The sequence below is a fragment of the Carcharhinus amblyrhynchos genome, chromosome 9 (genome assembly GCF_965287045.1).
Source record: "Carcharhinus amblyrhynchos chromosome 9, sCarAmb.v2.hapA, whole genome shotgun sequence".
Lineage (NCBI taxonomy): Eukaryota > Metazoa > Chordata > Chondrichthyes > Carcharhiniformes > Carcharhinidae > Carcharhinus > Carcharhinus amblyrhynchos.
Window position 1 is genome coordinate 68,739,870 of NC_137332.1, and position 68,455 is coordinate 68,808,324.

General features: G+C 43.7%; 1 protein-coding gene and 1 long non-coding RNA gene across 2 annotated transcripts; one reads left to right on the forward strand and one right to left on the reverse strand.

Moving 5' to 3' along the window:
* Positions 1-35,499: 35,499 nt before the first annotated feature.
* LOC145347914 (uncharacterized) lies at positions 35,500-50,483 on the reverse strand. The gene is made up of 3 exons (XR_013887873.1): positions 50,381-50,483; positions 36,656-37,517; positions 35,500-35,896 (listed from the first exon to the last, which is right to left on the reverse strand). It is a non-coding gene; the product is annotated as an uncharacterized LOC145347914 (long non-coding RNA).
* ccdc190 (coiled-coil domain containing 190) lies at positions 40,324-60,663 on the forward strand. Its single transcript, XM_080195887.1, has 4 exons — positions 40,324-40,588; positions 50,374-50,583; positions 54,116-54,269; positions 57,920-60,663. The coding sequence occupies exons 2-4, from the start codon at positions 50,388-50,390 to the stop codon at positions 58,569-58,571; spliced, it is 1,002 nt and encodes a 333-aa protein (XP_080052013.1). The 5' UTR covers positions 40,324-40,588; positions 50,374-50,387; the 3' UTR covers positions 58,572-60,663.
* Positions 60,664-68,455: the final 7,792 nt, after the last annotated feature.

A 68,455-nucleotide genomic window follows, 5' to 3' on the forward strand; every position in this document is an offset into this window, starting at 1 on the left:
TGCTCCGATTCCTATGGCAAGCAGAACAGGAAAATTTGCCCCATTAACTCTGTTCCTCTTTCACAGATACAGACAGACCTCCTGAGCATTTCCAACTATTTTTGTTTTCGTTTTAGCAACTGCAGCATTTTGTTTCTGTCCTAGAATTATATTGTCATGCTGTGAAGCACGTATCAATTTAATTCCCATTTGAGGTTCAAATTTCCAATCTAACAAAAGTGTTTTTAACTTTAGTTAAATGCTGGATGTCAAAGAGGATAATGGTGACCAGCAGATTGTGATCTGCATCGTTGCATTAATGAGAAGTGTAATTTGAGATTTCTTAGTGTGTGGTTGAGCAGAAAATGGGGATATTTCCCTGTCTCTCTCTCTCTCTTTCGGTGTTAGTGACATCAAAAACAAGGCAGGAAGATTTGCTCCAATTTTTCCTTTCAAGACCAATGTCACAGGGTACATTTCATGATTTAATGTGCAACAACAGATATTAGGTGGAAACCAGCGGCAGTCATTTATAAAATGCACAGCATGATGCTTTAGGGTCATAGAATAATGCAGCATGATAGGAGGCCATTCAGCCCAGTTTCCCTGTGACAGATCTTTAAAACAGCTTACCCTGTATCCTAATGCCCTGCTCTTTCCCCATCGACTTGCTTTGACTTTACCCAATTCCTTTGTCAAAGTTTATAGATTCATAGGTCCATAGAGGTTTACAGCATGGAAACATACCCTTCGGCCCAACTTGAATATGGCACCCCTTTTTTTAACTCCTAAGCTAGTCCCAATTGCCCCCATTTGGCCCTTATCCTTCTATACCCATCTTACCCATATAACTGACTAAATGCTTTTTAAAAGACAAAATTTTACCCACGTCTACTACTATCTTTGGCAGCTTGTTCCAGACACTCACCACCCTCTGTGTGAAAAAATTGCCCCTCTGGACTCTTTTGTATCTCTCCCCCTTAAACCTTAAACCTAAGCCCTCTAGTTTTAGACTCCCCTTCCTCTGGGAAAAGATATTGACTTTCTAGCTGATCTATGCCTCTCATTATTTTATAGATCTCTATAAGAACACCACTCAGCCTTTTACGCTCCAGAGAAAAATGTCCTAGTCCAACTGGTCTCTCCTTATAACTCAAATCATCAAGTCTGATGGCATCCTAGTAAATCGTTCCGGCACTCTTTCTAGTTTAATAATACCCTTTCTATAATCTCATAATAGGGTGACTAGAACTGTCCACAGTGTTCCAAGTGTGGCCTTACCAATGTCTTGTACAACATCGACAAGACGACCCAATGTCCTGACTAATGAAACCAAGCATGCCAAATGCCTTCTTCACCACTCTGTCCACCCATGACTCCACTTTCAAAGAGTATGAACCTCTACCCCTAAATCTCTTTGTTCTGTAACTTTCCCCAGCGCCCTACCATTGACTGAACAAGTCCTGCCCTGGTTCAATCTACCAAAATGCATCACTTTGCATTTATAAGTTATAAGTTAGCAATAACTTATTATTGAATCTGTTTCCAGCACCTTTTCAAGCAGTGAGTTCCAGATCATAATAATTCAATGCATAAATTGTCCTTATTTCCAATCTGGTTCTCCAGTTATCAACCCTCCAGCCAAGGGAAACAATTTCTCCTTCCTTCACCGATCAAAACTTTTCATTATCTGAGATGTCTTCATTAATTTTCCCCTCAATTTTCTCTGCTTCAAGCAGAACAACTCCAGCTTTACTATATCTCCACACATAGAATCCTATAGTGCAGAAGGATGCCATTCAGCTCATCAAATCTGGACTGACCACAATCCCACCTGGGCCCTATTCCTGAATTTTCCACATTTACTGCGCTAATCCCCTGACCTGAGGGTCAATATTTAGCCTGTCCAATCAACCTAACCTGCATATCATTGGACTGTGGGAGGAAATGGGAGAACCTAGGGGAACTCCACGCAGACATGGGGAGAACGTGCAATTGCCACACACACAGTGACCCTTGGCTGGATTTGAATTCAGTTTCCTGGCACTGCGAGGCAGCAATGCTAACAACGGTGTCACCGTGCTGCCCCAGAGGGACATAGAAGAACAGTAGGTCATTCAGCCCCTCGAGATGAGATAGAATCATAGAATCCTTCAATGCAGAGGGAGGCCATTTGGCCAATCGTGTCAGCACCAACCACAATCCCATCCAGGCCCCATCCCCATATCACCGTGCATTTACCCTAGCTAGTCCCCGTGACACTAAGAGGCAATTTAGCATGGCCAATCTACCTAACCCGCACATCTTTGGAATGTGGGAGGAAACCAGCGCACCCAGAGGAAATCCACACAGACATGGGGAGAACGTGCAAACTCCACAATGACAATGAAAACCGAGAATCTAACCTGGGTCCTTGGCACTGTGAGGCGACAGTGCTAACCACTGTGCCACCGTGCCACCCATCATGAATAATCTGATTTGGTCTCAACTCCATTTTCCTGTTGTGATGAAACTCAAATACTCGTCCGCTTTGGTCCGTAGATTAGAAGCTCTGATTCTCAAGGAACCTCAGGCTTCCTGTGCATCTGCTGGCCAGGAAATGGCTGCACACACATGGTTCAGTGATGTTATGTTCTTCAGACCGAGAATCTGTCCAGCGCACCTGCACAGAAGGAAAGAAAAGATGCGAACGTGCAGATCAGATGACCTGAGATAGAACACCATTGTCAGGAGAGTGTTCCAGGGCACAGGAGATGGGAGGGGGACACGGAGAGGTCCTAAACAGGGAGGGGGAACTGGGAGATGTCCCAGAAGAAAGTCCCAGGAAAGTGATGAAAGAACAGAACAAGTTCCATTGAATAAAATTATAAGAAAGGAGGAGATAAATTGGATTCTGAATTAAAAAGAGCTTCGGGGGCAGACTTGAAGCCACATGGGCTTGAAGGAAACCCTGAAGATCCAAGAAGACATCTGTATGTTGGTGACTCCATGCTGCAAGCTGCTAGGGCAAAGATACCCCTTTAGAACAGAGATGTCCTTGGTATGGCCAACGATCTCAAAGCTTGGAAGATGAAGCTTGAATGTTCTCACAGATCCCAGGGGAGAGGAATTTCAGAAGGTGGGATTGAAACCATGTGAGGTGGCTCATTGGTGAAGCCTTGCAAGTGGGAGTGACTTTTGGAGAGAATTCCAAGATGAGATCTTTAAATGTTGAGATTAAAAACCCTTATAAGAAAGACAAAGGGGGGAATTTTCCCACTCTGCCCACTATGGGAATCGTAGTGGGCAGAGGGTAGAGCTTGCAAAGGTCCTTTGACCTCTGGTGGGATTTTCCAGTTTTGGGGCAAGCGAGGCTGAAAAATCCCACCCAAGGTTTCAGTGAGATCAGTTGGCTCACAAAATGACAAATGTGGGGGTGAGATGTTAAGAATCCATGGAATCTATTTTGGTCACACCTGTCATCTTTTGTGTAATGTAGTGTGTCCAACCATCATTTACCTGTTAATTCACATGTATTTCATACTCACCCTGAATATAAGATGGATATTATTTTTCTGAACTTGAATTGTGAAATTTGTCTTTGTTAGTTCAAAATCCATAGGATCCTGTGGCTTTACTCACTTAATACGCCTTTTGACTCTCAAACTTTACCTCCTTTAAACAAAATGTTATTGGCCCCCTAACCTGATTTCCCCCCAGGTTGCAAAGTGTAGCCAAGGGTTAAAACAGTATCCACTCCCTATAACCCTTGACTCTCTCGTTTAACGAAGATCTAAGTCATGATCAATGACTGACCCATAATCGCTCTCTCAAGAAGAGAATTCCACATAAGAACATAAGAACATAAGAAATAGGAGCAGGAGTAGGCCATCTAGCCCTTCGAGCCTGCCCCGCCATTCAATAAGATCATGGCTGATCTGTCGTGGCTCAGTTCCACTTTCCCGCCCTCTCCCCATAACCCTCAATCCCTTCTCTTATCAAAAACCCATCAACCCGCTTCTTAAAAATATTTAGCGAGGCAGCCTCCACCACTTCAACGGGCAGAGAATTCCAGAGATTCACCACCCTTTGAGTGAAGAAGTTCCTCCTCAACTCCGTTCTAAACCGCCTCCCCTTTATCTTGAGGCTGTGCCCCCTAGTCCTACTGTCTTTTTTGAGCGGGAAGAGTCTCTCCACCTCTATCCTATCCATCCCATTCATCATCTTATACGTCTCAATGAGATCTCCCCTCATTCTTCTAAACTCTAACGAGTACAACGAGTACATACTAACAGCTGAGAGAAAAACTTCTTTTCAGTTCCACCTTAAAAGGGAAATCTCTTATTCTTAAACAGTGTCCATTAATTCCAGACTCCCCATGAGTGAAAGAAATTCTAATATCCACCCTATCAAGACCCCTCAGGATCTTAAATGTTTTAATAAGACCACCTCTCATTTTCCTAAACTTCGATGGGGATAGGCCCAAACTCTCTAAGCCCTTCATCCCAGGGATGAATTGAATGAACCTTTTCCAAACGGATTCTAACACTATTGTATTCTTTTACAAAAAGGAGACCAAAATTGTACATAGTATTCCGGATATGGTCTCACCAATACCCTATACAGCTGCAGTGAAACTTCCCCAAGTCTATATTCCATATTTCTTGCAATAAACACCAGCATTCCATGTGCCTTTCTAATTACTTGCTGAAGCAATTTTTTTTTACAGGCATCAAAGGAAATGTTTCCCATGATCTGCAGCTCAGATAAATCAAATTTTTGTTCATAGGTTAATGTATAACCTCAGGTTCTTTATTATTTTTCCTTGACATAAACCATAATGTTCCTGATGATGGAGGAGTTCAGAACCAGAGGTCACAGTCTGAGGATTCGAGGTAGACCATTCAGGACAGAGATGAGGAGACATTTCTTCACCCAAAGAGTGGTGAGCCTGTGAAGTTCATTACCACAGGAAGTAGTTGATGCCAAAACATTGAATGTATTCAAGAGGCAGCTGGATATAGCACTTGGGGCAAATGGGCTCAAAGATTATGGGGAGAAAGCAGGATTAGGCTATTGAGTTGGACAATTAGCCATGATGGTGATGAATGGCAGAGCAGGCTCAAAGGCCAAATGACCTCCTCCTGCTCCTATCTTTTATTATCAGAGTGCAGAGAATTGTCAGTCTGTCATCTCAATTTTGCGTTTGAATCCAGCATGATTCGAATTAGATGAAAGTTCACTTTCCCTGCCAGCTGCAACTTTCGTTCCCAAGGTTTCAGCTCCACTCCCATGGGCTGAAAACATAGCACCGCTACTCATAAAAATACATGAGCAACTAAATTAACTAATAATCTCTGTTTTAGGCACAGTCTCCCAGTAACCAGTTTGCAACTTCCCTCACTAGTATTGCCGCAGGGAAACCAAGGTTAAAAGTAAGAAAGGTTTACATTTGTATAACGCCTTTCATGACCTCAGGGTAATTGGGCCTTAATGAGTTAACTGACATCATCATCATTTAAGATGTATCCTTAACTCTCATTTTTGGCTCCAGTTGCATCTCTTAACCTAGGCTGACACTCTCGCGCAGTACTGAAGAAGTGCTGCACTGTTGGAGGTTGAAATGTAAACTTAGTCCCCATTTGTCCTCTTAAATGGAAGTAAAAGGTCCTTGACATTGATTGAGGAAGAACAAGTAATTTCTCCCAGTGCTCTGGCTTATATACATTTGTGATGTGGAGATGCCGGCATTGGACTGGGGTAAACACAGTCAGAAGTCTCACAACACCGTGCTAAAGTCCAACAGGTTTATTTGGCAGCACAAGCTTTTGGAGTCTTAGGCTCCCCCTTTAGGTGAGGGAGGAGTTGTGTTCACAAACAGGACATATACAGACACAAACTCAATTGACAAGATAATGGTTGGAATGTGAGTCTTTACAGGTAATCAAGTCTTAAAGGTACAGGCAATGTGAGTGGAGGGCCAAGCACAGGTTAAAGAGATGTGTATTGTCTCCAGCCAGGATGGTTAATGAGATTTTGCAAGGCCAGTCATGGGGAGTTACAGATCGTGTGACATGAACCCAAGATCCTGGTTGAGGCCGTCCCCATATATGTGGAACTTGGCTATCAGTTTCTGCTAAGCGATTCTGCATTGTCATGTGTCGTGTAGGCCACCTTGGAGAATGCTTATCTGAAGATCAGAGACTGAATGTCCTGGCTGGAGACAATACACACCTCTTTAACCTGTACTTGACCCTCTCTCCACTCACATTGTCTATACCTTTAAGACTTGATTACCTGTAAAGACTCACATTCCAACCATTATCTTGTAAATTGAATTTGTGTCTATATATGCCCTGTCTGTGAACACAACTCCTCACACAGCTGAAGAAGGAGCCTGAGACTCTGAAAGCTTGTGCTGCCACATAAACCTGTTGGACTTTAACCTGGCATTGAGACTTCTTAACTTATATAGATTCCTCAGCCAACATCATTGCTGTTTCTGGGACTTTGACTTATATGAAAATTAGCAGCTGAGTTTCCTGCAACTACCTACATGTAAGTTTACTTTTATTTATTAGTGTCACCGGTAGGCTTATATTAACACTGCAATGAAATTACTGTGAAAATCCCCTAGTTGCCACATTCTACTGCATGTTCAGATACATTGAAGGAGAATTTAACATGGCCAATGTGCCTAACCAGCACGCCTTTCAGAATGTGGGAGGAAACTGGAACACCTGGAGGAAACCCACACAGACATGGGGAGAATGTATAGACTCTGCACAAATGATGACCCAAGCCGGGAATCGAGCTCTGGTCTCTGGTGCTGTGAGGCAGCAACGCTAACCATTGTACCACTGCCTGTGTCACCATGCTATCCACTTGATTGCAAAGCACTTTTGTATGTTCTAAGCCATAAGAGACACTGTATAAATTCAATCTTTCCTCTTTTTAAGAAAGCCACCAGCTGTGTTTGCAATGTTTCCTAAGATTGTTTCTTAAATAGAATCTCTTACTGTTTCTTAGACAGCTCAGTACTATTTAAGGGACAGAAGATGGATGTGTTGGCTTCTTGCTAACCACATTTCATACTGTCAGACTCAACAAAAACACTGGGAAAAAAATTGCTTTGGATTCATTAGCAATGGTGGATGTTTCCATAGAAACCAGTTCAAGAATCTAACCTTTACAAGGGTAATATTTTTGAGGGTCAAAAACAAAGGATGTTAAAGAGTCAGTGCAAAGGATAGTAAAATAATTTTTCACTTAATTGACATACCATCAGATGTGTGTTAGACAAGAAACCAGTGGTCTAAGCTCTTAAGGAGGTAACACTGAGAATCATTTAAAATGTGGAGATGCTAGTGTTGGACTGAGGTAAATACAGGAAGAAGTCTTACAACACCAGGTTAAAGTCCAACCAGTTTATCTGATAGTGACTATCAAACTTTGGACTATCAGATAAACTGGTTGGATTTTAATCTGGTGCTGTGAGACTTCTTACTAAATCATTTAAGAAACAGGTTGAAAAGTAAAAGCACTGAAAATATTTGGATTGAATTCCCAGCTCTTTTATACGCTTTACATTTCTGCTTTTGGAATTTTTGATTCAGCCTTTTGGTTCATATGTTTGTTTTCTAACATTGTCTCATTTGTCATATTTCTAGCTCAATATTTTGGTATTCTTTCTGTTTCTGTCTCTTCTACATAGATACGTGCTGTGAGCAATGTGAATAGTGGAAAGTACTTTCTGCAGGGTGTTTCGCTCACAAATTAAACCTTTTATCTAAATTTGGCTGCAGTAATTCGATCAGCGAGGAGTAGTATCTGAGAGGAAGTATATAACTGTAGTATAGCTTTTAAATAGCATCTTTAACTCAATGGTGAGGGAGATGCAAGGGGAGGAAGGAGGCAAACTGCATGCAGCAATTAAGTAGAGAGGCACATACCTCTTGCATCCAGTAGTCCTCACCTCCCTTTAACTGAGTTTCCCAGTCAGCTGGGGTTAAATTTGAAATGATTACCTCAAAGTCACTCAGTGTGATCATAACATTTAGATGACCAAATCTCCTCCCATCAGGGACTTGATCACAACCTTCCATTAAATCTAGAAATGGTGGATTGGAGGTAGGTTGGGTTTGGGCTTCAGATTTTTAACATCTTTATATTCACTTGACAGACAGACTTTTTGATCCTGGTGGCTCTCCACCACACCCACCTCCCCCAACCCCCAACTGTCTTACTTTGGATGGTTAAGCCAGATCTGACTGTGGGTACCTATGCCGTGCTTATTTGCGTATGTTCCTGACTGTTCAGCAGCATTGTGAGAATATTTAGGAAAAACTGTGTTGCAGAATATTGCACACAGAGGGCTACAGGAGTTTTTTCATTGTGTTCCTTCATTTGGTTCCTGATAATTTTTGGAATTGGTATAATAGCTGCTCTGGATTAGATGAGGTCAAATTTCATACGTGTTCCAACTGAAAATGCACAGACACCCTTCCATTAGGCAAAATAAATTAAACTTATTATTTCCACTGCAGCTCATGTCATACTTAATACTTCACAAAACAGACCTTTCAATCGGCCTTTATTTCAAGAGCAACAACCTTACTTCTAAACAATAGGCGGCACACTTTAATGTACAAAGACTTGCCTTATGGCTTAGGTTATTGTTACACTTTGTGTTAAGCAGAACAAGCAAAGATAACCGAAAGCTTTTGGAGGATGAAGGCATCTCCTCAATCTCCAGCCTGTCTGGCCAATCTTTGAGTCTCTAATACTTCATTCAAAAAATTTCCTTCTGTTTAGAAGGCACACACAGCTGTAAATGTAAAAGGTGTAAGGAGTCAGAGGCCTGTGACCATTTAACAGAATCCATTGACTATTACCTCAACAAATATTCACATGTTGTATCGTTTTTAGTTTTGTACTTTTTTCTTTTAAATCTTTCTCAGGATGGAAAGAGGCCACAGGTATTACCCATCCCTATTTGCCCTGTGACAGTGGCAATGGTGGGCAGCCTTCTTAAACCTTGGGTTCCTTGTCCTGATGGTGCTGCATGTGACTGAAAGGCCTTTGATTTGGCCCACTTGTAAACAAATGCTCCAGTATAATATCTTAGTTATCTGTGGCTGCATTTTATTGCATGGGCCTGGGCTGCTGAGTGTTTGAAAGAAGTCTCTGCCCTTATGTCAACACATTTTGTATTGTGATTTCTTTCCCCTTTCTCACGTTGACAAGATCACCCCACAAGGACGCTGCTTGGTTATTTGTAGAATCCCTAGAGTGCAGAAGGAGACCATTCGAGGCCATTCAAGGCCATCGAGCAGGCACTATCTTGCCAAAAGAATATTCTCCCTAAGCCCAACCCCTCCTGGGCCTTTCCCTGTAATCCCACCCATTTACCATGTCAAATTCACCTAGGTGGACACTTAGCATCAATATAGCATGGCCTATCACTTAACCCACATATCTTTTGATTATGGGAGGAAACCAGAGTACTCACAGGAAGCCCACGCAGACGTGTTAAACGTGCAAATTCCACACAGACAATGACCCAAAGCTGGAATTGAACCCAGGACTCTGGTGCTGTGAGGTGCAATGACAACATGTTGGCATAACTGTGCATAAGGTTAATAATAGCCTCCCACCCATTGACACTGTCTACACTTTCTGCTGCCTTGGAAAAGCAGCCAGTATAATTAAGGACCCCAGACATACTCTCTTCAACCTTCTATCAGGAGAAAGATACAAAAGTCTGAGATCATATACCAACTGACTCAAGAACAGCTTCTTCCCTGCTGTCATCAGACTTTTGAATGGACCCACCATATATTAAGCTGAGCTTCCTCTGTCTTGCTATGGCTGCAACACTATATTCTGCACTCTCTTCTTTCCTTCTCCCCTATGTACTCTATGAACAGTATGTTTTTCTGTATAGTGCACAAGAGACAATACTTTTCACTGTAACCTAATGCACATGACAATAAATCCAAATCAAATCAACCTGTTGAAAGGCATACACAGTAAGAAGTCTCTCAATACCAGGTTAAAGTCCAACAGGTTTATTTGATATCAAATAAACTTGTTGGACTTTAACCTGGTGTTGTGAGACTTCTTACTGTGTTTACCCCAGTCCACTGTTGGCATCTCCACATCACGAAAGGCATACATCCAGCACAAACTCTCTCCTTCTGATAACTCATTGATTCTGTTGGCAATATTTTGGTGTCTGGTATAACAGAGCAAAAACTCTTTCTCTACACCCTAGCTATGACTACATTCTGCACTGCCTCCTTTCCTTTTCTATGAACGGTGCGTTTTGTCTGTATAGCTTGCAAGAAACAATGCTTTCCACTGTATACCAATACATGCGACAATAATAAATCAAATCAAAAATTGAGACCCCTGCAAACTTCCCCCTTTGGTGCAGGGATACTGGGCAGCTTATTGCATGTCCATGCAGCAAAACAGTATAATTTCAGCATCACCCCACTCTTGTCTCACTAAAGCTGAAAAAAAACGGCACGCTGGTTGTTTTATGGAAATTTCAGTTGTTCAGGCAGATTAAAAATAGTTCAGTAATACAAGGTTATTATATCCAGCACTCGATCTCTCATCTCCTGCAGAGACGCTGACAGATTTTCTCCAGGCAGTTACTCACTGTTCAAGCAGTAAGGTCACAAGAAAGTGCACAATGATAATGTTCAGCGCAGCTCGGTGGAGTTTAACAGTACTGATGGCCAAGATTTCTGCTATTAACCAAACAAGTAATCGCTTACAAAACTAAACATGGTGTTCTTGGAAGGGCAGGTGCCTTGTGTGATAAGGGAGAACACAAAGATCTCAGATGGAAGCATTTTAATCTGATAACCCTGAGCGCTGAGTAACAAAACATTCACATTTCCTCATGGGGCCTTTCTGTCAAACCACCACATCTTATTCAATTTAGATTGGATTGAAACATGGTGCCATGTAGAGATTATTTTGATCATTCTTTGACAGCATCCCTCTTTCCCCAATCTTCTCTGTTCAGTTTCTCTCAAAGTAATGACATATCTAGTTTGGATGCAAGGATGGATGTCCAAGTTTGCCAAGCTCTGTCACATTCTTTAAACCTAGCTATCCTTAAGGTGTAGTCAAACAAAATGGTGAGTGCTGGAAATCTGAAGTAAAATACAGAAGATGTGGGAAATGCTCAGCAGCTCAGGTAGTATATGTGCTAAGAGACATAGTCAGGAAACCTTAACTCTTTCATCAGATTTCCAACATCCACAGTGTTTTACTTGTGACTATGTCCTCTGGATCATCAGGTTATGGAGGACTCAACAGAACCTCACAGACTGGATCACATACCCTGAGAGGCCTAAGCAGCAGAAAAATTATTTGAAATTGCAATTGGTAGCTACATGAGTTTCATTATAGCTACACTCTCTTTGAGTGGCTGACTAGTCTTGGGGCCGCATGAGGCAGGTGATCAATGACTTTCACTTGTCACCCAGCAATCACCTTCCAGTTTCTTGCAGTGGTCTGAAGATAGTGTGCATGGCTGCATGCCACTGAGTGAACGTGTAATGGCTGCTTTCACTGAGAAATCAATGAGCGATCAGAGAATTTTCTCGTCATGGTCACAAATCCAGTGGACGTTAATAGACCTGAACCTTGCAGTTATAGAACATCTCCCTATTAACATGTGGAACCCACAGAGCCAACTATGTACAGTCAATGGTGTCCTGCTCCCTTGGGAGTGTTGCCAGTCTACTGACGGTAGACACTTCTTGTTCTGCTTCCATTTGGCCAGGAAAAAGATAATGAAGTCTCTTTTCTTTCTATACAGAGCTTCTGTCAACTCCTGAATATAGTAACCAACTGTGGTGAGCACTGCTGCCTCACAGCGCCAAGGAGCTGGTTTTGATTCCCAGCTTGGGTCACTGCCTGTGTGGAATCCGCACATTCTCCCCCTGTCTGCGTGGGTTTCCTCCAGGTGCTCCAATTCCTTCCCACAGTCCAAAGATGTGTAGGTTAGTGAGATTAGCCATGGTAAATGCACAGGGTTATGGAGATAAGGTGGAGTGGACAGCCTAGGAGGGTAGCTGTTTCAGGAGTTGTTGCTGACTTGATGGACTGAATGGCTGCTTTCTGCGCTGTAGGGCACAACCTCAGGCTAAAGGGATGATCTTTTAAAACAGATGAGGAGGAATTTCTTCAGACAGAGGTGAATCTGTGGAACTCTTTGCTGCAGAAGGCTGTGGAGGCCAAGTCACTGTGTCTTTAAGACAGAAAGATAGGCTCTTGATTAATAAGGGGATCAGGGGTTATGGAGAGAATAGGGATGAGAAAAATATCAGCCATGATTGAATAGTGGAGCAGACTCGATGGGCCAATAGCCTAATTCTGCTCCTACATCTTATGATCTATAGTTCTCCCAGGATTTTTGCACAGAGTTTTTGCTTTTTTTGTGCATGCACATGGGGATCTTGGCCCTCATCTCCAAGTGCCATTAGTCACATGCATGGACCTGACCAACCTAAAAAATCTAAACCACCTCATGGTTCTTTCCCAGCTGACACTTGAGTGTTGGGTCTTGAAGATACCAACCACAGAGACAAACACCTCTGTCAGGAGAAATGCCCATGTGTTCTGGTTGCCATGGGGAGAGAAACTCAAAGAAATCCAGTGAGATAGGGTGGACATTTTTAACTGTTTGCAGGGTCTGTGAGAAAGGATAGCTGCTACAGCGAGACAGGCAGGAGAAGAATTGGACTTTTCCCAGGAATCTTTGCTGTTCTGTAAGAATGATGAGGATGCTGAAGTAAAGTGTTCTGTGGGGAAGGCAATTTTGCCATAACTAATCAAACCTTTTAAAGGAACTGGATATAGGAATCTCTGGAATTCTGAATTGTCAGTACTGTTGTGACCTGAGAGAGAGGGAATTGGTGACTTGTGATGTTGACATCTGGGAATACTCAGGTAGAATGGAACAATTATCAAAAGAAGCTGGAAGTTTTGATCTTTATTTACTATTAGAATCACCAGATCCCCTACAGTGCAGAGGGAGGCCATTCAGCCCATCAAGCCTACACCAACAATCCCACCCAGGCCCTATCCCTGTAAACCTCTGTATTTACCCAGATGATGGAATTTGAATTCAATAAAAATATAAATACCTGGAATTAAGAATCTACTGATGACCAGGAAACAATTGTCAACTGTTGGAAAAACCCATCCAATTCATTAATGTCCTTTAGGAAAGGAAATTTGCCTCCTTACCTGGTCTGGCCTACATGTGACTCCAGTTCCACAGCAATGTGGTTAAGTCTCTCAACTGCCAATGGGCAACTAGGGCAATAAATGCTGGGTAGCCAGCAACACCCATGTCCCACAAATGAATAAAAGGATGTGTTCATACAACATCAAGCATGGGTCCCATGCACTTAGCCTGAGCTGAGACATTGGGTTGCTTCTGCCTGTGTTGAAATGGAAGCTGATATATCGGCCATCAGAAACTGCATCCCAATGGGTCCCAATAGCTCTCATAGTTGTTGTGGGAAAGATAGGCCCCAAGCTTTGCACAAAGCCATGTCAAGTTGGAGCTAGACTGCACCATGCTCTTTGATGGTGCAATGCATCAGACATCCTGGATGCTGCCCATCCTGAGTCCTCAACAAAGAGCTAACCCGCATCCTTTGTGTCTGGCAATTTGGTGCACAAACTATCCTCTTCCCCCATTGCCTGGCCCCAGCCCACTCACACCCAGTGATGCACCATTTTCTGATGCCAACTCTACATTACCCTCTAAGGTACATAATGTGCCAGAATCTGAGCTGGTGCTGCACATGTCAATGCTTCCTCATCAGAGGGAGGTCTCCCTGCCTCATGAGGCTGCGCTGGCTAGTCAGGAAGCAGGTTTTGTGTATCCGTAAGCAGAAATGCAGAATCTTTTCATGGACTCAGCTCCACTTACCTGCCCAATCACCATAACCTTAATTCCTTTACTGGTCAAAAATCTATCTACCCTTGCCTTAGCAGCATGAGGGTGAAATTGGGGTGGGGGAAGGGATTTTCCAGCTGCGTTTGCCCCAAAATTGGAAAATCTTGCCTGAGGGCAATGGATCTGTTGTAGGTAAAATAATACCTCAGACTGTTAGTGAGTCAAAATACAGTAGTTTTATTTCAAAGCCCTGGCTTTTATTCCAGAGCTTTGGGAGAAACTGGTTCCAACCAAGGATTTGATGTGGAGATGCCAGCATTGGACTGGGGTAAACACAGTAAGAAGTCTTACAACACCAGGTTAAAGTCCCTGTCTTTGAAGTTACTCACACGATTACAGCTGTCCCAGCACGAGTCTTCCTGTTGAAAGCCGGTATCACAATCTGCCATCAGCAGCTGTCAAAAGCTGGTATCATAATATATCATCTGTGTAACGATTTCCAACTAACACAAAGAAAAAAGATTTGCAAAGTCTACAAAATAACAACCACATTAAACTATCTGTCTTTATAAAAATGAAATTTAAAGTATGTAACATGAACAACTAACTTGTATTAATGCCAGGAGCAGTATAAGCTTGAAAAGATCAGTCATGAGGAAGGGTTACGTTTGTTCTATATTCTAGGTACAAAATTCATTAACCTGTTTCCTTCAAGGTATAAAATGCATTAACCCTTTCCCTATTTCAGGATCTTTAAATGGTTTTCCCCCATCCTCCTCTCTCTCCCCCAAACCAGCTGTGATTCCCATGATGGGTAGGATGGGAAAATTCCCCCTGGGATTTGAGGCAGTCCATAGCTAGAACAAGCTGTCACTCTGAGCGTTTTTCAGTGTAACTGGGTGTGACAGTACTCAGTCAGCTGGCTCCGTGATGCAGAGCACCACCTCCTCTGGAAGCCTGAAGTGATGCAGGCCTTCCTGTCTCCAGCTGATTCTCATCTGCTCCCTGTAATTGCTCTGTCCTGTAAGGAAGAGGGAAGAATATTAGAGAGTGTGTTGCAATGTGTTTGGGTGTTGTGCCTGGCACAACTGAATAGCCAAAGACATATGGAAGCAACAAGAGGTGGGTGTGAGGCTGGCAGCATTAAGTGTGTGAGCATGAAGTGAAGTATTTGAATGTTAGGTCTGGCTTCTCATTGCTAGAGATTGAGATTGGGTGAGTGAGGAGGATTGCAATGCATTGAGCAGTGCAAGTGGTGTAGTGGTACAGTGTCTTGTGATGACATAACTACTGAACCATGTGAGGTGACCGAACTCTTTCCAGAACAGCCAGGTTCCTGAAGTTAGTCTCCAGGAATTGATCTCTACAGCCATCTGCTCCCATTCCATTCTCAGGGTTTGCCTTGAGGGGCTCCTGCCCCACCCCCCAATCCCTCTGTGCATCTCTCCTCTAGTCTACCTCCATCGCTAAGACCTCCAGTGTTGCCTCAGTAAAGCTGGGAGTCATCAGTCTTGCTGGTTTCTTCATTTGCAGTGCTTTTTCCTTCAGCCAAATGCTCCAAAAACAGTCTGAAGCAGCTTCTGTAGAATGAGTGCAGTTCCCTTTTAAGAGAAGCAGGCCCCCTTTAAGAGACACTATCTGAGTGCTGGGGCCCCTGTTAAACATGAAGCCAATCAGTTGCACGTTTTACCCTGGGCTGCATTTGGATGAACAGGCAGCACCTGACAATAGACCTTATCACAAGTCTAGATGTCCCTTGTCTAGCTGCTAAACTTGTTGAAAATTATCATAGATCGCAGAACATTACAGCACAGAAACAAGTGTCTAGGTTCTTAAACACTGCACTGCGATTGTATCTGTTTGGCCTCCCTGAAGTCTATTAACAATGAGCACACTCATTGAAAAACAATTTTTGAGAATAGTTAGAAACAATATACACAGCAAATTCATTAAATTAGTACATTAGAGAATAGATTTGCAACTTTTTTCTAAACTTGAATGGCCATTCTTTTAAGCATGTATTTTCAGAAACAGTGGAGTGACATTATTCACGACACAACTGCTGTGATGTCTCCATGGCGACTGTTAACCAGCCAGTCAGGAAATAACATACTGGCACATTCTTACTCCTTTTAGCGAGCAGCAGGACATGAACACTGTCTGAACACCACTCCTATATTACAAAGCTGAGGCCGGGAGGTGTGTGTGCCCAGATCTCAAAGGACAGATTGGAAACATCATGTTCAACACATGCTTAAATCAGAGTGTTAGCACACACCTTATTCTCGGGACTGTGAACCAAGGATCTGCCCTGGCTATAAGAACAATATAATTTATGATTACGGGCTTAATTCCAATCGTGGGTGCATTAGGAATTGGACCACTTGGCACCACAAAGTCGATGAATGAAAATGAAATGAGTTGCATTAAGTCACACTGCCAAATTAACATACAGGAATTACTTCGAACGATTCAAGATATCACAGGCAATTGAGATTCAGTGTGATTTACTCAAACATCAGAAGCTGTTCAATATGATTCATCACACAGTTAAGATAAGAAGAAGTGGTAATGGTAGGTTGTGATCCTTTAGCTAGCTAAGCAACCTGACAACAATCTTTTGACAGCTATATATTCAAGGAGGTTCATCAGTTCACACATCATGATATTGACAATACTAAGTTCTGCAGTAATGAGACAAGCCAATGCCTAATACAAACATTTAAATTCAGTGGTGTAGTGCTGCCGGAGCGCAACTTCTGCACCTTTGACTTCAAACAGATTGGGAAACTCAATGCAACCTGCCCAACCTGGAGATTCAAGTCACTGGATCTGAGCAGCTTTGCAGCATTTACCAATCATGGGCTGATTTCTTCCTGCATTTGCTGCTCCTAAATTCACTAGTTAGCAGTGAGTGAACCAGAGAGAAATGAGCTTGTGACTGGAAAGTTAACTAACAATGGTTGAGAAGAAAGTGCCAGTTTCCAAGAAGGGCACCAAAAAAAAACAATGCCAGCAAAGGGCAGCAAGAGGAGGAACAGGAAGGAGAGTTACTCCATCTACATCTACAAAGTGATGAAGCAGGTTCACCCTGACACCAGCATCTCCTCTGAGGCCGTGAGCATCATGAACTTGTTTGTGAATGATATTTTTGAGCTCATCGCAGGTGAGGCTTCCCATTGCAACAAGTGCAGCACCGTCAGCTCCCAGGAGATCTGGACCCTGCCATGTGCCTGACCCTTGCCATGAGGCAAGAGAGTGTGAAGGGATGAGGGGGAGCATTATGATGGCCACAAAGGCCACTGGGGATCATTGACAGATCGTCTCATAGGCTTCGTAGGATATGAGCTTACTTACTGAGTGAACAGGAGGATCACCCAATGAGTAATGGACAGTGGAGGCTTACAAACCTGCTGCTCAACACAGACCAGCATTGTAGGCCCTAAGGTGTAGACTGTCCAGCTGTAGACTGCAGGTGCAGCTCTTCCCTTTGGTACACAATAAGAGATCATGGTGATGGAAAACTAGTGTTGAGCTGAGTTACTACACTGGCGACAAGGAAACTTTTTTTTCTCCATCTCTCCCTCTGGACAACCTCAAGTGAAGAACCTTCTCCAGGAAGAAAAACCATTATGCCCCTTTTCAGGAAACTTGACCCCTATGATACCAGTGGAGAAGACGTGGACTAATATAGAGAATACATGCATTACTTCTTCCATGCTAACCACATTGAAGGAAACAAAAAATAAAAGGTGATATTGTTGACAGCATGCAGGGTCCTGGCTTTCAGTGTGATTAAAAGTCTGACGTACCCCCGACTCAAACTTTTAATGAGTTAGCAGACCTAGTGAAAAACCTCTACAACGTGAAGCTCTCTAATCCTCCAGAGATATTGCTTCAACGTGGCCAAGAGAAGACAAGGGAAACCTATGACTGAATTCTTAGGTTGCAGAAATTGGCAGAATACTGTGAATTTGAATTTGAACTGTCTCAAGGAAATGTTGAGGCAGAGTGGTATGTGGCACAAATGACCTAAACACCCAAAAAAAGCTGTTAGATCCCAATTTGGATTTTTTTAAAAAAGTTGTTGAAGTAGCTTTTACATATGAGAATGCAGAAAAAGGGGCTCAGGAACTAAGGGGGGAGTTTCAGGAACAGGCAAAATGTGTGTTTCTTGGGGTGAAAGCTGAGGCCAATACCTGAGCATACCATGCAGGTAACACTCTTTTAGAGACAGGGACAATACAACAGAATCATACCATCACAATAAAAGTCACCCTGCTAGTGGCAGAATTATTATTGAATGGCCATCCCTTGAAGGTGGAAGGGGGCACAGGAGCTGCAGTCTCCATTATCAAAGAACAAATGCATAAGCATCGTCCATCTATCATCCAACTCCTGAGGATGCAAGATACGGAGGCCAGATTAGCCACCTACGTTGGGCAACATTCACAGATAAAAGGAACCACAATGGCCCCAGTAACCTACAATCAGTTTATTTCCCACTTATACAGGGATACAGATCAAGCATTATGGGGAGAGATTGGCTCCAGCAAATCTGGCTGAACTGGTTTGAGATCTTCAGGCTAGGCGTGGGGTCTGCATGAAGGTATTAGTAGATAACCTGGAGTTGTCCAAGAAGACCTGGGGAAAAGTAAAAGGAGCCAAGTCCAAGATCTACATTGGTCTCAAGACTGCACTAAGTATTTCAGAGCAAGACCAGTCCCATACTCATGCTAGAGATGGTGGAAACTGAACTAGGGCATATTGAAAGTTTAGACATTAAGGCCTGTGCAATTTGCAGAACGGACTCCACTCATGGTCTCTGTTCTTAAGCCTAATAAATCAGTTCAACCCTGTGGGAACTATAAACGCATTGTCAATCGGGTCTCCAAACTTGATGGGTACTCCATGCCCTGAATTGAAGATTTGTAAGCTAAATTAACAGGTGGCAAGACATTCTCCAAGTTAGACATGAGTCACCCTATTGTCAGCTTGAATTGGACGAGTCTTTCCAGAGATATGCGACAATCAACATGCACCAAGGATTCTATGATTATACCCGCTTGTGTCTCGGTTTTGTCAACATGTGTCATTTTCCAAAGAATTCAAGGGCTACCCAGTATACTCAGATAACGTCTTGGTCACTGGCCAACTTAGAATAAGTCCTGCAGAGATTTCCTAGAGCAGGAGTTCATTTGAAGAGGGAAATGCATTTTCTAAGCAGCTGAAGTCACCTATCTACACTACCAATTTTAGATGGTAAGGGGTCACATCCAGTAGAGGATAAGGTAAAGGCCATCAAGGAAGCCTGTAACTCAAGAAATACCACAGGTGTGAAATCCTTCCTGGGACAAATGTTATTATGGAAAAAAATAAGCAGAATGTGGTTTCCATGCTGGCATTTGACAAAGTGCTGCATAGAAGACTGTTAACTAAGTTAAGAGCCTATGATAAGGGTAAGATCCTGGCATGGATAGAAGATTGGCTGACTGCCAGATTGCAGAGAGTGGGGATAAAGGGGTCTTTCTCAAGATGGCATCCTGTGACTAGTGGTGTGCCTTGGGTCAGTGCTGGGACTACAACTTTTCACAATATACATTAATGAGTTGGAAGAAGAAACTGAAGGCACTGTTGCTAAGTTTGCAAATAATACAAAGATATGTAGAGGGACAAGTAGTATTGAGGAAGCGAGGGGGCTGCAGAAGGACTTGGACAGGTTAGGATAGTGGGCAAAGAAGTGGCAGATGGAATACAATGGAAAAGTGTGAGGTTATGCATTTTGGAAGGAGGAATGGAGGCATAGACTATTCTCTAAATGGGAACATGCTTAGGAAATCAAACACCAAGGGATTTGCGAGTTATTCAAGATTCTCTCAAGGTTAACGTGCAGGTTCAGATGGAAGGCAAATGCAATGTTAGCATTCATGTCAAGAGGGCTAGAATTTAAGTGTAGAGATGTACTTCTGAGGCTGTATAAGGCTCTGGTCAGACCCCATCTGGAGTATTATGAGCAGTTTTGAGCCCCATATCTAAGGAAGGATGTGCTGGCCTTGGGAAAAGGTCCAGAGGAAGTTCACAAGAATGATCCCTGGAATGAAGAGCTTGTTGTATGAGGAACAATTGAGGACTTGGTCTGTACTTGTTGGAGTTTAGAAGGATGGGGGGATCTTATTGAAATTTACAGGATACTGTGAGGCATGGATAGAGTGGATGTATAGAGGATGTTTTCACTGGTAGGGAAAACTAGAACAAGAGGGCACAACCTCAGGCTAAAGGGACAGATGAGGAATTTCTGTGGAACTCTTGGCCTCCACAGCCTTCTGTGGCAAAGTCAGTGAGTGTCTTTTAGATAGAGATAATAGGTTCTTCATTATTAAGGAGATCAGGGGTTATGGGGAAAAGGCAGGAGAATGGAGATGAGAAAAATATCAGTCACAATTGAATGGCAGAGTAGATGTGATGGGCCGAGTGGCCTAATTCTGCTCCTACGTCTTATGATCTTATGGACTTGCCCTACCGCCAGAGATAGTCCTGAGAATAGCATCATAGAATCCGGACAGTGCAGAAAGAGGACATTTGGCCCATCAGGCCTGTACTGACAACAATCCCTACCAGGCCCTATCCTCTTATCTGCATGTATTTACTTTGCTAGTGCCCCTGACCCTAACTAAGGGGCAATTTAGCATGGCCAAAGCAGGAGCTTTTTCCAAAGTTAGCTACTGTCAACTAACCCAATGGCCCATTTTGACCCCAAAGAAAGAACTTTCATTGACTTGTGGAAAGATGGAATGGAAAAGCCTATTGTGTCTGAAAAGGTCCTGGAGGCATATGCAGAGTGAAGGTATCTGCATATGCAGATTGAGAAAGAAAGATCGGTGATGTGAAAAATTTCCATCAATGTATCTATGGTAGACCTTTTTTTACAGTTATTGACCATAAACCCTCATTGGGCCTTTTCAAAGTGGAAAAGGCAAACTCCCCTATTGCTTCCACTCAGATCCAGTACTGGGCTTTTTATTGGCAGCCTGTGCATAACTTCTAGGATACTGTCTTTGGAACCCGAATAGCTAATGCTGGCACACTGAGTCATCTCCCCCAAGCCCACAAACCTGACTCCTGTAGCAGCATTGGCTGTGGTGACCTGAAATTTTTGGAGACTTTGCCAATGACAGCAAGACAGGTTAAAACCTGGACCCTAAAAGATCCAACCTGATCTAAAATAAGGCATATTATCTTACACAGTGGATTCAAAAGACAACCCTCTGAAGAAATGAAGCCTGAATTCAGTAATGAAGATAAACTTAGTGATAAGGATGGAATCATTCTTTGGGGATCCTGAGTAATTGTTCCATCCCCAGGACAAGGTTCAATATTAACGGAACTATGTAATGGCCACCCGGGAGAATCTCAAATTAAGATGTTAGCTACAAATTATGTCTGGTGGCTTAGTTTCGACTCTGATATCACAGACTTGTTAAAGTGATTTAATCTGTGTCAGAAGATCAAAAGCTCCCATCCTCAGCAACCCTACACCCATGGGAATGGCCTGGCAGACCTTGGGTGTATGTACATATGGGTGGTGCAGGGCCCTTTATGAGTTCTATGTCTTTATCATGGTGGACACACACACTCCAGATAGCTGGAGGTGCACTGCATGGGCTCCATGACTTGCCAGGCTACATCAGGGAAATTACAATGAAGTTTCAGTATACATGGAATACTATGTCCTGGTTTCTGACAACATCACGGCCTTTACTAGCAATGATTTCCAGAACTTCATGCTCTCCATGCTATCTGACACATCCAAACTGCACTGTATCATTTGTCGTCAAATGGATTGACAGAATGGATGGTCAAAATCTTCAATAATAGCACGAAGAAACAACCAGCAGAATCCAAGAAGACCAAACTGACACGGTTTCTGTTTAATTATAGGACCACACCACACACAAAACAAGTGCTGCTGTTGAGCTGCTAATTGGATGACAGCGTCATACAGGATTAAGCCTGCTATTCCCAAACTTGGCAGGAGGGTAGAAGCCTCGGAATAGTTTTCTCAATGGGTGATCTGGTTCATGTGAGAAACATCGGGAATGGTCCCAGTTGGGGCCCTGGGATCACGATGGAGAAAATGGGAACAGTACCTTTTATAAGGTCAAAGTCCCAGATGAAACCTTGAAGAAACATTTTAGACCATCCCAGAGCCAGGGAGTCCTTACCTGAGGAAACTTCACTACCAGCCATGGAGATGGCCACTTCAAAAGACCTTCGACTGATTGCTAAATGGCAGAAAGGACCTTCTCATAGTGGGGATGCTGGGAGAGACCAGGACCTAATTGGGGAAGGATATTATGATGGTCACAAAGCCCATGGGGCATCATCGATAGATCTCCCCCATGAGCTTTGTGAAGTATGAGCTTTCTTATTGAGCAAGTGAGGCTCACTCAATGAGAAATGGTCACATTAGATTATCCCTTTCTCCACTCACACTGTTTGTACATGTAAAGACTTGCATTCCAACCATTTTTCACATTCTAATCTAATTATCTTGCAATTGTGTCTTTGCCTATATATGCTGTGTTCGTGAACTAACCTCCACTCACCTGATGAAGGAGCGACACTCAAAGCTCGTGATTCCAAATAAATCTGTTGGACTTTAACTTGGTGTTGTGAGACTTTTTACAGTGCCCACCCCAGTCCAATGCCAGCATCCTTAACTAATAGTATCTAAATATTTTTCTTATTTTTCCTTGGGATGTGAGCATCCTTGGCAAGGTCAGTATAAATTACAAATCCCTAATTGCCCTTGCGAGTCATAAAATTGTGAAAGGCTTGCAGCACAGTAAGAGGTCGCTTGGCACATTTTGTCTGTACCAGTCAGGAAATGAGATCCCCTGCCTAATCCCACATGCCAGCATTTGGTGCGTAACCCTGCAGATAATGACACTGGAGGTGTATATCGAGACACCTTTCTAATGAGTTGAGGGTTTCTGCCTGCACTGTATGTTCAGACCATGAGTTCCACACCCCCACAACCCTCTGGGTGAAAATTGTTTTCCTCATCTCCCCTCTAATTTTTCTACTAATCACTTTAAATCTATCTTCTTTAGCCACTGATCTCTAGGCTAAAGTAGATGGGCCCTTCCGATCCATTCTATCCATGCCCCTTACAATTTTGTCGATGTCATTCAAAGGTAGTGGTGAGCCACTTTTTTGAAAAGCTGTTCCAGCAAATGTAAGTACAGCCACAGTGCTGTTAGGGAGGAAGGAACAGCAATATCATTTCAAGTCAGGATGCTGCGTGGTTTGGAGAGGAACTTGCTGGTGGTGGTGTTCCCTTGTATCTGCTGCCATTGTTGCCTTTCTAGGTGGGAGAGGTTGCATGTTTGGAAAGTGCTATTGAAGGAGACTTGGCAAGCTCCTGCAGTGCATGTTGTAGATGGTACACACTGCTGTCACTGTGCATTGATGCAGGAAGTGAATATTTACAGTGGTGGATGCAATGCCAGCCAAGCAGCGGCTTTTGTCTTGAAGGATGTCGAACTTGAGTGTTGTTGGAGCTGCACTCATCCAAGCAATTGGAGAGTATTCCATCACACTCCTGACTTGCACCTTGTAAATGGCGGACAGGCTTTAGGGAGTCAGAGGATGGGTTACTCACTGCAGAAGTCCCAACCCCATCTGACACTTCAAGCCACTTTGGCTAGTCGAGTTATGTTTCTGGTTCTTGGCAAGGGTTGATGGTAACCCCCCCACCCCCGATTTTAATAGTGCAGATTCAGTGATTCAACGTTAAGGGGAATGTGTTAGATTCTCCCTTTTGTTGATGGTGATCATTTGTCAGCCACTTATGTGGCGCAAATTTGATTTGCCATTTATCAGTCTAACTCCTGAACGTTGTCCAAATCCTGCTGTATATGGGCTTCAGTATCTGAAGCATTATGAATGGTACTGAAAACTGTGCAATCATCAGTAAACATCTCCACTTTTAGCCTAATGATGGAAAGAAGTTCACTGATGAAGTAGCCAAAGAAAGTTGGGAATAGGACGTTAACCCTAACCCTGTGGAACTCCTGCAGATCTGTCCAATGACCACATTCACATTCCTTTGCATTGGGTAGTCCCATTGACTTCAATTTTGGTGCCATGCCCAGTCAAGTGATGTCAAGGGCTGTCACTCTCTACTCAACTCCTGAATTCATCTCTTTTTATCCATGTTAGGTCAGATACATGCCATGTTGTAGCTGTACTGGAACAACTGGGTAAAGAGCAGTAATAGTTTTGGAGTACAAGTCTTCAGTACCATAGCCAGAATGTTGTGAGGGCCCAATAGTCTCCACAGTATCCAATATCTTTAGCTGTTTCCTCATATTGCATGCAGAGAATTGAATTCCCTGATTGGCATTTATGATGGGGCAGCATGGTGACAGTGGTTAGCTCTGCCTCCATAGTGCCAGGAACCTGGGTTCAATTCTGGCTTTGGGTCACCCTGTGTGGAGTCTGCACGTTCTCCCTGTATCTGTGTGGGGTTTCCTCCAGTTGCTCAGGTTTCCTCCCATAGTCCAACGACATGTGGGTTAGGTTGATTGGCCATGCTAAATTGCCCCTTAGTGTCAGGGGATTAGCAGAGTAAATACATGGGTTACAGGGATATGCCCTTTGGTGGGTGCTGACTCAACAGGCTAAATGTCCTCTTCTGCACTGTAGGGGTTCTATAATAATGGAGGGCCTCCAGGAGGAGGCCGAGATGAAAGATTCATTGGCACTTCTGGCTAAAAATGGTTGAAAATGCTTGTCTTTTTCACTAGTATGCTGAGCTCTGCCATGTTTGTGTCAGGCCAGAGACACTTTTGGAGCCTTTTCTGTTTAATTGTTATTCATTACTGGGGGCGGCAGGACTGCAGAGTTTTAATCTGATCTGTTGATTGAGAGTTTGCTTGCTTCTGTCGATAGCATGGTGCTTCCACTGTTAAGAATGCATGTAGTTCTGTGTTGTAGATTCACCTCCATTTTTGGAAGCGTCTGGTACTACTCCCTGAATGCTCCCCTCGCTGATATTTAAAGATCGTTCCTTTTTGGATTACAATGGAGAAGGAGAGTGAATTGGACTCTGCTCAGGATCTCTCATCTAATACATTCTGTCAATGTGTGTTTAAATATCTTGTAGTTTAAGGTAATGTGCGTTCGGCATTGATCAGTTAATAATACACACTTGTGTATATAAAGAGTCAACCAGCATTGGAGGAGATGGTGCTAGAGTGGAGAAGTAAGCTCTGAAGTACACAATTAACAGTCTCCACCAATGCATCCTAGTTTCAGTGTCGTCTTCACAACCAGGCTTAGAAATTATCTGCCAAAGGAGTGCCCATGGCTTAGTCATTAGCTCCTCCACAGCCCCCCCCCCCCCCCCAACCCCCCAAACCTACCTGAAACATCATACTGCCACCTGACCCAATTGCTAAATCTGTCCCTGCACAGATGCACGTGGGGCAGTCTTTACTGGGGCTCCAAATCCCGAAGAATGTCTACTACAGACATCCCAGCTGACGGAGCCAGGGAACATACAGCCCCAGGGGTAGCGAGCAGCATGTCAGAGAAAGAGGAAGTGGATGAGAAAGAGACAATAGTTGCACAAAGGTGATGTAATGTTCATGACATTGTTAATGTTTATTTCAAAGAATAAAATACTCCATATGAATGTCTCATTCCTGCTCTCTATTTTGTCTCATTCACCTATTCACCCTGGACAAGATCCTGTCAGGTGAATGGATCATTTGCAAAAGGAGTGGAAATGTGCCAATTGGATTTCTAACAGTCAGAAGTCTTACAACAGGCAGGTTAAAGTCCAACATGTTTATTTGGAATCACAAACTTTCAGATCACTGCTCCTTCATCAGGTGAGTGGAGAGTGAACTTTAACCTTACTGTGCCCATCCCAGTCCAATGCCAACATCCCCATAGTTGGATTTTTGATTTGCGCACTGAACTGTGTTGTGTGGGCATGGTGGGGAGGGTCATGCACTTTTGAGATTGCATTAATAGATGGTCTCACACACATAGATTAACTAAAGTTGAAAGCAACATACTGGGCATGCTGGAAAGCTGAAATTAAAACAGAAAACGCTGGAAAAACTCAGCAAGTCTGGCAGCATTTGTGGAGAGAAATAATGATTTCAGGGACCCCAGGTTAATTCTTGTCTTCGGAGGAGAATGCCAATCAGTGTTAATCTTCCTCCTCCTACAGCTGATTCCTCTCTGCAGCAGCATGGTGTGTATAAAGCATCACAGACCAGTGCTTTGCTGCACATTTTTGCTTGCTGAAGAGTAACCCCAGATTCAGTGAACCACCATTTTCTGTGTGGGTTTCCTCCTACAGTCCAAAAATGTGCAAGTTACGTGGATTGGCAATGCTAAATAGTCCATTAGTGTCAGGGAGATTAGCAGGGTAAATATATGGGGTTACAAGGATAGAGCCTGAGTGGGATTGTGGTCAGTGCAGGCTCGATGGGCCAAATGGCCGCCTTCTGCACTGTAAGCATTCTATGATCCCACCGGCAGCCAGTGGCAAGATGCCTCCACCACCAGAACACATGCATGGGATGGGGGTGGGCTTAAAATTTCCACCCATTTTATCAATGATGATTCCCTGCTATACTCTCAACTTGTTGACCTTGGTGTGTTTCACACAGCTTGGGAAGTCCATGTGATGCCAATTAAAACTAGAACCTTGTGTTAAATTCACAATTAAAAGCCAATTTCCATATTGAAATTACAGACCTTACAATTGCACTAGAGTTTTCCAATTGCCACCAAACAGTTAAATCCAAAGGTGGGTGGTTCTCTGCTCCGATGCCCTTTTCAGGCTTTAATCAAATTCCCTCCCTCCCTGTGCCCCGGCCTTTGACCCTCGCAGTGAAAAATCTCCCATTGATTGATTGTATTTCTTGAGGCAATTCTTTCATGGTTTGAACTGAGGAGTGATTATTGTTTGCACGTTCAATCGACAGTCTGACCTTGTAAAGCAAGTCCAAAATTAACTGGAGCAAAGCGTAATTCACACACTCTGCAACGTTAGAGAGTATGAGAAAGAAACACCTTTTATGATTTCGTTTCCCTGCTGCTTGCCAAGATTATCCGTGCTTTGAGCCATAAAACAAGTACAGACTCTTCTTACTTTCTGGGCCATTGAATCCAGTTTGATAAACTTCCTCTTGTACTAACAATTCCTTCTCAGAGCAGGGCAATGTCACTTCTTTGAATATTAACAATAAACCAGGTGTACTAACCTGATGCCATGTTATTATTAAATAGTATGCAACAGGCCTGCTGCAAAGTGATATTTCATATTAGAAAGTTAGCAGTGAGAAACTGACAGTTCTATTGTTTGTAACGTTACCTGGGAAAGTTCTCTAAGTATTGATATGTTGCAACTTCAATCATTGCTTATCTGTTGGCATCTTTCAACTGCACTCGCTGTACAATGTTCTGATCCTCTTGCAACTAATGTGTAATAGCTGTGAGATTATGAAAGCTTTATGTTGAGTTTTGCTTGCCCTGCACTGGGGCAGCACAGTGGCACATTGGTTAGCACTGCTGCCTCACAGCACCAGGGACCTGGGTTTGATTCCTGGCTTGGGTCACTGCCTGCACAGAGTCTGCGCCACCTCTCCTGGTCCACAAGGGTTTCCTCCCACAGTCCAAAAGACATGCAGGTTAGGTGCATTGACAATGCTAAATTCTCTGTCAGTTACCCGAAAAGGCGCTGGAGTTTGGCAGCTAGGGGATTTTCACAGTAACTTCATTGCAGCATTAATGTAAGCCTACTGGTGCCACTAATAAACTTAATGAAACATACATTTAATTTCCATGTTAGCCAGTGACAGGCAAAATATAGCCAAAGCCAGCTGAAACCTCATTTGAATGCATTATCTACATGTAATTTGTGAGAGAAAGCAATTTTATATGGCAGCATTCCTCATTTTAACTGTTTAGAATGTGAATGGCCTTAATTGACTGCAGACAGACACTACAGAGTTTGGCAGGAGGGAGAACAGGGAAGATGACAAAGGGAAGGACAGAGAGACAAACTAGGTGATGTTCAGGAACCTAGGCATATAGGAACATGGGAACAGCAGAAGGTCATTCAGCCCATCGAGCCTGCTTTACCATTCAAACAAATCATTGCTGATCATCTCAACGCCACTTTCCTGTGCTATCCTCTTATGCCTTACTGTGGTTAGCACCTGGAAATGTACTGATTTCTTGTTTTGAACGTGCTGAATGTTTGAGCCTCCACAGCCCTTGGGGGGGGGGGTTGAAAATTCCAAAGATTTGCCACCCTCTGAGTGAAGAAATTCCTCCTGCCCACCATTTTAAATGGCCTTACTCTGAGTCTGTGTCCCCTGGATCTATATTCACTAGCCAGGGGAACATCCTATCCACGTCTACCCTGTAAGAACTTTGTAAGTTTCAATGAAATCACTCATCGTTCTTTGAAATTCCAGAGACTACAGGCCCAGTTTTCTCACAAACAGTCCCAGCATCCTGGGGATTAATCTGGTGAATCACTGGTGCACTCCCTCAATGTATCCTTCCTCAGGTAAGGAGCGCAAATGGTACACAGTACCCCAGGGTGCAGTCTCATTAAGGCTCTATACAATTGTGGCAAGACATCTATACCCCTCTTTTCGAATCCCCCTGTGGTAAAGACCATGGGGGCAATTCTCCCATCCCTGCCACACTAATTATATCTCCCGGCAGGCCGGGAGAATCCCTGTGGGCCGACTTGTGGGATTCACGCATGTGTTCCTGCTGCACAGTCGGGACCACGCTGGAAACCGGCGGGAATAGCAGGTAAGCGATTCAAATCTGATTATTATGTTATTTAAATGTGATTATCAGGCGCAAGCTGAAGTCTCAGGGCCCGCTAGCATCTCCCACCCCGTCAGTACAATCTCACTCCAGCGGGGTTCAGACTAGCTCTCCAATTCCAGGGAAATAGCAACAAGCCCCACTGGAGTGAAGGGAGGATCAGCTGGGGGAGTCAGGCCGGGGGTGATGTTTCCCAGAGCTTGTGCACCCTGGCAATGCCAGCCTGGGCCCTGAGCACTGCCCAAGGGGTAAAGTTCCCATGCCCAAGGGAGGGGCACCTTGATATTGCCCATCAGACATGGGGCAGTGCCAAAGGGGTGGGGCCTGATGGGAGGGGGCATACTAGGAGTGGAGCTTAGGGGCAATCATAGGGGGTGGGGGGGGTCCTGCTGCCACTGTGCATGAGGATCAGTTGGAACCTTAGGAGTATTGATAGAGGGAGGCAGAAAAATTAAAAAGAAACAGTAAATCAGAAAACAATAACACAAGAACCCAGTAATAAATGGACAAAAGGAATCATACAGAAGGAGGCTATTCAGCTCATCGAGTCTGCAACAAACAACAATCCCACTCAGGTCCTATTCCATAACTTGGAGTTGAGGAGGAACTTCTTCACTCAAAAGGTGGTGAATCTCTGGAATTCTCTGCCGGTTGAAGTGGTGGAGGCTGCCCTGCTAAATATATTTAAGTCACGGGTAGATAGGTTTTTGACAGACAGGGGAATTAAGGATTATGGGGAGAAAGCAGGAAAGTGGAACTGATTCACTTCAGGTCAGCCATGATCTTATTGAATGGCGGGGCAGGCTCAAAGGGCTAGATGGCCTACTCCTGCTCCTATTTCTTATGTTCTTACGTTCTTATGAAAAGGGATGCCAGCAATCTTGGCGATCTGGGGAGGGGGGGCTGTGAGGGTCAGTGGGGGAGGTCTGCCTGCCATGGGTGGCAGGCCGAGGGGTCTGCAGGAGTGGGGAGGGGGATTATCAACCCCCCCCGGGGGCTGGAGATTTGGGGCAATCCAGGATGGCGGGGGAGGTCGGTGCTGACCCAGGAATGCTCGTGGGAGCTGCAATCAGGCCCTGGGTATGTCAGGAGGGGCAGCACTGCAAGTGTCCCAGGCTGGCCAGCAATCGAGCTGGCTAGCAATCGGGGGAATGACAGAGGCCAAAGACCCCAAACTGTCCACCTCCAGTGTGAATAGGCCCCGAGCTTTTAATTATATTCACAATTGTGACCTCTGCATTGCACAGAATGTGGGAGATTCTGGTGTGAAGTTGCATTGAAAAAACAATCATAAATTAGATTAGTTTTTCTGCAAATTCAGTACTTAGAACTTTTTTGGGAGAATTGCACCCCCCATCATACCATTTGGCTTTCTAATTGCTGCACGTACAAACTAGCTTTCAGCAACTTGTGAACAAGGAAACCTAGAGGTGAAAAAGGTAGAGGAGGGACAGGGAAATGAAAAGAGCAGAGAAACAAGAGAGGAAGGAGTGCAGGGAGGAGTGTTGGAGGGCAATGATAAGAAAGGAAGGAAGAAGATGTAGAGATGAGGGTAAGGGGAAGGAAAAGGAAAGGAAGCAGAGCAGCATGGTGGCACAGTGGTTAGCACTGCTGCCTCACTGCACCAGGGACCCGGGTTCAATCCCAGCCTTGGGAGACGGCCCATGTGGAGTCTGTACATTCTTCTGTGTTTGCATGAGTTTCCTCTAGATGCTCCGGTTTCCTCTCAGTCCAAAGATGTGCAGGGTAGGTGGCTAATCCATGCTAAATTGCTGCCCAAGATGTGTAGATTAAAATCATTAGCCATCATAAGTGTGTGGTGTTATGGGGATAGGGCCTGGGTAAGATGCTGTGTCAGAGAGTCAGTGTAGCCTCGATGGGCCAAATGGCCTCCTTTTGCACTGTCAGGATTCTATTGTAAGTACAGAAAGGGTGAAAGGAGCAAAGTGGAAAATGGGAGGAGGAGATGGGGAGGGGGGGTGGGAAATGTGGGTGAGGGAGAAGAGGATCATGGGAAGAAAGTGACAATGAGCAGAGGACAGAAGGATGAGGGGACAGAAAAGGAGGGAAGGGAAAGGTGAGGAAGGAGGAGAAGGGAATTGGGGAAAAGAGACAAAAAAGGGATAATTTCCTGCTCAGTGGAAAGTGGATCTCATGGGTCATTTAATTCTAAAAGAAGAATTTCCTTCCAGGCTGGGTGACGATGCTTATTTTTGTAAAAATGTCTTCATTCTCACCAATTAGGCATCACCTTCAAGGCAAACAGCAAACATTTAGTCCTGAGAAGGCAGTGGTGAGTCGCCTTCCTGAACTGTAGCAGTTTGTGTGGTAGGGCGGGAGTTCCAGGTTTCTGTCCCAGCAATAGTGACGGAATGATGGTTCCAAGTCAGTGTGGTGTGTGACTTGAACAGAACTTGGAGATTGCACCAGAATCTCCCACATTCTGTGCAATGCAGACATGATTTCCTCCAGATTTAGAAAGGGGGCCCAACATGAAACCTTCTCTTCTATGGCACAGCCAGCTGCCACTAGTAGTAGTCACAAAATAACTTGAAACTCCAAACAAAACTCAAAGGAGAAGGAGTCACAGAAGAGGTGGGGGGGAGATAGAGGAGGCAGAAAGAGAAAACAGGAAGAAAAGGAGTCACAGAAAACATTAATCAAAAAAGCACAGAAGGCAAAGGGTAAAACAAATGAGAATAGAAGGAGGCAGAAAGAAATTAAAAAGAAACAGTAAACCAGAAAACAATAACACAAAACTCAGTAATAAATGGACAAAAAGAATCATACAGAAGGAGGCCATTCGGCCCATTGAGTCCAACAAACAACAATCCCACTTGGGCCCTATCCCATAGCTCCATGCCTTCACCCTAGTAAATCCTCCTGACACTAGGGGCAATTTAACATGGTCAATCCACCTAACCCACACATCTTTGGACTGTGGGAGGTAACCGGAGCACCCAGAGGAAACCCACGCAGATACAGGGAGAATGTACAAACTCCATACAGACAATGACCCAAGCCGGGAATTGAACTTTATTTATTTTGCTTTAAGCACAATACTTAAACATAAGTCAATTCTATAATCTGTCCCTGGCGCTGTGAGGCAGCAGTGCTAACCATTGTGCCACCTTGCCACCCTAAAGATGGAAATCTTTCAGCCTACCATGAGTAACGCTAGAGAAAATACAACAATAATTTAGCTAAAAGATTTGGTATAGTGCTTACATTACATACTTCCTGTAATAACCTTCTTGTCATGTTTCTGTTTCATGTATAATTACTGTCAATTTTACTGATACATTTATGCTACAAAATGTGTATTTATTCTACCTCAAGCAGATTCCTTTCAGCTAACTAATAATAAGCTTGCATTGACATTGTATCATTAAAAAGTTCCAAGAAATGCTTCACAAGATGTTTGACACCAAACCATGTTAAGACAGATGGCCAAAAGGCTGATCAGAGGTAGGATTCAGGAAGAACCTTGGAGGACAGAGACTTAGGGCAGAGAGGTTTAGGGAAGGAATTCCAAAGTCTAGCATCAAGACAACTGAAGACACAGCCACCATATTTTGCACGGGACAAAATATAAACCATTATGAATAACCTTGAGTTGAAACATCCCGAGGCATTGTTCATCATGGCTGGGAGCTTCAATCAGGCCAAGCTCAAAAGCTTACTACCAAGTTACCACCAACATGTCTCCTGTTCCACCAGAGACCCAAACATCCTCAACCACTGCTACACAAATATCAAACATGCCTACCACTCTATCGCCTGCCCACATTTTGGCAAATCAGACCACAAGATTGTGCTCCTTCTCCAGCTTACAAGCAAAACTGAAGCAGGAGAATCCATCAAAGGAAGTCGTGCAAAGTTGGTCTGAGGAATCAGATGATCTTCTATGGGGCTGCTTGGAGTCAGTGGACAGTCAGTATTTAAAAACTCTGCCACCAGCATGAACGAGTACACCACTACAGTAACTGACTTCATTAGTAAATGTGTAGTAGACTGTGTGCCAGAGAAGCAAATCCGTGCCTTCTCCAACTGGAAACCATGGATGAACAGGGATATCCACTGCTTGCTGAAGTCCAGGTCTGAGGCGTTCTAGTCAGGCGACACTGATCTATACAAGAAAGCTAGATACGATCTAAGAAGATCCATCAAAGATGCCAAAAGACAGTACTGGACCAAGCTGGAGTCCCAGGCTAGCCATATCGACCCCCACCGACAATGGCAAGGTCTGCAAGACATAGGCTACAAGATGAAGGTATGTAAAATCACTGGCTCCAATAACATATATAAATGATTTGCAGGAAAACGTAACTGGATTTGTGGATAGTGATGAGGACCATCAGAGTATACAGCAGGATATAGATCAGTTGGAGACTTGGGTGGAGAGATGGCAGATGGAGTTCAGTCCAGACAAATGTGAGGTAATGCATTTTGGAAGGCCTAATATAGGAAATATACCGTAAACTGCAGAACCCTTAGGAGTATTGATAGGCAAAGGGATCTGAGTGTACAAGTACACAGGTCACAAAGTGGCTATGCAGGTGAAGAAGGTAGTCAAGAAGGCATACAGCATGCTTGCCTTCATCGGCTGGGTATTGAGTTTAAAAATTGGCAAGTCATGTTGACGCTTTATAGAACCTTAGTTAGGCTGCATTTGGAATATAGTGTTTAATTCTGGTCGCCACACTCTCGGGAGGATGAGGAGGCTTTGGAGAGGGTACAGAAAAGATTTACCAGGATGTTGCCTGTATGGAGGGCATTAGCTATGAGGAGAGGTTGGAGAAACTTGGTTTGTTCTCACTAGAGCGACAGAAGTTGAGGGGAGGCCTGATAGAAGTCCACAAGATTATGAGAGGTGTGGATAGTCAAGCTTTTTCCCAGGGTGGAAGAGTCAATTACTGGGGGGCATAGGTTTAAGGTGCGAGGGGCAAGGGGCAAAGTTTAAAGAAGATGTACAAGGCAGATTTTTTACACAGTGGTAGATGCCTGGAACTTGTTGCGGGAGAGGTAGTGGAAGCAGATACGGTCATGACTTTAAGGGGTGTCTTGACAATTACATGAATAAGATGGGAATAGAGGGATATGGTCCCCGGAAGGGTAGGGGGTTTTGGGTAAGTCAGGCAGCATGGTCGGTGTGAGCTTGGAGGGCCGAAGGGCCTGTTCCTGTGCTGTAATTTACTTTGTTCTTTGTTCAATGCATCCCTCCCTGATGAGCTCAATGCATTCTACAGCCATTTTGAGCAAGAGATCAGTATGAGCATGCCCTCCACCCTGGAAGCCTTAGATTCTCCTGTACCTGGGGTCAGCATTGCAGATGTCAGAGCAGTTTTCTCGAAGGTCATCCCACGGAAAGCGACTGGCCTGGATGGGGTACCCAGACGTGCAGTCAGATCCTGCATGGATCAGCTAGTGGGGGTATTCACAGACACCTGCAACCTCTCTTACAACAACCTGAGGTCTCTATCTGCTTCAAGAAGACGACAGTCATCCCGGTACCTAAGAGAAACCAAGCAATGTGCTTCAATGACTATCGGCCGGTGGCTCTGACATTCATCATTATGAAATGCCTAGAAAGGCTAGTCATGGCACAAATCAATTCCAGCCTCCCGGACTACCTGGATCCATTACAGTTCACCTACTGCCGCAACAGGTCCACAGCAGACGCCATCTCCCTGGCCCTACACTCAACTCTGGAACACCTAGATAACAAGGACACCTATGTCAGACTCCTATTTATTGACTATAGCTTAACCTTCAACACTATTATTCCCACGAAACTCATCTCCAAATCCTGTGGCCTGGGCCTTGGCAACTCCCTCTGCGATCTGGATCCTGAACTTCCTAGCCATAGACCACAATCAGTAAGGATAGGCAACAAAACCTCCTCCATGATAATCCTCAACTGGTGCCCCACAAGGCTGTGCTCTCAGCCCCCTACTATGCTTATACACCCATGACTGTGTGGCCAAATTCCCCTCCAATTCGATTTTCAAGTTTGCTGATGACACCACCATAGTGGATCAGACTTCAAACAATGATGAGACAGAGTACAGGGATGAGATAGAGAATCTGGTGAGCTGGTGCAGCAACAATAATCTCTCCCTTAATGTCAACAAAACAAAAGAGATTGTCATTGACTTCAGGAAGTCAATGCCCCTTCTACATCAATGGGGATGAAGTAGAAAGAGCCAAGAGCTTCAAATTTTTAGGTGCCCAGATCACCAGCAACCTGTTCTGGTCCCCCCATGCTGACTCGATAGTTAAGAAAGCACATCAATGCCTCTACTTTTTCAGAAGATTAAGGAAATTTGGCATGTCAGGTGAGTGGAGAGGTGGGTTCACAAACACAACATATATGGACAGAGACACATTTGCAAGGTAATGGTTGGAATACGAATCTTTACAGAAATCAAATCTTTACAGATACAGACAGTGCGAGTAGAGAGAGGGATAATCACAGGTTAAAAAGGTGTAAATTTGTCTCAAGCCAGAACAGTTGTAAGATATTGCAAGCCCAAGCCAAATGGTGATTTTGGTAACATGAAGCTGTCCTCATGCGTACAGAATTTGGCCATCAGTTTCTACTCGGTGATTCTGCATTGTCATGTGTCTTGAAGGCCGCTTTGGACAATGCTTACCGGAAGATCGAAGGCTAAATACCCTTGACTGCTGAAGTGTTCCCTGATTGGAAGGCAACACTCCTGCCTGGCAATTGTCACAGTGTCCGTTCATCTGTTGTAATGTCTGCATGGTCTCACCAATGTACCACACCTTGGGACATCCTTTCCTACAGCTTAAGAGGTAGACAATGTTGGCTAGGTCGCATGAGTGTGTACCATGTACCTGGTGGGTGGTGTTCTCACGTCTGGTGGTATCCATGTTGATGATCCGGCATGTCTTGCTGTGGCAGGGTTGTGTGGCACCGTGGTCACTGTTCTCCTGAAGTGGGGTAGTTTGCTGCAAAAAAAATGGTCTGCTTGAGGTTGCAAGTAGTGGGGTTGTGGGGATGGCTTTGGTGAGATGTTTGTCTTCATCGATCACATCTTAAAGGCTCTGAAAAAGATGTCGTAGCTTCTCCGCTCGGGGAAATACTGGACTTTGAAGGGTACTCTGGTTATTTAAATGTAAATAGGAAGAGATCACTTTAAACAAGATGAGAAAGACAATAACTAGACACAGATAAAATAACTAGACACGGATAAAATATAATTCTATAAAGATAATAAAAACAATTTCAATGGGAAAGTTAAATTATATTAGTTTTAGTTTGTGCACTTTTGAAAAGAGTTTGACAACATTTTGAATTAAGATGTTTTCAGTTTGCTTAAGTTTGAAAGAGGCAGACAGGAAATGGACCGTGCAGTAGTTTGGACATTCCATTCTTTACTAAGGCCTGGACTGAGTTCCAGCTCAGATTGAATGGGTGAAATTATTTTATCCGTTGCCTTTGTGAGGCTCTAATTGAAGGCCTGGCTGACAGCACTCTGGCCACTACTTTGGTGACTCAGAGGACATGATCTTACCAGCCATTCACGCCATGCCCCTGCTGCTGCAAAGTCAGAGAATTTCTGTTCACTGCAGCAGGATGGGAAAATCCTGCCGGTGTCAACAGCTGTAACATTCCAGCCTCACTGAGACTCAGACAGCAGGAATTAAATCACTAGGGTAAAATGCCAAACTAGTGCAGAAGAGGAGATGGCCTGCCGAACATTATTGGGTCGGATACATGCCACTTTACTCAAGTATTTCTTTAAAAGAGTCATATTGAACTCAATATTTCTCTCTCCACAGATGCTGCAAGGCCTATTGAGTATATTCAGCATTTTTTTTTATTTTTATCTCAGATTTCCAGCATCTATAGTATTTTACCTTTGTTTTACTGTGAATTTTGCTGTGTTACGTTTGGGCGAGCTTTCTTCTAATACCAGATGCCTGGAATGGAAAATTCTTCAACGCTGAATCCTTCATCTTGATTTGACATGATTTGATTTATTATTGTCACATGTATTAACATTCAGCGAAAAGCATTGTTTCCTGCACGCAATACAGACAAAGCTTACCCTTCTTAGAGAAGGAAACAGAGTGCAGAATGTTGTGTTACAGTCATAGCTAGGACGTAGAGAAAGATCAACTTCATGCAAGGTAAGTCTAGTCAAAAGTCTGACAGCAGCAGGGAAGAAGCTATTCTTGAGTCGGTTGGCATGTGACCTCAGACTTTTGTATCCTTTTCCTGATGGAAGAAGGTGTAAGAGAAAATGTCCGGGGTGCTTGGGATCCTTAATTATGCTGCTCGCTTTGCCAAGGCAGCGAGAAGCGTGGACAGAGTCAATGGATGGGAGGTTTGTTTGCGTGATGGATTGGGCTACATTCACGACCTTTTGTAGTTCCTTGCAGTCTTGGGCAGAGCAGGAGCCATACCAAACTGTAATAGGAGTGGTTGGCGGGAGGAGGGGAGGGGGTGGCAAAAATAAATACGCTGGAATATGGTGTAAGAATTCTAAACAGCTTAAAGCTAGTTTTCTGGATTTCAACTGGGAATGCTAATGTGAGGCACTGGAACAGTGAGAGTTGCAGGAGGAATAGGGAAGTGGGAGAGTCTTGTGGGAGCTTGGAAAGCTGATGCGCAGAAACAGCAACGAGAGGCCATGGATGCGATCTTATCTGTCATTCACCCCACGCTCCTGCTGCAGTGAGGTTGGAAAATTTTGGAGCCCAGACAAATCTCTGTTCACTGCAACAAGATGCAAAAATATGGTAAGATTCTGGCCTCAAATCTTTTCAGGTTTCAGGGTCTCTGTAGCTTAGAGACAAGAGTTGGGAGGAACCAATCAGTAGAGAGAATGATAAATCGTTCAGCTGAAGCACAACGCAGTATGGCAAAAATAGAAAAACTTAAAAGAACCTAACAGGGAATTGATTCAGGAAAAGTTAAATTTAGAGGAATTGTATACAAGCGTTTTAGTTTATTATAGCTTTCTATCTAAGTATATTTGTATAAATAAGACATAATTTTAAATGCCAGAACAGTGTCCTTTTAAACGCAAATGTCAACTTAATAATGGCAATTATGATTTTTTTCCCTGAGATTGGAAATGCTGCATGAGGCATAATACACTGTTTTAAATCAATCAAAGCCTGGTTTAAATAGCTTACAGAAGAAATTGCAATCTCAGAGTGCAATTTTCATGACAACTATAATGAATGGTAAACAGCAGAGCTCATAGAGAATTTACTGCACAGAAACATACTGTTCAATTCTCCACTTTGAGCCTTTTCCCATCCTGCTTCATACAGCTTATTATTCTTTTCCCTTTTCCCTCGTGTGCTTTTTCAGCTTTCAGTACCTACGCTATTCACCTCAACTACCCTCACGATAAAGAAGTGTCTCCTGAATTCTTTTCTATATTCATTAGTGACTATATTGTATATATGACCTCTAGTCTAGGATGCTTCCACAACTGGAAACATTGGCACCGATATTTATCTGGGTGTAAGTTCCACGTGGGCATCGATGAGCCTTCTGTATGAACACCATGGGGATTTAACTCCACAGTATGTCCTTCTTGATTTAACAGGACTCTTGCCTAGAACCAGCCTGATTTACATGGTTGGCTACTTGTTGGCTGGGGTGGGAGAATACTACTGCAGCAAAGATTGTTAGAAGCAGGTAGGTTTTTGTCTGGAGAACATTAGAAGCAGGTTGGCACAGTGGTTAGCACTGCTGCCTCACAGCGCCAGGGACCCGGGTTCAATTACGGCCTTGGGTGACTGTCGATGTGGAATTTTGCACATTCTCCCCATGTCTGTGTGGGTTTCCTCCGGATGCTCCTGTTTCCTCCACACTCCAAAGATGTACAGGTTAGATGGATGGGCCATGCTAAATTGCCTCTTAGTGTCAGGAGGATCAGCAGGGTAAATACAAGGGTTAGGGGATAGGGCCTGTGTGGGATTGTTGTCAGCACAGGCTAGATGGGCTGAGTGGCCTTCATCTGCACTGTAGAGTTTCAATGTTATATTATTTTCTGTGCTTGAGATAGAGATTGCAAGGGAGGGGTGGGCATCGTATGGTTTGCAGAATCAGGAGAGATAAATGCAGGGAGAGAGTTGAGGGGGGTGCAGAGGAGTTGGGAAGTGGAGAAGAGTCAATGGGAGAGTCTGTGATTGTTGGGTGGTGTCTGGTAGCTGGAAAACGTTCTAGTTTATACTTGGGAGCCAGGAGCACATTTGCTCCTCCAACCTTCAACTGGAAAGGTGCTAGAAAAGCAACTACTTCCTTTATTCTTCTTCTCCTTTTACAGTCTGTTAGCTAGCAGGTATTCCTGAAACATAGGCAAAATCTGAGACATGAATGCTGGGAGTAATTTGACTGTGCCTTTATTGTAGATTCAAGGCAGTTTGGGTTCAGTTTATTTTTATGTTTTAACTTCTTCCCCCCCCCCCCCGACCCAAACATTTTCATTCTGGGGGGATTAAAATGTCTTCCATTTTCTCTACTCTGGCCCTATCAAATCCCCTTCATAATTTGAAGGCCTTTATCGGTTTCACTCCTCAGCTTTCAGCCATCAAGGGAAAGGGGGCCCGCTCTGCCCAATCTATCTAGTATCATCCTTGTAAATCTTTTTGGTGCCTTCTCCAAAATCTCTCCTTATAATATAAAGTACAGAAAGACACACAGTGCTCTCAAATGCAGTCTATAACCATAGTTCTTCGCAATTCTTCTGGGGATTTCCATAGTAGCTCCATTGCATTATTAATGTAAGCCCACTTGTGACAAATAAATAAACTTTACTTCTATACATGTCTAACATAACTTCTCTAATTTTCAATTCTATTGCTGGAGAAGTGTCTTTTGTTTTGTATTTCATAGAATCATAGAATCCCTACAGTGCAGAAGGAGGCCAATCAACCCATCAAAACTGCACCGACAACAAATCCACCCAGGTCCTAGCCCCTTAACTCCACATATTTACCCTGCTAATCCCCTGACACCTAAGGGGCAATTTAGCATGGCCAATCCACCTAGCTCATACATCTTTGGACTGTGGGAGGAAGAGGGAGGTGGGGTGGATGGATCAGAGGGAGGTTGAGGGGAAACCAGACAGGGGGAGAACGTGTAAGATCCGAGAGGCCAGAATTGAACCTGTGTCCCTTGCATAGCCTTATTGAACAGTGTAGCTGCTTTTAATGATAACCCCAGATCCATTTGGTTCTCTGCCTTGTTTAACACTCAAGAGGTTTAAATAAAAGGACTGAACAAGATGAACATGTGAAATAAAAGCAAAGGTTCATCAGGACCACTAAGTTTTTTTGGGTGGAGAGGTTTAGTTGAGAAGCATGCGAGACCTTATGCCCAAGGATATTCGATTCGGACCAAAAGTCTGTAAACATTCAGCTCCCCCCCCCCCCCCCCCACACTTTTCTGGTGTTTATTTCTTGATAAACTAGGAGCTCTTGTTATGGTGATTCTTGTTTTTGAATTTTGGTACCCCCTGCATCCCCTCACACCCACGGCTTAATTTGCTTTGACAAAATAGGATCGCAGCAAAACACAAATAGGCTTGTTGTGACAAAATTTTTGACGGACGCTTCGTTCCCAGTGGCAACGCTGAATTTAAAAGGCCGGTGTCTAGGCGAGCCGGCTATTCACTGAGGAGCTGCTTTACACAAAGGAGGTAGCAACAGTACACAGCAGCAGCGAGCAGGGACACAGCCTGGGCATGTGGTTTCAGCATTGCTCCGCCGCTCACTAACTAAAGACCATCCGCACAAACACAGCCTTCACCTCCAGATTTCCCCGAGTGGGTAAGTGTAACTTTCTGTATTAGTGGAACCAGGCAAGCAGAGGTAGACAGCCGCTGTATTTAATTTAGTGTTTGTGCTCCATTAACCCCCATCTTGATGTGCAACCAATACTGTAGATTGATTATTAACCTTTGCAATTATAACCCTTATTTATTTTTTAATTCAATTCTTTATTTAGTGCCAACTTTGAATCTTTTCCACCCACTCAACATGAACTTTGCTGTCAGATTGTTTTTTTTTAAAATACAATTACATATTCTATTAACTTTGTTTTAGTAATTAATGCTGTAATGTAAGAAATGAAAGCAGCAATCTGATAATAACCAGAGCTCTGGCTTCATATATATGCTCCTGAGAGGGCAGATGGGAATTCGGTTTAATGTCCCATGTGGAAGATTGTGCGCACCTCTGACAGAGCGGCACTCTCTCACTCAAGTGTGAGCCTAGGTTTTGTGCTTTGGAGTGAGACTTTAACTCACAACCCTCTGACTCGAGAGGCACTGAGTCACAGATAAGAATAGGTCAGGTCAGCGGTATTGCAGGGCAGAGTTGATGTCTGTTCAGCCATTCTGTCTTGTCAAAATTGATCTCTGCTATTTGCCTCAACCACTCCATATAGTAGCAAGCTCCATGTTCTTGCAACTCTTCCCTGTATTAGCCTTAGAATAAAGAGGCAGACATTTAAGACTGACGTGAGGGGAAATATCTTCACTCGAGGGTTAGTGAACATTCAAAACACTCCAGCTGTAGGTTTGATACCCATAGGTCTCAACTCACAGGAGTTGACCTGTTTTGTTTAGTTTTGATGTGGAAATGCCAGCGTTGGACTGGAGTAAACACAGTAAGACGGCTTACATCACCAGGTTAACATCCAACAGGTTTATTTGATAGCACAAGCTTTCAGAGTGCTTGATGAATGAGGAGCACTCCAAAAGCTTGTGCTACCAAATAAACCTGTTGGATTTTAACCTGGTGCTGTGAGACTACTTGTTTAATTCTGGCATGGCATGTGGGAATCACTGACTGACCCTGCATTTAATGCCCTTCCTAATTACCCCTAAATCAGTGGCCTGTGAGTGCATTTAAGAGTCAACCATATTGCTGTGGATCTGGAATCGGGTGCAAGCCAGACCAGGTAAGGGTGGCAAGTTTCCTTCCCTAAAGGACGTCAGTGAACCAGATGGGTTGCCGGCAGCTGAGATAGTTCACCCTCATTTTTAACTACCTGTGCAAGTCAACAGGCTGCAGCAACAGTGGAAAATTAGTAAGGGTGCAGCTTTATCTGATTACATTCTTTCAGTGTTCTTGTACATGCACAGGCAGGGATCCACTAAACTGAGATACTGCCAAACACAATGCATAAATAAAGCTAGTGCCTTTAATCTGGAGGGAAAACCTGAAGCATTACAAAATGTTATAGCCTAGACAACAACCCCAGTTTTTAAACTCATGCGCTTGCTGAGAATGCAATGCATTCAGATGGGATGTCCCATTTACTCCCAAGCAGGATGTAAATCATGACTCAAAGCAGTGCCCCAATTTAGTGGGCGTATTGGGTTAAAATCTCAAACTAACTCTCTGAAGTTTGACAATTGGCACAGGTTCCTTTAGAGACAGTTTGCAGGATCTTAGGGCTAGATTTTCAGACCCATAAGGGGGCCAGGATTAGATGAGACTGTGGGCCCTATTTACCATTTTGATTCTAAGTGCTAGGCGGACTTGAAACTGGGGGTATTTCAGATCTGACTTTTAGACCCGTCTTCGCGCACCCTCATACCCACTCTGCTGCAAAAATATCAGCAATTCCGAATCACACTGCAGAGGTCTGTGGCGGGGCTTAATGCACCCGAAATCCTGCAGCTCTGATCGGCGCCTCCAACTGCACATGCACAGAAAACAAAAAGAAAGAATACGGCTCCCCTGCCACATCCCTCTCAGGCTGAATAATGCCTCCCCCTGTCCCTCCCAGACATTGCCCCACAACCACAATATTACTGTTCCCCTTATCCCCCCGCCCAACCTATCGCAGGCCCCTCCCCCTTCACCCTCACTGATCTCAGGCAGAGTGGCAATGGACCCCCCTTCCCCCTCCACCAATCTCAAGCAGAGAGCTGTCGGGCACTCGACACTTACCTCCTCACTAACTGGAGCGCCCAAATCAGACATTTATGGAGCATGTCTGTTTCGTGCCAATTCTGGATGGGCGAACGCGATGGTAAAGGGGGATGTGCCGCTAAGATTGGGCATGCAGCCCCTTAAGTCAATTTAAACGCATGCAACTGTATTTAAATAGCTGTCGTGCCCGTTTCAGGTGCAGTCCTAATCACAGCCATTTTCAGGCCTGGGTAAGGGGGAAACTAGCGCGGAAGCAGGCACAGATCACGCTACTCACCTCACACCCGACTTTATCAAATTTTCGTGCCCAAAAATGGGCACAACATAAAATCATGCCCTGTATGTCTGTGTGTGTGAGTGTGTTTGTGTGGGGAGGGGATGTTAAAATTAGTCCTACTGCTTGGCAGGAGTGCTAGTTCTCCATGTCATTCCAAAACACACACCACATCCCCCCACCCCACTCCCTGCCATCACACACGCAGACACTCTCCCCACCCCGTACAAACATACTACATAAAGGCAGGATCATTTCTTGATAAAATATAATTTCAAATCTATATTTTTAGTCCCTATTTTAAGAGTTCTCTTAAATTTCAAATGGACAGCAGTCCTCAACATCTACCATGACCCTATAATCCGAATGCATGACTATAACAGTAAGATAATGAATACCTGACACTCATTTCAAGGTGTTTTTAAAATTATTTTCTGGGATGTGAGCATCACTTATTGAGTCAGCATTTATTGCCCATCACTAATTCACCTTTGAGAAGGTGATGGTGAACCACTATATTGAACTGCTGCAGTCCATGTGGTGTAGGTACACCCACACTGCTGTTCGGGAGGGAGTTCCAGGATTTTGACCTAGCAACAGTGAAGGAAAAGCAATATAGTTCCAAGACAAGATGGTGAGAGGCTTACAGGGGAATTTGTAAAGGATGGTGTTCCCATGATCTGCTACCCTTATCCTAGGTGGTAGGGATTGCAGGTTTAGAAGGTGCAGTTGAAGGAGTCTTGGTCATTGCTATTCAAATAATAGACACTGCTGAAGTTTCATTCTCATTGTTTATGCCAATCACTAGTTTTCTGAATAATTATAATCACTCCCATTTCTGTTATTCCCTTTTAAAGCTAGTTAGTCTGAACCTGGGATCTTTTGCATTGAATTCCCTCTTCTGTGACATCCTTCCCAATGATACTGTGAGCCTTATTTACAACCGCATCGGACACCATTCTTTCTTGTCACAGAAGGAAGAATCGGGATCAGATATTTTTTGTCATGGTGCTGTGTGACATGGTAGGGACTGAGTGACACTAGCAAGTATACAGATAATTCCCTTTTTACCAGTTAGATGACATGGCACTCACTCTGCTTTCATTAAAAAATCTTGTATTCTGTACACGTAAGAGCTAAGATTTGACAAGGACTCATCTTCGTGGAGCCATGAATTCATAAACTTTGAATATTTCAAGCAGATTTTAGTCTGATCTTTTGTTTTACATAAATCCTAGAAACATAAATATAGTCAACATAAAGCATTTCATTATCAGTAATATCGATGTTTACAGTGGACACCAATTATTGAAGCTTATAGCCAGGCAACCAAGAATAAAGACAAGTGTTTGATCAGGTAGATAATACAAATTACAGTGAATGCCTTCATTGTAGTAGGAACATGATTATCTCAATCTTCAAAATCTTTTTATGGCTTCAGGACTTAAGTGGATCAAAATGCTTTGGTAAGATTAATGTAACTTTAGTATAAACCTCCTTAAATCAAATCTGTATCCTTAATCTTCTGCTGACAAAAGAATTGAAAATGTTTACATCATTGGAAAGCAGAGGATTTAAAAACCATACACAGCACATCTTCCAAAGTTTCAAAGTGATGATGTATTTCTCCTCTAAGTTGTTGATGAAAAGAAAGTGACCTACCAGGAAGTTAATTTACAGCGACATGTCTGAGGAGTTTAGTTTTGGAGACAAAAGATTACTTTTTGGTGTTAGCTTAGTAACATTTCCGGAAGCAGTTGCCTGCCTGTTCTTATCCCCAAGATTCTTGCTTTGCCTAGTTATTAAAATAAAATGAGGAAAGGTCTGTCTCTGCACTATGCAATGTAATTGTAAATGGGTTTCTGAAGAATGAAGGAAATCTGATTCCTACCCCATCTTTTGCTATCAAAGATCTTTAACAAACAGTCCAAAAGGAAAAGCTGCAACGAATCTGTAAAATGGGAAACTTTTTTGCTCAGAGCTTAACAGTAATTGTTATTAATTTTGTCGAATGAGACACAGTTCAAGGGCATTATTTGGGGGTTTCACTTAAGGGTAAAGAACAAAAAACAGTACAGCACAGGATCAGGCCATTCGGCCCTCCAAGCCTGCTCCGATCACATTGTCCTATCTAGACCAACCGCTTGTATCCCCCTATTCCCCATCTGTTCATGCGTCTATCCAGATAAGTCTTAGATGTCGCTAATGTAACTTGGCAGTGCATTCCAGGCCAACATCACATTCTGTGTAAAACAAAAAAAACTTCTGCTCATCTCCACTGAACCTTTCCCCCACTTTGAACTTGTGCTCCCTTGTAATTGTCATTTCTGCCCTAGGAAAAAGCCTCCAACTGTTCACCCTATCTGTACCCTCACAATTTTATAAATTTCTATCAGGTTGCCGCTCAGCCTCCATCCTTCCGGGGAGACCAATCCCGGTTTATTCGATCTTTCCTCGTAGCTAATACCTGATGAACTTTTTCTATGCTCTGTCCAAAGCCTCCACTCTCTTCCAGTAGTGTGGTGACCAGAATTGGACACAGCATTCCAAATGTGGCCTAACCAACATTTTATATAATTGTAACATAATTTGCCAACTTTTATACTTGATGTCCCGTCTGATGAAGGGGCTTTCTTCACCACCTTTTCCACCTGTGCTATGGATCTATGGACCTGCACGCCTGGATGTCTCGATGTGTCTTTGCTCCTGATGGTTCTGCCATTTATTTTATAGCTCCAACTTGAATTGTATCTACCAAAATTCATTACCTCACATTTGTCAGATTAAATTCCATCTGCCATTTTCTGCCCAATTTTCCAGCCTATCTATATACTGCTGTATTTTCTGACCACCTTTATCACTATCTGCAACTCCACCAATCTTAGTGTCATCCGCAAATTTGCTAATCAGACTAGGTACGTTTTCTTCCAAGTAATTTATATATATTACAAACACCAGAGGTCCCAGCACTGATCCCTGCAGAACACTATTAGTTACAGACCTCCATTCAGGAAAACACCCTTGCACCGCTACCTCTGTCTTCTATGGCCAAGCCAGTTCTGAATCCATCTATTTGTTCACCCTTGATCCTGTGTGATTTACTCTGAAGTACACATAAAGAAACATTTATTGAAACTGTGGTGTGATTAACTTGGAAGTGTATGTTTGCAATGTTTCACTTTGTAAATAGATGTAAGACTGAGTAAAGATTGGCTCCGGTATCATCCTTCAACAGTTGGCTTTCCAGAAAGAACACTGAATACAAAGTGTACTAAAAATGTTAAAAAATTCAGGGTGCTTTTCACTCTGATGGTAACCTTGATGGAGTGAATCAGTCCCCTCCCCCCACCCTATCTTGACTTGTTGAATCCACTAGCATTCATCCTAATGATGATGAAGGTAAATACTAACCCCAATATGTCTTACTCTTAAAGTAGGGTTTAGCGTGAAATATTACTGATGCTGCAGAGTTATTCAGATAAGCACATCAATATTACTGATACATGAGCCAACATAATGGAACACCACCTATTGCATGAAGAATTCAGTCCTGATCCTTTTACGTCTGAATAACAAGTGACAGTCTGAGATATTTTTGATGAAGAAAGTTGTTGTTTGTCACTGTTCATCTGTGATTGAAATGGTATTCAATCCTGAATCCTCAAGATGAAAAGAACAATGATAAAACAAAACAGAAAACTCTGGGAATCGACAATGAGTTGGTTAGTCAACATCTGAATGAGGATAAAAAAGCAGGGTAAGGTTTTGAATCAGCCAAAGCTTTGTCTCAAGTCATGTAGGATTTTGGTTAGCAAGTGGAACACTTCTCATTTGTTGTTTAATTGAGAATAAGTCCTGTAGGGGTATGGAGCACAAAAGCATGGACAAGAGTGGTGACCTACTTTTTGATCACTAATCAATCCATATAACCAACAATGCATAGCAATCACTTCAGAAAGAGTGTATATTTTCAGCAGCGTTTATTTTTCATGCATCTTACAATGTTTTAAGTTCATTTTAAACACTCATGCTGGAAGTTTACTCCCTCACCTGCCTAAGGCTCATCAGATCCTGCCCATGGCCAATGGAGAATGCCATTCTGCAAACCCTGGAAAAATTCCAGTCGAAACATTCTCTGCTTCCATCACCTTTTGAAATCACCAACAGTAACCACTGTTCATTTTTTAAGTTTACTTTATTCAGATTTACTGATAATGAATTGGATACAGAGCTGTTCCTTTTTGCTTGGCTGCCTAGCTCCTTTGACATCAGTGCAATTTTCTGAGTCAGTTTAGCTCAGTTGGCTGGACGGCTGGTTTGTGATGTGGAATTATGCCAATGGCGTGGGTTCAATTCCCATGCCAGCTGAGGTTATTCATGAAAGACGTTCTCAACTTTGCCCCTTGTCTGAGCTGTGGCTGATCCTCACCATCTGTGGTAAATAACCACCTATCTGCTCTCCACCTCAGAGGAGAGTAGTCTGTCATCTGGGACTATGGTGACTTTAACTTTTAATTTTCTGTATATAAGATGTATCCAGTAATGATGATGGCCCATTTTGCAATTTTAATGATGGTGGAACTATCACCTTTCAATGTCATTATTTGTCTAAAACTCACAGCAACTTCTAAGGATTGTATATGCACAGTTAAATGCAGAAATCAGTAAGCACTGTCACTGGTTCGATGCTTTCCCATGGGGGTGTACTGTTGAGGTCAGCCAAGACTGCATTCAAATATAAATGACTGAACTGGAAAATACTTGTCCTTTCATATTATTTGTCACGCTGCAAAAACCCCTGAATCGTTACACCTTTGTAAATGAAATGTAACTGGGTTTTCAATGTCTTGCAACATCTATAATTACCGCTGAACAATCTTACTGACTCTGAAAAACAGTTTAAAAACTGTTTATATTTAAATTTCTCATTATAAATTCCCCATTTTTTTGTCAAGTGGTGCTTATGATATTTGGGCTTCTACCTTAATCCCATGTGTATCCGCTAATCATTCTGTAAAATTTAACTTCAAGTAGATGGTAAGCAGTAAATGTTACTTCCTAGTTTACAGCCTGTGAGAGTACTTCAATGTGAGTGGTTGCCTACCTTACTTGATAACATGACTGTTGTGGGATCCTTGGAGATCCCTTTGACTCGGCACCAGATTCAAAATGACACTGGGAATGGTGGCATGCACACCAGCCACAGAGATCATTAGCTTACTTTTGAGGTCCACAGCGAGCACTGTTACTCCACCACTGACTCCTGCAGTCTGGTCAATGTCATAAACTGAGGAGGAAGAAATATCTTTTATAGTTAAGTGAGCTGTGAGAAACATTGCAAGAGTCATTGCTTGAGATCCAGTACGGTAGCACAGTGGTTAGCACTGCAGCTTCACAGCTCCAGGGTCCTGGGTTCGATTCCTGGCTCGGGTCACTGTCTGTGTGGAGTTTGCACATTCTCTTCGTGTCTGTGTGGGTTTCCTCCAGGTACTCCGGTTTCCTCCCACAGTCCAAAGATGTGTGGGTTAGGTTGATTGGCCATGCTAAGAAATTGCCTCTTAGTGATCAGGGATGTGTAGGTTAGAGGGGTTAGTGGGTATAATATGGGAGTAAGGCCTGGGTGGGTTGTGTTTTGGTACAGACTTGATGGGCTGAAGGGCCTCTTTCTGCACTGTAGGTTCTATGATCCTACTAGTTCTTTTCACAGCAATTTGGCCCTGTATATCTCTGCAGCTAAGAGTTGTAGATTTCTCTTTCAGCCAAGAGCTTGCAACATTCACAACTGAATGAACAGCAGCCTGCACTTATTCATTGTCTACATCTGTGTTAAAAGTTCAAAATGGATTCTATTCCATTCTTAATTTCAGTAAGCATCATATAAACATTGTCAATGCATATATCAAAAACTATTAAAAAATCATGCATCATATAATTGACTGTAAACTACAAAACATTCCAGACTTTTATATAGCTGGATGTACAATGTCATTAAGATAATGTTCAGTTCTGAATGTCCTTTTAACTGATCTGGCCCTCAAACATTTCAATCTTTGAAGTACGCCTTGCCAAACCTCATGTTAGAAATCCAAATGCTGACCTTGGCCAATACTTGAATCAGCCTGGCATCAGCTATTTTCCCTTTCCCTCTTCTAAACAGATGTGCATAAAACTGCCCTTGAAAGTTGTCCCCGTCCTTTCCCCACCACCACCACCACCACCACCACCACCACCCCCCCCCCCCACCCACCCACCCACCCACCCACCACTTCAGCTTATGATTTTACTTCAAGTATTTACTTACGGCTACAATAAAGCTAATGGAATGTTGGCCTTTCTCTTAAGGGGACTCAGACAGGAATGGAGGTAATGCTGTAAATATATAAAACTCTGTTACAGCCCACTTGGAGTACTTTGTTCAATCTCAACACCTCACTTCAGGGAAGATATAGTGAAGTTGGATGGGGTGCAGCACACAGATTTAGCCGGGTTTAAAATAGTTAAATTCTCTGAATGGATTGCATTGACTGAGCTTAAATTCCCTTAAATATAAAAGATTAAGAGGAGTTCAACTTGACATGTGTTATGATTAAAGTGATTAATAGGACAGAAAGAAAGAAATGATATCCTATGGTGGAGAAACCTAAGGTAAGAGGGCATAATCTTAAAATTAGAAGTAGGCAGCTCAGGTTGATGTTAAGAAAGAGTCCTTCACAACAGGGAGAATGGGAATCTTGAACCCACACTCCTATGTGGTGGCACAGTGGTTAGCACTGCTGCCTCACAGCACTAGGGATCCAGGTTCAGTTCCTGTCTTGGGTCACTGTCTGTGTGCAATTTGCACATGCTCCCCATGTCTGTGTGGGTTTGCTCTGGGTGCTGTGGTTTCCTCTCAAAGTCTGAAATACATGCTGGTTAGGTGTGTTGGCCGTGCTAAATTCTCCCTCAGTGTATCTGCACAGGCAGTGGACAGATGTGGCGACTAGGGGATTTTCACACTAACTTCATTGAAGTGTTAATATAAGCCTCATGTGACACTAATAAGTAAACTTAAACTTACAAAAGCTGTTGTGGTTGGGTCAGTTGAAAGTTTCCAAACCAGGATTGAAAAAGATTGATAGCAAGGTTACAGAACCAGGGCCAAGTAACTAGAGTTAAGTTGCAGATCGATAATCAAAATGAATGACAGAACAGGTTCAAAGGGGTGGATGAATTCTTTGTTTATATGTCCCTTCCTTTCCACATTGGGTTGAAAATTTTCAAATCTTTCTCTAATCCTATAAATGGTAGCCGAAAATATTTCCTGTATTGTGATATTAAAGATCTGGGCCCTGTATCCGCAGGATTGTCTTTGTATTAAGTGTGAATCTATAGTGTGACCACTATGTTTGCATTGCAGCACCCACCAAGAAAATGCAACGCCTTAAGCCGCTCTTTTTTGAGGGAGAAATGTCAAAGCGGCTGGAGGCGGAGAGACGGGAGTCCAAGCGTGCAGAAGTCAGGCTCCGGAATGGACTGCACAGTCTGGAGGATGCAAGATTTTATTGCATCGACAGAATGATCAAAGAACAGAGACGGATCCAGAGGGACCTGTTAAGAATAAAGAATAGTGAGTTGATTCCTGTTAACATTCGGACTTCCACAGACTGTGGCCGGAATTCTCCCAAAAATATTCTACGTTCCCAATGTACGGGAAAATGGGAGTAAATCTCGCTAATTTTTTTCAGCATGATTTCCAGAATGACTCTCCGACGCTCTGAGCATCACAGAGTGCCCTAGCACAATTCACTCTGAAAATTAGGGGCTGGGGCCTATTCACGGCTGAGAGGCCAGCAGCAGCGCTGTGAGCCGCTGCACATACACCGATCTGTCAGGGTGGATCTCCCCGGACCAGCCCCTATGTTTCCCTCCTACCCTAACCAGCCCCAATCTCTCACCCCTGGCAGACCTGATTCCCCCCAACCTACCCAAATGGCCAGCCCTGATCACCCTCTTCCTGCCCTCTCCCAACACTACAGGCGTACAGTAGTGGCGGGTCCCTGGCCCCGCCTTCTCTGGCTCTGATGCCTGATGGGCAGTGCCAAGGTGCCCCTTGGGCAGTGCCAGGGTGCAAAGCTGGCACTACCAAGGGGCACCCCCCTTAACCGAACTTACAAGGGAGCCTCTCTTCCCTCCAGCAGGGTCAGGCCACCTGTTTCCCATTAGTGGGGAGGTGCTCACAGCCCGGAGAATTCAGTCCCAGGCCCATTAATCATATGGCATTTGCAATTTCTATATTTTATTGAGCTCCGCGCCAGTTGCCGGCACAGAACTCTTACACAAAGAGACTTGGCCCCAGAGACACTCGGAGGCCGTGACACCCAGCAGGAAGCCTGCGAAACGGCCCACTGATGTCTCCCGACCCACTGCACTATGCAAGCAGCGCAGCAGGCTGGGAGAATCGCCCCCTATATGTCTTAAAAATGGTGATGATGGATAGCACTAGGAAAGAATATTTGTTCAATCTTATTTATTTAAGGTTATTTATTTATTATAGGCTTACTGCAGTGACCAATTTAGCATGGCCAATGCACCTCGTCAGCACATCTTTTCAACTGTGGCAGGAAGCCAGAGCACCCGGAGGAAACTGACGCAGACATGAGGAGAATGATTAAAGTCTGCACAGACAGTGACATAAACCAGGAATTGAACATACTGGTTAGATGCGTTGGCCGTCCTAAATTCTTCCTCAGTGTACCCGAACAGAGAGTGCAGTGTGGCGACTAGGGATTTTTCATAGTAACTTCATTGCAGTGTTAATGTAAGCCTACTTGTGACACTAATAAATTGAAAAAAGATAATGGCGAGAGAGAGAGAACATTACTCTGGCCTTGAATTTCTGGCAAAACTCAATAGAACTGTTAACATAAATGAGGCATTGTATGTTGTTCTGAGAAAATTTGCATGTAGCTAATTTATGCCTTTTTTCCTGTTGAAACATTGTTGCTCGTGCATTACCTTGGTAATTGCTGATGTAATTGCTGGAGCGCTCTGCTGTGTACACACACAGGAGAGCAGCTCCCATAGTTTTCCTGGGTTTACATGAATAATGCATTTGCCTTCCCAAAAGGAACATGGCCTCAAATCATCTGATAACTTAGATTTCTGGAATCAGATAGACATTTCCTTCTTTTCTGCTTTTTTTTTAACTGCAGTCTTCTGAAACCAAATGTTCTGTCAGTTTGAGTGTATTGACAAATGTTTTGAACGCCGCCCCTGACACACATTCTGATGGAGAAGCAGATGGAATGGATGTACCTCTTCTGCATAACAAGGAGGCTTCGAACATGAGGCATCCAGGAAGACAGAAGTACTGCTGACATTCCTTCCCATGATGGCGCCACATTGGCACTTGCTTTATGGTGGGAATTGCAATGGGGCACAGGCAAAAAGATGTCATGAGAAACTCAGGCACAGGTTTGCACTCACAAGTTTGTTGCAGCAGCCAGCATAAATTTCAACGTAAGACTGACAGACTCCATGATGTGGAGATGCCAGCGTTGTACTGGGGTAGGCACAATAAGAAGTCTCTCAACACTAGGTTCAAGTCCAACAGGTTTATTTGGGAGCACTAGCTTTTGGCATCTCAGATTCCTTCTTCAGGTGAGCGAGGAGTTGTATTTATAAACAGGGCATATACAGACACAAATTCAACACACAAGATAATGTTTGGAATGTGAGTCTTTACAGGTAATCAAATCTTAAAGGTACAGACAATTTGAGTGGAGAGAGGGCCAAGCACAGATTAAAGAGATGTGTATTGTCTCCAGCCAGGACAAGTATTGAGATTTTGCAAGCCCAGGCAAGTCATGGGGATTACAGATAGTGTGACATGAACCCAAGATCCCAGTTGAGGCCGTCCTCATGTGCGTGAAACTTGGAGATCAGTTTCTACTCAGCGATTCTACATGGTGTGTTGTGAAGGGCGCCTTGGAGAACTTACCCAAAGATATCTTGGGTTCATCTCACACAATCTGTAACCCCCACAACTTGCCTGGACTTGCAAAATCTCACTAACTGTCCTGGTTGGAGACAATTCACATCTCTTTGACCTGTGCTTAATATTCTCTCCGCTCATATTGTCTGTACCTGTAAAGACTTGATTCCTTTTAAGATGTGCATTCCAACCATTATCTTGTAATTGAGTTTGTGTTTATATATGCCCTGTTAGTGAAATAAATCCTGCACTCACCTGATGAAGGAGTAGCGCTCATGTACCAAATAAACCTATTGGACTTTAACCTGGTGTGAGACTATTAATTGTACCTCTCCAATGATATGCAGGTTCTTGTTCTCCCTGCCCCAGGATGATTGAGAGCATTAGTAACAGGTACATTATTACCTGACACTATCGGTGCTGTTTCGCCCATAGGCATGTCTTTACAAATCACAAAGTGATTTAACAGAAAAAAGGCCATCTGGATCATCTTAATTCATTCCATCAAAAGCATTCTACAGTCCTCCACTGGCATGTTGCATCATGTAATTGGTTCTTAAATTAATCATGCTCTTATCTGGCCCAGATGTTCATAATTCTCCTGAGTGAAGAGGAGCTTCCTGATGTCATTACTATCTTTTCTTTACTAGTTTGAACCTATATTTCCCTGTCCTACTCTCTCAATTTACTTCAAAGAAATATTTTGGATTCACTATTTCCAGACCATTAACTACTAAGTATCTTCCTCTCTCTCCCTCCCTATCAGACTGTTTCTTAAATAGATTGAAAAGGCTTCACTTCTCATCCTAACTCAGAATTCTAACAATAGGGATCATCCTTGTGCACTCTTCTTCACTCTCCTGATATCTCTCTCCATTGTGCCTCTGTGACACAACTTGACATAGCACTTAAGATGTGGTCTGATCAAAGCATAGTGTCGTTTGATCGTAGGTTCTTTTGACTTACAGTCCACTCTTGGCTTTACTGGCTTTATTGATGACAGGTCTAGATATGTTTAACATTGAATCTGTTAGGACTCTCTATTCTCTTTCAACTTCCCCTTAGCTCCTTCAATAAGCAGTTATGTTATTTAATTTTCCTTTCTATGCGCAGCTCTGGCTACATGTTATTCACTGTGGCTGCTCATTTATTTAATATTCCCCAGGTTATTCCACGAAGAAAGAATTAGGCAATGTCAGAGTATTGTATCCAGATAACAGTACCTCAGCCAGAGGAAAACCTGGCTCCAGCAACATCATTTTACCCACCATCGCAGGAGTGAAGGATCATGCTGTCATACTAGGGTCAGAAGGAACCAGGTAACAAAATATTTACCTGAATCTGTATAAGCCTACAGATCCTTTCCAATTTATAATATTCAGTGCTAGTTTTGCAACATTTATGGTGGAGTGGGAACCTCAGTGATGCTGAAAACTTTTTTTTAACCTTCAAGTTTAAGAGGATACAGAGATTCACTCAGCAACTCTGAGTTACTGTGGCAACACACATCTTTTACATGCATGTTGTAGTCTGGAGCTATAGGTAGTGTTGGTAGAGGCGCCAACATTCTTTCCATCATCACAAAGTGCAAATATTTCCATCAAGTACTTAATCCCTTCAGAAAACATATGCATATACATTTGAACTCATAACCACACACCAAATCTCTTTATAATCATGTAGTGCTGTCAATCGAGCTGTGAACTTACAGGCCCCCACTATGACAATGATAGGCTGTGGAAGCAGTCAAGCAGCACTAAATTTAATGTCAATGAACAGTGAAATAGCAAGCATTTTTTTCAACTGCAGAATTGATTTCTTTTGCAAAATTTAAAGGGTTTAAGGATTTAAATGAGATTGACAGCTTGACAATTCCATCGGGTTCATCCACCTTTTACACACATTCATGTCTACTCTTAACAATTTGAAAGGTGAACCTGACTTTTCCCAAAAGTCAGCCTCATCTCCCTGACTACTTTAACAGCTTTAGACCTTTTTCTCAAAGATCTAAACATATGAGTCATGTTTTGGAAATCTCAGTAATGAAAATTGGATCAGTTTCAAACAGACCAAACTTTTTACATGTGCAGCTGCGCCCAAGAACATGCGTGTGAAAATTACAATCCATCCCCAGTGGAAAGTGGTGGGTGTCAGGTTGAGAGCAGGACTTGTGAAATCAAGACCCCAGCCCCATTTTGGCTAAGTGTGGCCCCATTTAAATTTCATAATTCGGGCCTCAGTGTTCTCCCCTTGTACTTGCCAAACCCAAAAATTACAGTTAATTGTAAAATATAGAAATTTGTAAGAATGCAGATGTCAAGGAACAGTTAGCTTGAAAACCCTAATCTATCTGGGCTGCCGTGTGTGTGTGTGTGTGTGTGTGTGTGTGTGTGTGTGTGTGTAGTGCTTTGGCAATACTGCCAATTTATTTATTATTTCTGCATCTAGTTTTGAAACAATCTGCATATCCTAACTAGATGGTTCCTGGCACTCACCTGCTGTGTTTCCTTTCAATCACCTGAACACGACATACTGTAAAACAAGTATATACATAACAAGCTTACCCACTCAAAACCTAATCACTTTCACATACTTAAAATTGGTATCCTAATCAACAGGATGGCACAGGTTAGCACCGCTGCCTCACAGCGTCAGGGACCCAGGTTTGATTCCCGACTTGGATCACTGCTTATGTGGAGTCTGCACATTCTCCCTGTGTCTGCATGGGTTTCCTCTGGTTTCCTCTCACAGTCCAAAGACATGCAAGTTAGGTGGATTTGCCGTGCTAAGATTGCCATTTAGTGTCGGGGGGACTAGCTAGTGTAAATGCGCGGGGTTATGGGGATGGGGTCTGGGTGGGATTGTGGTCGGTGCAGATTCAATGGACCAAATGGCCTCCTTTTACACTGTAGATTCTAATCTCTACAGTTTTCAGATTATGCTGTGGTATACTTTGTGCGCACAAGGGGTAACTTTGCAAGGAACAGGTTGCCTGCTCGCATTGTCATCCTGGGCTGAAGCATTGCCTGCTTGTAGGATACTTTTGAAATTTGGCCCCAGGGCATTATACCAAGATGGACTGTGTAAGGAAATTGGGGCACCTGGAGAAAACCTACTCAGACACAGGGAGAATATGCAAACTCCACACAATCACCCGAGACCTGAATTGAACTCAGGTCCTGGCACTGTGAGGCAGCAGGGCTAACTACTCTGCCATTGCACTCCACAGATTCCCATGGATTTGCCCTGCCACATTTGAAGCCTTGTACAGGTCTCTCTGCTTCTGTACCTGCTTTAAAATTGTAACATCTATTTTATATTGACTCTCCTCCAACCAAAATGCTCCATTTCACACTTCCCTGGTGTTAAATTTCATCTGCCATGTGTTTGCCCATTTTGTGCACCAGTTTATGTCCTTTTGAAATCTGTTCCGAGCCTCGTCATTGTTAACTACATTTCCATTTTGTGTGAAATTGCAGTTATTCTGAACTTATGCCCTTATATAGGAAAATCCCAGTCGTCAACTGGTTAATATTGATCCCTGGAGACCACCGCTTCTCTCCATCTGATAGCCATTCACCACTGCCTTCTACTTCCTATTCCTTAACTATTTTCCATTCATGCTGCATCTGAACTTTCAATCCAATGGGCTTTGTTACTGACAATTATATTTTACTCAAGCTTGAGGGTAGTGCAGTTCATGCGCAACATGAACTGCACTACCCTCAAGTCTCTCCATTGCTTCACCAATAAACTTGATTGAGTTGGTCATACTAGATTGCCAATTTATAAATCTGTGCGGAGCTTCATCTATTAGCCCATATCAAATCTCAATGAATTTTGTCCTGGATAATTGCTGTCAAAAGTTTCCCGATCACTAACTTTACATTGGCAGACCTTTATTGCTGAGTTTACACATCACTCCCCTTTTTAACAGTGTGTAACAGTTGCAATCCTCCTGTCCTCTGTACATTGCACAATCAGTAAACATCCCCATTTCTCCCTCATATGATTATCTAATATCCTCTTGGGCTGCACAGTAGCATAGTGGTTAGCACTGCTGCCTCACAGTGCCAAGCACCCAGGTTCAATTCCCATCTTGGGTCACTGTCTGCGTGGAGTTTGCACATCCTCCCTGTGTCTGCATGGGTTTTCTCTGGGTGCTCCAATTTTCTCCCATAGTTCAAAGAAATGTAGGTTAGTTGGATTGGACATGCTGAATTGCCCCTTAGTGTCAGAGGGACTAGCTAGGGTAAATGCATTGGATTATGGGGATAAGGGCTGGATGAGATTGTAGTCGATGCAGACTCAATGAGGTGATTGGCCTCCTTCTGCACTGTAGGATTCTATGACTCTGTATGGGTCTGGAGTCAAAAATAAGCCTGATTGGGGAAGTGCATACACAAAGGTGTACAACTTGGACTTCTTTTGATAACCCAGTGATTTCAGCTTCACCATTACTAATACTAGCTCCCCCCCGCCCCCCCCCAAGATTTATTTAATAGCTGGATTTAAATTCTCCATTTGTATGATTTGAACTCACATTTCCCATGAGTAACATATCCACTACACTGCCTTGACTGTCTCCAGGTTCCTTGGAGAACATACATAATTCTGTGGTGGAATTTGAACTCATAGCTCCAGATTATTAGTCTTGGCCCCTGGATTGGTGACACAACCATTATACCAAGGAGAAAACCTTGGCTTAAATTCTTAAGAACCAAAATTTCTTCTTGACACCTTTTAGGCTGTGAAACTCTGAATTGTCTCTGTTTGCTCAGTCCTGCAGGAGTGAATTTGCAATGCATTAACGGGAGATGGCAAGAATAGTACTTTCAGCCTCCAATTAGGTGCTGGTTTAAGGCGCCAATATACACTGATCCCAACAAGAAAGGAAAGCATGTGACAGGGTACAAGGAACCAGGATGAATGATGATACAGCTCAAATGTTTTTACTTTAAAATTTTAGGATGCAGAAATGTTACTCTACCAAGGCTGGCAGGATTGTGATGCCACCTACTGCCTCTCTTGCTCTACAGACACAGATCAATGATTTCCTCAATGGGTTCAGCAACAGGCAGGAAAAATCTGATGGGCACACAGGAGTAGAAGAGACCCAGCCTTCCACACCATCCAACAAACTCAAAACCCCCCCAATCAACAGTGTCAACATGCCAAGCCTGAACCGCAGTGTTGCCAAGCATGTGAGCATCTCTGAGAAACCAACAGGCCTGGATGCGGCCAATGGGAGAGAAAACCAAGCAGCAGATAGCCAAACGGGGCAGGAATCAGGTGACGTTGAGGCAAACAGCGGCGACCAGGCCCAAAGGCAGATCAGCAGCCCACAGCTCTCCACTGGCCAAGAATGCCCTCCATATGACTCTGAGTTTTATGCTCCAGACGGCTTGCCCAGAACCATACACACCATGCCCAATTTCCTCGAAGCCTTTGCGGAAGCGAAGAAAGCGAGGTACATCAGGCACCGAACCAAAACCGATGACGAGAGGGAATTGACAATCAGTGAAATCTTTGGGAAAAGAAGGCAACGTCTCCAAGATATTGTTGTGAAAGAGGTGGAGACCAGCAAGGAAAAAAACCTCACAGGAAAAATCCCAATTTAAAGGAATATTCCAGGATCTGTTCTCACATCTTTTTTTAAGATCCTTGGCACAATGACATAATCCTACACACCTAGAATGACCCCACTGGAGTTAACAAGGTGAGTAGGAGGGCACCTGTTCAGCTGGGGACACGCAGGTGCCAGTATGACCAGACACTTCTGCCAGGCCCTGCCTTGTTCTGTCCGGTTAAAAAATGGCGAGTGATTTCCCTCTTGATCCAAGAACTGATCAAATCAGCCCCAAGCAAAGGAATCAATATGTATTTTATAGAAAGAGGAAAATGGTCCTCTCTCTTTCAGAGGTCCATACAGTTCACTCCAGTGAAAACGTTGGCCATCTATGCAGCATTGCTGCCCAGTCCTGACTTAAAAATTTCTGCCCATGATTCTTTTCCCTAATAAAAATCTATCACTGTCAGTCTCGACAGCTCCAACAGAGCCAGTGGACGGAATCTTCCAATTTTTTGAGAGTGCAGCAGCAGGTGGAAAACATGGCATGAAGCCATCAGCCCCAACAGTTGCTTTCTCTGCCGTATAGTTAGGCTCATAGCAAGCCCCATGATGTGAAGCTGGTGGGCTCTGGAAAGCTCCCCCTAACACTTGTCTGGCACTGCCCCTTGGTATTGCCCAGGCATGACCTTCTCCACCCTGAGCCATGTACTCATCTGAGCTCCTGTGGTGTGTTCTGCTTGCCTAATACACGCCATGGGAAACCCGTCATGATTCATGTTGGCATGCCCTCACACCAACATGAATGGATAATCTCGAGAGATACGGGGGTGGGGGAGATCAGGCATTGAGACCTGATAATATTAAGTTTATCATTGGGACAATCCCCACCTCTGTGTATCTCAGATTCCTGGGGAAGAGAATAACAGATTTCCTTCTAGCCTTTAAGAAATTGGCAGAATTTTGCGCACAGGCTGGCTAAATACACATTAGTCTTTCGTTACTGACCTGGGTATATGGTTGGCACCAATTTCTGTCTGTAAGCTCCCCAGGCCAAGGTAATTAGCTACAATGCAGATTTAATTTCTGTTCAACCAATTGGGTAGGCAGTCATTTCTTTCATGGAAAGGGAAACTACAAGAACAGCTGAAGGGACAGCACATGAAGATTGGTATGGATTTTGCTGCCAACAAGTTTAATATGCATGTAATTATTAATAAATCACTCAGCAACTTGTCGTGAGGAAGCGATAACCCGTGAATCATAAATCTCTGGATAATTAGCATTGCTCAGCCATTCACCTTACACAAAGGACATCTCACCCCCCTAACCTCCCCATGAATTAAATTTCATGAGATCATTGCACTTGTATATTAACTGACCAGTAGACTTGTGTCAGAAAGTGAGGGGCAGACATTAATGAGATTAAAGTTCTCGCAATACCATGTAACCTCTCTAACCCAGAGAAGGAAAAATCAAGATTTTGGGGTCTCATCCCTACAGGTAACAATCATTTTTGGAGGTTAAATTATTTTCTTATTTTTCCTTTCTGTCTCTTTTTCCTGTTTTCTTCATCCAAATCAATTAACAGGATGTTGTTGCCAGCCCAAAAATATATACTGCATACTGCACAACGTCATCAATGAATTTCAGTGCCAGTTTGATGTCAGGTACATAGGCTGTATATCCCAGCAATTGGCTGATCGAACCAAACTGCAAGTTCTCCCTGTTGTCCCTAATGGGAAGAATACAGATCTTACTCAACAAACCCATGATTGCAAAATCCAAATCAAAATATCTACTGTTAAATATGACTTTACGATTGGGTGATTCTGACACACTAACAACCAATTTAAGCTAATCAGTCGAGCTCATTTACACTAGTGAGAAGTGATCTTGATTCATTAGCAGAAACCTGTTTCTGCAAACAAAAGAAATCTGTTCAAACCTTGCACAATTTCTGAATTACTTGGGAGCTTGGAGAGCCTGTAGTTCCCCATTGTTCTCAGCATGGTAGCGCCTCATTCAGTCAATCAGAATCAACTTGCCAACCAATAAGTGCCCTTCTCAACTGTAGTATAAATGTTGCGATTGTTTGAAATTTGGCATTCTTGCATCTATCCTGATGAATTCAAGATGAAAAACTTTGGCGACGTATCTTTTTTCAGTGATAATCTAAGCTTATCCTTCCTCTTTATTTTTTCTGTACCTGGTTTGATTCTAATTCACACTTTGCCTTTTCCATCATTCCTGTGTTGATTTTTCAATTCTTAAATCTCATTGGTCCCATCACTTTGCCAAGGTCATGGAAACATTGCTGCCAGCTATACGCCCTCCTCAATTTACACTTCCAGCAACTTTCTGGGCAAAAGTTTTCAAATGGAAGAATGAGGGGAAAAAAACATCTAACTCACTGAGCATTCTGTAAAATAAAGCACCAGCAAATTCTGGGCCAATTGTGAGAATGGATTAAGGGCAACTATGAAAAGGGTGTCAGTGATTTAATTGAATCTAAGCAAAGCTTATCTGGCTAATTTCTACTAGCTATATTAAAGTAAAATAATTTGTTTTGATGCAGAAATGCAAGTCTGGGTTGACTGCATTTCTAAACAAAAAAACCTTGAATACCATGAGCTAAACCTTTAAACATTGGTAACATTTTCTTTAGTTTTTCCGAATGATTTTCCTGTGCTCCATTTTCCTCCTAATGGTATATGGTTCAGCAATGAGCAATACTCTAATGGCAAATTAACTGATGGGCATTTAACGTCCTTCGATCATCATTTGGATAATCAATCACTGTATACAGTAGGTCAAGTTTAGGCAGTGATTGTCAGGGGAGGGGGTGATGTTGTGTAGGGGGGTGGGGGTCTCAAAGTGATCCTGACCTCCCCATCCCACACTCAGTCTATTACTAGATAGGCCCAGATAGAATCAGCACACTGTCCCGCGTCCTGAAAATTCCATACCTACCTGCCTTTGCCCTCGTACAGACTGTGTGAAAGTTAAATAGAACCAAACGGGCTCCTCCAATAGATAGTCCCATATCTTCATTTGTTTAAAATGACTGATTAATGACTTGTAATTAATATTGATTAAATTGCAAAGTCAAAGCAAGAATCAAGATTTTAGTATCAATGTTAATGAAAATGGTTTAAAAAATATTAGATGTGCCATGGGCTTTTTAGTAGTTTCAGGTGAATAGTTAAATCTTTGATGCAAAATATAACCAGTGCCAATTGGTGCTTTGAGGCAAAATAAGGGTCTAATGAGGGATGAAGTATACTCAACAACTGTTCAAGATTAAGAAAATAGTGGTAGAATAAATTACATGACAATCTATGTTGGTTCCTGGCTATCCTTTTTTTATTATAAGGCTTGTTTAAAAACCAAAAAATCTACTTTAAAATTGTGACTAGCACAATCCATAAGCCTACATCATCTCTCCAGTCTTCTCACATTGCCTGATTTTATATGATACTATTTTGTTTTGTGTGAATTCTTTTTACTGAGATTTTTACTTAAATTTTGTTGATCTACATGAGGGAAAACTGGAATGTAATCTTTCAGTCATGTCATCTACAACTGTTACAGCACAGAAAAAGGCCATCCAGCCCATCAGTTGGGAGTTGGATCTTTCATGTCACTGTGAAGTCAGTGAGTAGATGAAATAAAGTGGACAATGTAGGGGATGGGGGGAGAGTGCATTCCTACTTTTTGAATGTCTGTTTTAATTACGGTACAAATAATGACTTGAACTTTCTCATCAGCAAGAATAAAATCTTGTGTGTAATTGTGGAAGTGTTTGTATTATTTGGGTATTTCTGTCTAGAGGTCTTGCATTGAATAACTAATTCACAAACTCATTAAGTAGCATTAGATGTCACGTTCCCCTCCCCTCCCCTCCCCTCCCCTCCCCTCCCCTCCCCTCCCCTCCCCGTCCCGTCCCGTCCCGTCCCGTGTGTGACTTTATACTTTAACAAGAATTGGACGTCCTTAAGTCAAGTGACTATTGTTCATGTGTAAACCTAGATAGTGATCTGCACCAGCTGTTCCATTACAGCAGCGTCACAGCTCAGACTAAGTGTAACCCTGTCTGAAATTAATGCACTTGCACTAACAGCAAGGAGAGTGATCAATGGTAAGAATTAATGGAATTTAAGTGATGTTAATGGTTAGAAAATAGTGATTGTTCTCAAACAAAAGGTATGATGCAGCTTCACTTTTAACAATCAGAAATATTTCATCTTTCCCAGATTATTATTCATCTTTTCCTGCATAAAGCACAATGGTGCATTCATTAGAACCATGTAATTATCTCTGCGTGTGGGTGTTATGGTATGTGCTTCAAATTGTCAAGAAACAGTTCTGGGCCAGAACCCTGTTAGAGATCTGTTGATCATTGCTAAGGAGCCAGTTCCAAACGATAACACCAACTTGCATTTATATAGCTCCTTTAACATAGTAAAATGTTCCGAGATGCTTCATAATCATCTCAATCTTCTCTATAATTAATTGAAAGACATTTCTGCTCATACATAACTGGATGTCAGACAAACTACATGACAGAGCAGAGGCAGTGGAGAGCTTGAGTGATGTGGTGATGAGGTGAAGCTGGAGGTTGTCAGGTTTTCCAGTTGTATCAGCATGGGATACCAGACCCTGAAGACTTCAGGAAAGCCTGTTTAAAAAGATGTTCAGCAGGGCAATGCCATTGTTCTTCTGATCTCAGAGAAATCACCACTCAGTATTACACAGGACAAAGTGCCAGAGGCTATCTGCAGCATATCACCTGCCTGCTGCAGCCAAAGCACTCAGTGGACAGAAGTTTACAAGATTTTTTCTAAGTTTCCAGCTGCCATGAACAGAGGAGAGATTCGTTTTTCGGTGAGTTTTCATTCCCAATTTTATGCACTCGGTCTTTGAAAGTGTGGGCCAGACTGTTTCTAGCTACTGGAGACAGTGGGTGGGACTTAACTTCCCAGACAGATCTCAGATCAGAGCCACAAACTGTGCCTGTGCAGAAAAAAACTACAGCTCTCCTGAAAAGAACTCACGGGGCCAGATACAGCCTCCCCTCCTACCCCATGGACATTGGGATCCCCTCAACATAATTGACCCTTTACCTACCCACCCAACCCCCAGGGCTCCCTTGTACATGGTCTCTCATGGCAAACCACATTAAACTCGCTGGGGTGACTTGCTCAAACTGCCTGTAGCTGCTCTGCCTGAACAAGGGAGGGCTCCATTGAAAACCCAAAGGACGGACAGGCAGGAAGAAATGACCTTTAGGTTCCCCATTTTCCAAATCTGATCCAGCCAGTTTGCTGGACACTAGAGGCAAGGGAGGAGGCCATCTCCCACCCCCAACCCCCCCTCAGCAGGATGCTGCCCATGGGGTAGGGATGGAAATGCAGCCTAGGACAGCACGCATGAGTGCCAGGAGAACCAGGAAGCAGTGCCGCAAAACACCAAATTACCTCACCCGGCCATCAAGGATGTTTAACCTCATCTAGCATCTTCCCCTGGAATGACCCTCCAGATCCCCCCCCCAACCCCAGTACGCTGCAGGCTTTCATCCCCTGACACCAGGCACCACCACCTTCCCCTGAGAGTATCACAACCTTTACCGCCTGAGGGCCATACCCTGATACTCTGCAGGACTCGTGCCATCGGACTTTACATGGCTCCTTTTTTCCCCAGAGGAAAACAGTGCCCATAATCACTAGGAAAGGTTGAAGACAGGGGGTGGTGTACCTCAGATTCGGGGCCTCACCCACTTTGAGGAGGGGATGCAGATGATTAATGACATACGCTCCAGCTAATCCTTCACTCGTTGGAGATATCCAAAGTAAGTTGCATGAAGCCCCAATTCCTCTCCATCCCTTGCACTTAATCTTGTGTCCTGTATTGTAGGAAGGGACCCTGATGCACTGAGGTCATTTGGCATCACAACCTCCACTGTTGCTCCTGCCCCTGACAGCTCGGAAGACTCCTCCAGAGGAAGCCAATGAAGGAACCTCCAAGTTTGGCACTAGCTTTGCGTCAGCTTCCATGTCGCAATTCACCATCCCAGAGACTCTCATATCAGTGGGTCAAGTTAGTGGCAAGGCATCTGGTGAGCACAGCACATCAGCTGATGTACACCGGGTGGAGGAGGGAACATCCGAGGCCTCTGGCACGCGGGGGCCTGCCAGAGGCGAGGACTCAGCTGACCCCAGGCTACATGCTGCGCCTCTGCAATCATTTATCCCTCATGGAGATGCAGCAACAGAGCCAGGGAATGCAGAAGAGGCTGACGGCCTCCAAGGCTGCTGGGAGGGGTCCCAAAGCTTTCAGGCGGACCAGCTATTGCCTGCCGTGTGTGTTTCCCAGGCCAACACTGCTATGATGGCATCCACGGCAGGAAGTCTGGTTCAGGGAATCCTCAGCACGAGCGGCAGGCTCCAAGTGATGGCCGAGTCACAGCAGGCCACAGCTGAGAGCTTCAACAGGCTTATTGAGAGTCTACAGCCCATGGCTGAGAGGCTGGAGAGCTTGCAGGAGACCCAGCAGGACAGTGCTGAGGCATAACGGGCCATGACTGCCACAGAAACTCACTAACACAGTATACCCCGGTCCACCCTGCTGGTGTTAGAAATATTGAAGGAGATTGTAGGACTTGTGGTGGTGGTGGTGGTGGTGGTGGTGGGTGGGGGGGTGGGTGGGGGGGGGGGGGTGGGGGAGGAGGAGGGGTGAGGGAGGGGGAGGAGGGGGAAAGGGGAAGGAGGAGAGGGGTAGAAATCAGCAGGGAGGTGCAGTTGGACCCCATGTGCAGCAACATAGGCCCCTGGTGCCCTATATCTGTGCTGAGAGTTTTAAGTTGGACACCTGTGAGAAACAACAGCCTCCCCACCCTCCCACACATACGCCAGACCCCCAATCTGAAACACACCATGAGAATCCCAGCTGCAGGCGAGGTTGGAGAATCCTGGACAACATATCAGGGCGGCATGGTAGCACAGTGGTTAGCATTGCTGCTCGACAGCTCCAGGGACCCAGGTTCGATTCCTGGCTTGGGTCACTGTCTGTGTGGAGTTTGCACATTCTCCCCGTGTCTGTGTGGGTTTCCTCCGGGTGCTCCAGTTTCTCCCATAGTCCAAAGATGTGCTGGTTAGGTGGATTGACCCAAACAGACGCTGGGATGTGGTGATTAGGGGAGTTTCACAGTGGCTTCATTGCAATGTTCATGTAAGCCTTACTTGTGACTAATAAATAAACCTTAATATAACAAATCACTTTTTTTATTTTTACTTTGCTGCTTATACCTGCTCCTGACCCCAAAAAGATACAAAAATCTGAGAACAGGTACCAACCAACTCAAGAACAGTTTCCTTCCTGCCTCCATCAGACTTTTGAATGGACCTACATCGCATTAAGTTGATCTTTCTGTAGATCCTAGCTATGACTGTAACACTACATTCTGCACTCTCTTCTTTCCTTCTCTCTGAACAATATGCTTTGTCTGTATAGTGAGCAAGAAACAACTGTATCCCAAAACATGTGGCAATAATAAATCAATTCAAAAATCATCTCTTATGCCACGCGGGAACAATCCATTCCTATTTTCCACAATAAAGACGGCAAATCCTCATTGTAATTGTTTTCTCTGTTATTCAATCTTTCTCTCTCTCTGTCTTTGTAAACCAGGCTCAAAAGTTCAAGGTTTAACAAACACTTTCAATTGTAACATATTGACCAGGATTTTCCACTCCCATTTGCAGTGACCTGCTTCAGCAGCAGGAGTGGAAAATACCACAGGAAGTCTAAAGTCATGTTTCAAATTGAGGTAAAAGCATGACATAATCATCCCCTCACTCTCAACTTCAAAAGGCATGCACCTGCGAGCAGACATCCAAGGAGAGCTCAGGGATGAGCACAATGTTCATGGGGTGGTCCCATATCTTCATAGAGGACTGGGGTACACGGTTTGTCTCAAGGGTCACCCGGCATGACTCGGGTGTAAGATATTGGGATAGGACTCAGGGGAGACCAGGATTGGACTCAGGGGAGACCAGGATTTGACTCAGAGGGTACGGGGGAACAGCACTGGACTCGGAGGAGACCGGACTTTGACTTGTGGGAGTCCTGGAAGGAGGCAGTGGGGAGAAGGAGGTGGGGTTAGATGAGAGGGAGACAAGTGTTAACTTGTCAATTGTGGAAAGCGCCTTCTTGAGGATGCTTTCTGCTGCCACGCCACCCGCATCTTAGAAGGACCTGACAGAGGAAGCCTGGGGCAGCGGAGAGCCATCATGTACTGACAGTTCCACTCAATCTGGTGGGGAGCAGCTTCTCGTTGATAAATGTGTCAGTTATCAGTACCCTATTGCAGTTAAGATCACCCAATAGCAAGAAGATGTTCCAGAAATTGTTTTATAGTAAACTGGAACTTCAACCCGGTGTGAGAGGCAAAACTGTGAAACTATTATTGGCCGCATCAATCAGCTCTCCATGAACAACCACCTCAATGTGCATTAGATGGAACTGCATTGGAGGAAGCACTTCACTCAAGGCCAGAGTACTGTGAAAGTTGTGTTATAGGGCTAATAATCGAGTTAGAACACACATTCCAATCCCACCCAGTTTAAAAGAAATCTGGGAGAAAATGAAGCTGTTGGATAATTGTAAGAACCAAGCTGGTTCTTTTCTGTGCTTGAGAGGGGGGAAGCAACCATTCCTAATCACACTGACTCAATATTTCTCCACTTGATTATTTCCCAACTCAACTGCTCTCTGCCGGATATTCAATGGTACCCAACTGAAGGGTGGGCAATGGCAACAATATTTGCCAAGAAGATCCGTATCCTGGGAATTAGTTCTTTCAAATCGGGAAATAATATCACACTGGATCCTAATGCAAGAGGAAGTCTTGGGTTTTATAGAATTTGGGGCCATCAAGTGGTAAAAATTAGACAGTAAAACTTTCTCTGCTGTTCAACCCAGCAACAAATGACAGCTTGAAATGAAACAAATCTCACTGGTTTATTATATCAGGTCTGTGCTGGGAAAATATGCAATTGACAAAACACACAGACAGTCCCAGAATTAAAAAAGAGCCCAAGAAACTACAAAACAGTGAAAGTTGAAGGAAAGAGAACGAAACTCACATGCAGTTGAATACATCCCATTAATTCCACACAATTAAAGTGTGCTGAACCTACAGAAATGATCCCGGTGCTTGTAATTACTTCAATTAGGCCATTGAGGTTGGCGTATTTGAGTATTACCAGGACCTTCTCAAAGTCTGGAACACGGTCGCCTTGCGACACAGCTCTGCCCCATCAGAAGTAGCTGCTCTCGTGAGAGAGCCGCTGCTCAGGAATCCGCACCTCCAGCTTTACAACTTCAGGTGGCTGGCAGAGAGGAGGGCCATGGATGCTGAGGTGACCAGGATCAGGAGTGTGCTGGATGGCGGAGGAGCGGACTAGATGAACCCCACAAGCTGGCTGTGCACTCAGGAGTGGCCGTCCGGCATGCAGCCAAAGCCATCCAAGACCTTAGGACAGTCGTGCTTGGACCCGAGGGCACATGTGGTCTCGTGGAGATGCAACTGTGCAGTGGGATCCCTTCTGAGCATACCCTGCCCAGATGGACTTTCACATTGGCCCCAAGCCTAGATCCCCCCTCCCAGGTCAGGTGCCCCTGGATTCAAGTTTCTTAAGGGGCTTGCCAGGGTAAATGCTTTCCCCTCATGGGGGAGTCCAGGACCAGAGGGCATAGTCTCAGAATGAAGGGGCACAAATTAAGACTGAGATGAAGAGGAAGTTCTTCTCTCAGAGGGTTGAGCAGCCTTGTGGAAATGCCCTCCATGCCCTTTGCTACCGCACAGACGTGTTTCCTGCTGTTGCACATCTTCTACTACCACGTCCTTAAGGTGCATCTGTGTCGCCTGGATGC

Coding starts and splice junctions, on each gene's coding strand:
- ccdc190 (XM_080195887.1), top strand. CDS start 50,388: ATGCAACGCCTTAAGCCGCTCTTTTTTGAGGGAGAAATGTCAAAGCGG. Junction 50,584..54,115: donor CCTGTTAAGAATAAAGAATA/GTGAGTTGATTC, acceptor AATATTCCCCAG/GTTATTCCACGAAGAAAGAA. Junction 54,270..57,919: donor CTAGGGTCAGAAGGAACCAG/GTAACAAAATAT, acceptor TTAAAATTTTAG/GATGCAGAAATGTTACTCTA.